The sequence below is a fragment of the Protopterus annectens genome, chromosome 11.part0 (genome assembly GCF_019279795.1).
Source record: "Protopterus annectens isolate FY-2018-M chromosome 11.part0, PAN1.0, whole genome shotgun sequence".
NCBI classification, from domain to species: domain Eukaryota; kingdom Metazoa; phylum Chordata; order Ceratodontiformes; family Protopteridae; genus Protopterus; species Protopterus annectens.
The window spans coordinates 803,570,994-803,643,082 of NC_056745.1; positions in this window are offsets into that span (position 1 = coordinate 803,570,994).

Genomic DNA, 72,089 nt, shown 5'->3' on the forward strand with positions numbered 1-72,089 from the left:
AAAGGATACCATTGGGTGAGCAGTAGCCATTGTAGAAGCCTTATGTGAAACCTGGCTAAGGGGACAATGGCGATGCAAGCTGCCATGAAGCCCAACAGCTGCAGGATCAAGTGAGCTGTTGACTTTTCCATTGAGAGAACTGGTAACAGTTGCTGTCTGATTCTTGATATTCTGTGTTCTGGTATGGACGCTCTGCAAGTTTTTGAGACCAAAATGACCCCTATGAATTCTGTGGACTGAGAAGGGGTGAGATTGGATTTCTGCCAGTTTATTGTTATGCCCAATTTTTTGATAGTATTGAGAGAGTATGCCAGGGCTTCCTCAAATAGGTGTCTGGTGGGGGCAGAGAGGAGCCAGTCGTCTAGATATGGAAAACCCTGAAAACCTTGAAGTCACAGGTGAGCTGTGACAACTGCCATGCACCTTGTAAACACTCTGGGGGCTGTAGAGAGTCCAAAGGGCAGTATTCTGAACTGGTAATGACTGGCTCCCGCACAGAAGCGCAGGAATCTTCTTGATGGTCTCTCCACCTTTATGTGGTAGTATGCATCCTGAAGATCTTTCGAGCACATCCAATCATCTTTTTCCAAGAGAAGAATGATAGACTGTATTGTGACCATCCAAAATGTTTGCACACTCACAAATTTGTTTAGCACACTGAGATCCAAAATTGGTCTCCAAACCCCCGGTTTTCTTTGGCACCAAAAATAGTCTTGAGTAGAATCCGGATCATATCTGTCTGTTGGGACTACTTGGATGACTCTTTTGTTTAGCAGCTCTGTAATCTCTAGAGCTGCTTCTTCTCTTTGACTGGGTGGAACATCAGGAAATCTTGATGGAGGGACAGGACAAAGTTAGAAGGGGATCTTGTAACCTCTGGTTATTATCCTTTGTACCCAAGAATCGTTGGTAATGATTAGCCAGGCAGAAGGGTACAAAGAGAGACGTCCCCCAACCACTTCCAGAGGAAAGGGGTTAGGCCACTCTTCAGGAGCGCTGGTAGGATTTCCCGGAGAAGGAATCTCTGGAACCCTGATTACGCGGACCCCCTCTGCCCCGAAAGGGGCATCTTCCTTGTGAGTTTCCCCATCTGCCCCTAGGGGAACAATCAGCCTGTGTGTCAAGGAAAGGACCCTGAGATTTCTGTACCACATCTTCCCGCTCTTTTGGTTTCTGGAGAAAGCATGTTGGGGGGAAGAATAATGGACACCTATGGCAGACAGGGTCTTACCATCCTGTTCACACCTGGCCAATGTAGTTTTGACTTTGGGTCCAAACAAGGAGGAGGACCCGATGGGAGCACTGAGAAAGGAAGCCTTAAAGGGTTCTGCGAAATTACACAAGTGCATCCAGGCATGTCGTCTCAAAACAATGCCTGAACTCGCTGCTCTAGCCGCTCCTTCTGATGTGTGGGACACCATGCGCATGGAGGAGTTCGAAATCGATTCAATAGTGGACAGCTGAGAGGCCACTTTGTCATGGACCTCATCAGACACGGCACCTGCCAAAGTTTCAGAGAGCTCAGATACTAGGTCTCTTTGAAGTCTGGTGAAGTGTACCATATAATTCAGGGACCTGATAGCAAAGGTCACTGATGCAAAGGTGCACTTCCCTATCCTATCCAATGCCCTGGACTCTTTGTTGGGCGGATGGACAGTCTGGCTTTCCTCTTCTGGCAGGTCTTTCTTAGTTGCAGCTGCTACCACCAGAGCATCTACAGGGAGACCTTTAGACCAATGAGGTTCAGAAGAAGGAGGGAACAAGATTTTGTCTGACCTCCGGGGAATGACCTCAACAGTATCAGGGGTCTTCCATGTACGCTGCACAATGAGCCGGACCAGTTCGTCTGTAGGTGGGGTAACCCAGGAGGTAGGGGGACGGGTGTGAAAGGCCTGCAGGAACACAGACTTCTCAGAAGTCGGGTTAGAGGACTGCCATTCACCTCTCTGTGTAAGGATTTCTAGGATATCACCAAAGGATACATCAGAAGATGAACGAGGGGACCCTTCCCCATCATCAAAGTCTGTGTCTTCAGTGAGAGACTCCTCAGTGGAGTCCATATGTTTCCTCTTGCACGAGGATTTCCGATAAACTTCCCCAGAGGGAGACGCTGGGGAAGACAACACCAAGAGGATATCCTGTGGGAGTATATCCTGAGACTTCTACGCCTAGCGTCCACTAAAAGCAACCTGTGTACATAGTGGTCCAGAGGAGGATGGTGAGATAGTAAGCACAGTATCAGCAGTAGACGCCAAGGCCTTCTCCATGACTTGGAAGGCAGGTCCACTAGAAGAGGGGTGAGTGCCCAAGGGGAAATTCACCTCTCCCCTAAGTGATCCAGCCTGCCAACTGGGAGTCCCAGGATGGCTGAGAAAAGTCAAATCCTGGGTCGTAGCAAAGTTTTCTGCCACGAAGGCAACTGTGGCTCCCTTAGAGAAATCCATAAAGGGAACCATAGAGGGGGAAGACTGTGTTACGTCAAAAGATTTCAAGGGAGAAGGATCGTTCTTGAGAGGTGGAATTCCTCTGGCCAAAAGCACTTGATCCACAAGTCACAATACGTCATGTTGGGAGAGGCTTCTGGTAGATCTCAGAGAAACAGCTGAGGGGGAAACAGGTCTATCTAGAGATGAGGGCAGGTTGGTGCCCATCTCAATAGACTGCACCGAAAACAACGGTGCCGTAAAGGACTGCACTACAGGTGTCTGCACCGAGGAAGTCATTGGTGCTGATGTAATGGTCTGCACCGATGAAAAGGTCAGTGCTGAAGTAGTTGTCGGTGCCGAGGTTGGAACCAATAAAATAGTAAACAAGGACTGAGCTGTCGGTTCCGAAACAATGGTGGTCTGCACCAACTGTGAGGTCAGTGCCGGTAAAGAAGTCTGAACTGAGGGGCCCCTCGGTTCCAATACAGCAAAGGACATCAGTGCCATAGACATAGGTGGTGCCGAGGACTTTTTCGGAGCCGAAGATCTAGGCGCCAAAGATGTCGGATCCGAGAGAGTCGGATCTGAAGCAGAAATCTTTGCTTTCTTTCTTGGTTGATGAGAGTCCCCAGAAGGGGACGAAGGAAGAGATTTAGCCTTAGAAGCATCCTCAGACTTCTTTTTATGGGATCTTGGAGGGGTTGAGGCCTCCAACCCAGAAATAGCCTCTGAAACGGGAGACTTTAGTAACCCTTTCAGCAAAAGTTTATTTTTCCTATCTATCGGTGTCCTGTTGGAAAAATTCTTACAAATCCCACAGGGTGGGTCAACAGTTAAGTGAGGTGCACCTAAACAGAAAACACACAAAGAATGTGCATCTGAAGTAGGTAGTTTATGTCCACAATCATAACATCTTTTAAAACCAGTACTACCTTTTTATCTGTCATGTTAAAGGAAAGGCAAATACCAACAATAATACAAAAACACAAAATTACTCGAAGGAAAGAAAGGAAAGGCTATCTACCAACTATGGTAATCAACTGATACCTTACATTAGATAAAAAGGGTGAAAGTGACTAAAAATTTTTAGAAAACTGAAAGAAAAGGGAGTCGCTAAATGTGATAAGGTAAGAGAGATCAGAAAATCAACTTTTCTGAGAGAAAAAGTCCTTATTTTGAAATAAAAGGACAAAAAAAGGTTTCACTTAGCTCAAGAGCAACAGCCTGACACGACCTGATGGCGACGCGGCAAACGAAATCTGAGGTAACAGGGAAAGGGGGATTATGGGTAAGAGATTGCTTAGCTCAAGAGTTTATCGCTGGTGCGAGCTTGGTATATGGCCGGCTCGGTTCCGATATCGGAACTGTAACCCATACGTAAGGAAGTGGACGAGGATTAACAATATCAGATAGAATGTTCACTCATATGAGCATTCATTCTTATTTACAACCTTATTCACAACATGCACGCTTATGAGCATTTGCTGTATTCATCTGCAGGTAGCTGCAGTTATAATAAACAGCATCCACTTCAAGAATTTCAGATGTTAGTTCTGTCATGCTTCTAAAGTAGCACACAAAGTATATTGCTGCATTTTCATTCACTATACTATAGTTCACTTTCAAGATGTGCTGCACTTTCCAGCAAAGTTGTATTTAAAGGAAACTCATGAGTTAGTTTACAGATAACACCACTGCAGTAACTGTGCTAGTGTTTTAAAAATGCTGTCTGTGCAGATGCTGCATTCTTGCACTGTTGTTGTGCAATGCAGTAAATGGCAATTTTTGTAAGACAAAAGCTACATTGCCATAGCAACCACTTTCTTTCCCATTTACAAAATATGGTGATTCTTTCATCCTGATCACCAGCATTTCATTGCCTTTATACTACCCTTACAGTCCTTGACCTGTTCTATCTTTCAGGAATGAAATATGCTTTATCAATGTCATTAAAGAAGTCACACCCAGTGTGTTATTGCAACATCACACCTACAGAATACTTGTATTCTCATGGGTTTACTATGGAAATATAACGGTGACACACTTAATAGCTTTACAAAACTCTGTAGAAAATACTTCAAACTGTGTAACTGCAGTGGTGCAGTGTAGCATTGTCGCCTCACAGCAAGAGGTTCTCCCATTCGATTCTTGGCTGGAGTGCCTTCTGTGTGGAGTCTGCATGTCCTCCCCACAGTCGAGTAGTGTTCGAAAGACATGCGTGAATAGGTGTGCCTTCATTGAAGGTTGGGCATCAGGCTGGCACCTCGGCACTATAAAAATCTACTGCCAATCATTAGCGGACCGGAGTTCTGCTGTGGCAACCCCTAACCGGGGAAAGCCAGAAGAAGAAGAAAATACTTCAAACTACATTTATTCCAACATCCCAATCATTCATAAACAAATCATAAACAAAAACAATGAGTGGAATGGATTCATATGTGAAACTTCATCCTAAAATCTGATGCATGTACAATCAGACATGTACTACAGTGCTTCTCTTACTCTGACCCCATTAGCAACAACATCATCTGCTTTATACCATACATATTTCCATTTTCAAGAACTAAGAATTTTAACAGCATTATACTCTATCATTCAGTCAGATCAAAATCACACGATTGCCTGTATGGCCTGAATACATTCCTCTTTATTCTAAACAGCACCATCTCATATTAAAAAGGTATTTTTGTTATTCATAAATCTTGTAAATGTCCCATCTTTCTGATTGCTCAGTCCACATGAATATAATCCACGTATTTGTAATCTGTATTACTGCACATCTTATAATAAATTGATAATAATAAATGACAAACTCCATCCTTTAGTATATAAAAGCTATTGTCATCTAGCTCAGCTGGAATCAAGTCCCCTAAACTAACATTAACACTCCATGATGCCGGACTATATCGCTGGACCTTCCTTTCCACCTTTTTACTTACCCTCAGTCAGCTATCAGGCAATCCAATGGCTACCCTGCCTAATTTCTCATGACATCATAATGCTGAATTCCACATTCTAGTCTTCTATATTGTTCCCAGCAAATATATTCACAGATTTTCATTCCATGGTTGTCAATTTGTAATTTTAATAACATAATCCTGCTACATATTCTGCTATTACAGTGTAATTCATTTTCTAAATAGCTATATATTTTATACAAACAAGACACTTTTAAGGACTCCATCAACTTCTGATTCCCTTCCCACAGAAGGCGCCCATCTCATTATAATTCTCAACTATACACAATTATTCTAATTAACAAATCAGTTCACATCCATCTTCTGCAAACAATACAATAACTTTCATTGCCACCCTGTTTCAGGTATCTACCCACTTCCACTAAATCTGTAAGGTCTACCCAGTCAGTCAGTCAGAAACAGAATAAACAGTAGCCCACTACTGAGTAGAAGACAAAATATATTCATTTTTATACAGTTGGCATTATGCAAACTTCTATCATTCTTTTGAGGTATAAAGCACCTTAGCAAGGTTAACCTTGAAAAGTGAATAAAATAGTCAAGTATTATTTCACAAATTTTTCTTTCTCAAAACAAAGTTATCCAGTTTACAGTTGCCTTAATTTCCATTTATTGGTGCCTTCTCAGGACAGGAACATCAAGGACTGATATCCTCAAGGCATGTCACATTGTATCTATTCAGCCTGACCTTACCATGTTTACATTTAACTATCTCAGAGGTTGCCTTTTCCTTCCTGCTTTACAATTTTGCCACCGTAATGGCACTGCTATTTAGTAATATAATCATGGTCCTAATCCATGTCCTAATATTCTAATATTCCATCTCCTCTACTGTAGTAGTTGATTACAATCAACCAACTATTCTCTAATAGAATGCTATCTTTTCAGATTCAAAGCCATGTAATTCTACCACCCTTTCCAAATTCCTTTGAAGTAATAGCCATAACGATATTTACAACTATTCTCCTTATGAATACTGCTATTAATGCCACTTTTGTCCTTGCATTTAAGTCAGTTGTAAAGGAATACCTCTGTCTTTAAACAAACCATGCAGTTTAAACTATTCATCTGCATTATATAGCTCACCGAGTGCTGTTGGTTTGGTTGACAGGAAATTTGGTCGATATCTGTTTAATTGACCATTTAGTCAATTATACAGATAGTTGACAGGTGTGCAAGATCGACAATCCCCAGTTAGGGGAATATTCACGTTCCCAGTGACTGTGCAGTCTCCAAGTTAGTATATATAATTAGCAGGGGGTATAGGGGGATTATATATATATTTTTGAAGTAATATTTGCTTGCTCCAAGAAGCAACTTTGGCGCATGCGTACTGGGAAGTCAATGTTTCTATTTTATTAGTATATTGGTTCACCTTCAGCATGTCAACATTCATATTAGTCGACCAACTGAAGGTAAATCAGTTCACCTTACATTTCTTAAATGTATTTATCCATTTTCATTTAAATTTGAAACATAACCCCCATGTCAGTAAATACTGGGACTCACTTGAATTGCCATTAAAAAGTTAGCATGAATCCTGCTTAAAAGACTCATATAATCTCACACACCAGCTATGGCCCAATAATTCTATTCTTTCAGTTCTATATTTTAAATGTTTTCTGTAAAAAAAATCCAGAAGAATTAATAGAAGAATTTGTGCTTCTCAAATTGCTTTTAAAAATATGTCAGTTGTTTTTCCTTAATAAATTATTAAATAACAAAAAAGAATTTATGCTATAAACAATATGTTTGCCAGAGGGAGTGTTTCTATTATTAGGGCTTTTTTGTAGTACATAAAACATAGGGATACCATTATTTAATACCATAGCTTGCTCCTAAGGAAAAAAAAATGTACTCCTTCTTTTGACTTGCTATTATATTTGTAAAAAAAGTTCCTTTGAAGGTTCTTGCAGCCGAAGCACTGGAAGGTTTTATTAAAAAAAGTTGCTCCAAACCATTTTGTTGTGTTATTTATAATTTTGTTTTTTTTTTTTTTTGCTATTATATTTGTGTTGGAATATACTTGAAAGGTTGCAAAAGAGTGCTCAATATTTATAAGGAACCTGTAAAATTTTGAGAATGTGTCTGCATACTACTACCAATTTATAACAATCAAATTATTTCCTCTGTCAGACTTTTTGTAACAATGTCACTCTTAGATAAATCTTTTAAAACCTTCCTTTTTTTTGGTGTCAAACTGCAGCTTACCATCTTGATCTTTCTAAAAGACTTTTCAATTTTTCATACAATGGCATTTTACAAAGCCTATTTCTCTGGTGGCATAAAGTTGTTTTCAGTCTACCACTTTATCAGACAAATTAATTGCATTAATATGAAATTCAATAAGAAAAATATCAGTATCTGTTTTCAAAATATTGAAATCTAAAGCATTTTCTATAAGTTGCAATTTATTAGATGTTACATTTTCATTCCCAGGCAGCAATGTCTTAGTAAAAAATGTATGCAAGTGGTAACTGAAAGGGGTTGTGTGTTTATGAGGTAACAAGGGACAGTTAGATTCCAGTACTTTATTATTTATTAAATGCCTCAGAATATATACTATTTAACCAAACCCATATGTGTGTGTGTGTGTGTGTGTGTGTGTGTGTGTGTGTGTGTGTGTGTGTGTGTGTGTGTGTGTGTGTGCGTGTGTGTATGTTTGTAAGAGCGTGTCAATCCTGTAACATTTCCTACTACAGCTGTGGTTCATACTTCATAATGTTTTGTTAGATTTTAATATCTGATTTATTATAGAAGTTGTGATGATGTGAGGTATTGCCAGCTATCCTAGGAGAAGTAGGCCAGTGGATGTGTAACATATGCCATCTTAGCTAGTTGGAATTTTGTAAAGAACTATATGTCATTTGTATATCAAACTGAATTGTACAGATGCTTATGTTGAAAAATGTTTTTGTAAAGCTGCTTGTGTTAAAAATGCACCAACAGTGGATCCTGACTGTATCTGTATTGTAACTGATTAAATGTATATTGTTTTAACAGAGGATACTGGGAGAGAAGAGGTTAATCTCAGTCCAGCTAACTGTAAAAAACAGTAAGAAATTGAATTACTTAATTTAGGCCATAAAGATTGTATCTTACAGTTCTAATCACAGCCAGAGGCTAAACGTCTGTGCCAAAGAATGGTTTATTAGGTCCTGTAGGAAGAGTAGAAGTGTTTTATGGTTTTATAGCTTCCAGATGCTATAACACATCTCAACAAAGCTCTCTCTGTTTGTATGATAACACACATGTGCAAAATTCTGATTCAATTGCTAGCAATGTGGGGTACCATGGGAACCAGAAGTCAGATGATCAGATGCATATGATGTCATTCTGTAATCTAGGACAAAAATGATGTTTTAATGCTAGATACTGATTAGCCCATCAATGGCAACCCCCTAAACACACAACCAGTGGTGAGAGACCTGGGTACTCAGGTTGATAACAATCTCACATTCAACCATCATCTAGCAGCAGTGGTCAGAAAAGCCTTTTACTTGGTTCATCTCCTAAGTAAAGGGATTGCATCCAGAAAAAGAAGGTTATCACCTCTCTATACTCCTCCCTCATTAGAGTATAACACCCCATTTGGAATGCACCTCTCCAAACATCTGCACCAACTGGAAAGGCCACAGAAATACCTCACAAAGACAATCCATGGGCTCCAACATCTGTCCTATGTGGAAAGGCTCGATTCACTATCACTCTACTCTGTATCATACAGATTGCTCAGAGGTGATCTGTGTTTTGCCTACAAGGCAATCTCGGGCCTTGCCCTACTAGAGATGTTCCATATCCATAAGTCTAACTCCTCATGCATTACCTGCTCAAAAGGCCTAAATCTCATATGCAACATCAACAAAACCTGCTGGAGAGACAGGTTTGTCTCTGAGAGGCTGCCCTGTCTTTGGAATAGACTTCTCATGCATATCAAACAGAGTACCTTACTGACCCTCTTCAAGCACAACCTTAATGAGAGGATGGGAAACCACAAATGTGTACCAGGGGCTCCACATGTGTCCCTCATTGACAAGGGTGACAGGTGCTGACTGAGGTTTCTTTTTGGGGATAAACTCTTGGCTAGGCTTGTAAGGGCCCTAGGGCCATTAGCCAAGTAACCTCCTATGATCCTATGATCCTATGAGACTGAAGTCTTAGGGCAGTCTGTTCTTGAAACCTGACATACAAGGACCCCTCACCTACCTCATCTTGCCTTTCTCTAGTAAGTGACCAGGGAATAGTAATTCATTAGATCAGTCCAGGAAAATATACTAAGATTGGTTAAGTACTGTTTTTCAGTATCTGTGTGAATCTATTCATCAATGTTATTTCAATATTTCCTGTGATTGAAACTCTGGTGTTTATTGTATATAGATATTTAGTATCTTCAAGTTAATTTATTATTTTTTAATAAATATGTTTAAAATTTTCATTGTGGGTGGTCCTTTAGAGAATATTTTAAACTTTGAGAGTACTTATATCTATTTGGTGACTCTGTGGCCACTCCTGAAAGCCTTACTGCATTGATCAAGCACCATCATTTATAGGTTCATAGGTTCATAGGTTGGTACTAGGCTATTGGCCCTAGGGCCAATACAAGCCTAGCCATAACAATTCCCTGGATATTTCTTCCCACAATATTTACTTCCCTGGGCCCCTGTCTAGCAGGGCAACTTACATGATCCCCGGGGTGAATTTCTTATCTCCCATCCAATCATCAAGGTTCCTTTTGAAGATGGCCAAGGGGGCACTCTGCTTGACATGTATGGGCAGTCTATTCCGGAGTATGAGGAGTCTCTGGGTCAGGAACCTATCCCTCCAGCATGTTTTGTGCATTGTGATGAGAAGGTTTAGATCCCTGGAGCGTGTGGCTCTGAGGGATTGGGATTTCTTTACGTGGAGCACGTCCAACAGCTCAGGGTTTGACATGGCCTTGTATGTTAAGCAGAGATCACCTCTGAGTAGACGATATGCCACAGAGTATAGCTGGAGTTTTTTTTAGATGGTCAGCATGTGGCATCTGCTTTAGGCCTGTGATTCTTTTAGTGAGGTATTTCTGCAGCCTTTCCAGCTGTTGCAGATGTCTTATGAGGTACATACCAAATGGGGCGTTATACTCTATAATGGGTCTAATGAGGGATGAATACAGTGGGACAATGACCTCCTTTTTTTCTGGATGAAAAGCCCTTAGTGATGAGGTGTGTCCAATATTAATATTATTTCACTCAGTATAATTGGATACCCTTGTAAGAGCCATAGAGTAGCTGGCTTTCGAGTGTCTGGTGGCAGTGTAACTACCTTATATTCTGGGGATAAGGGGCCATACTAGTCAATCTGTGCCAGCCTTTCCCAGATGTGTGTGTGTGTATGTGTGTGTGTGTGTGTGTGTGTGTGTGTGTGTGTGTGTGTGTGTGTGTGTGTGTGTGTGTGTGTGTGTGTGTGTGTGTGTGTGTGTGTGTGTGTGTGTGTGTGTGTGTGTGTGTGTGTAAATTAAATCTCCAAGATGGTGTATGTCAGCTGCTTGGAGCGGGGACACAAAGCACTTGTTTCACAGAGAGAGGTGGAGGACTTGGCCTGGACACTCGGCTGAGGACTCAATTCTATAGCTGTGCCAGTGGGGACCTGGTGGGAGACAGAAAGAGAAACCCAGACCCTGGATTGAGCGTGTACCCTCTGTGCTCTTAAGGGAAATTGTGCTTGATGCAGAGAGCTGCATATGTAAATACTGTGTCTCCATCTTTGTACCAAGTGAACGTCCCTCTCCAGCATCAGTGGTGAGGATTCAGACTCTTTCATTACTCCCCTAAAGAGGGGACATCACATATTGGTGAGCAGTAGTGTGGATATTAATTGAACTTCTGTAGCCTGTAGGCAGTTATCACTGAAGGTTTGTATTCTCAGCAGCCCCAGGGTAAAATTCAGAGCTTCATTATCACAACAGTTTTATTTATTTTTGTTGTTAGTTTAGTTTAGTCAGGGAAAGCAGGCAAAGATGTCATCAGAGGATTATAGCAAGTGGGCAAAGAACCAGTTGGTCAAGGTATGCAAAGTCAAAGACTGGTGCATGCCAACCTGACTAAAGAGGAAATAATTGCAGCTGTAGCTCAGGCCAGCAACCAGGATGATAACCAGACTGGTGATGAGAATTTGCAGCCCTCAGAAAAAGGACAGTTCACCTTTTCCTCAGAGGACTTAAAAATCTGTCTGGAGTTAAAGAGACTTAAACTAGATGCCAAACATTTGGAATTAGAATCAGCAGAGACTGCAGTGTTTGGAGGCTGAAGAAAAGGAGAAACAGATGCAATTAGAATCAGTAGACAGACCATGGCATTTGGAGGCCAAAGAGAGTGATAAAAATTATCAACATGAGAGGGAGATGCTGACTCTTCACCGGGGTCATGGAGGTAATGGAGAAAGGAATAACTGTATCCCATAACCAATAAAAGTCAGTAAACCTCATTCACAGTTGGTAGAGGGTGATGATTTTGATAGTTTTATTCATATATTTGAAAGAGTATGTAAACATTATAATGTTGACCAATGGCTCTGGGTATGGTTCCTGACCCCCCCTTATTCCATGATAAGTGCTGTAACTGGTGTTTCTAAATTGCCTGATATTGATTGTTTAAACTATGATGGAGTAAAGCAATGTTTACCTGAATGCTGTAAGTTAACATTTGAAGCTTACAGAAAAAATGTTTCTTGAGCATAGAAGCAAGGCAAATGAAAGTGTATGTGATTATATTGCTGAGTTAAGCACTTATTTTCATAGGTGGGTGGGTGGATGTCAGGTCACCACTTTTGAAGGGCTGGTAGATCTTTAGGCAAGGGAACAAGCATTTAGCACTTTGCCTGAGAACATGAGAATCTTGTTGGCAGACTGTGAGTGTAACTCTGCAGATGATCTGGGGAAGGAAGGTGATCTCTACTTAGCAACCAGGGCATCACTGCACAGGAAGGGAATACCTAGTGCTGCTCATGGATATAAGGCAACCCATGGTGGGCAGCCTAACCATCCCAACAGAGTCCACCAGTAACTGGGGAACCCACTAGTTCAGGTACATGGCCATGATCACGGGTTAAGTGTTTTTAATGTAACAAGTGGGGCCACGTATCATATAGATGTCCATGGAAGCAAGTTGGGGAAAAAAAGGTGGGAGAGCCAGCAAGTGTTAATAACAGTATACCAGTGGTAAGTTGTCTGTAGATAACAGGGATACCAAATTATCACCAGAGTTTATATCTGATCTTAGTGGATGTAAAACAGGCCACCACTAAGAGAGAGACACAGCCTCTGACATAACCATTGTGAAGCCTGCAGTGGTTAAACAGGAGCAGTACTTGCTTGGGCAGTCCACTCCAGTCAGAGCTTTAGGAGGGATCCCATTCCAAATGTCTTTGGCCAGGGTTCACCTTGACTGGGAGGGTGGAAAAGGAAGCAAGCAAGTAGGTGTCTTTGAGGATATCCCTGCAGATATCTTCATAAGAAATGATGTTGATAATGCAGTACCTTGTGTGCATGTGGTTACATGCAGTCAGGCTTGGAGACAGGCATGTGGGTCTGCTAGCCTGGGGGAGACCCAGAGAGACCACACACCTGAAGCCAGGGCTGGCGAGATGGCTATTTCAGGGAGGAAGCTACCCTGTAGCAGTGAGTCTGAAGGCGAGCCACAGCTGCTGGTAGGTACTGATGTTCCCTTGGACAGACTGACTGCAAGGGCAGAGGTAAGTGGTACTACCCAGGCTGACAGGAAGGCAGCACTGTCAGAGGATACCAGACTTTCTGTGGAAGGGGAGCTGGGAAGAGTTACAAAGATAGAGTTGAGACAGGCTCAGTTCTTAGACCTACACTAAGAGCTAGGTAGGAACCTGGTCCTCAAGGAAAAGGGGAGTCTGTATTACTGGAACAAAGGGTTACTGTATAGAGAGTGGTCCCCTGAGGGAGAGCTAGAGGGTGAGGTAATACAGCAGCTGGCAGTGCCCACAGCCTACCATCTGGCACTTCTAGCCATAGCCCATGACATTCATTTTGCAGGTCATATGGGCATAAAGAGTACCAAGAGACATATTATGCAGACCTGTTACTGGCCTGGGATTGCAAGGGAAGCAACAGAGTACTGCAGGATGGATGAGCAGTGCCAAAAAGTAAGCAAGGCAGGAGACAAGATCAAGGCTCCTTTGATGCCTTTGCCTGTGATTGAGGAGTCATATCAGAGGGTAGGTATGGATATTGTGGGGCCTCTCAGTACCCCAGGTTTCTCAGGGAAGAAGTATATCCTGGCTGTAGTAAATTATGCTACTAGATACCCTGAGGCAGTGGCTCTGTCCTCCATTGAGGCAGAGAAGGTGGCAAATACTTTGTTAGAGATGCTCATGAGGGTAGGCTTCCTGAGAGAAATACTGACAGATTGAGGTGAGAATTTCATGTATGACCTGATGGCTTGTGTGTGGGAGCATTGTGGGGTGAAGCACCTAAAGGCCACCTCCTACCATCCCCAGCCTAATGGTCTTGAGAGGTTATGCTCTATACTAAAGACCACACTATGGGCATTTGCAGACCAGTTTAAGAGAGAGTGGAACAAATATTTGCCCCATCTGCTGTTTGCATACAGAGAGGTAATCCAGGAATCCACAGTTTTTCACCCTTTGAGTTGCTGTATGGGCATAGGGTAAGGAGACCTTTAGATTTGATTTGTGATGAGTGGGAGGGTGTGTGTGAATCCCACAAGGAGTTTGTTGTGGCACATGTCCTAAATCTCAGGACAAGGCTTAGGGGGTGCATGGGCTTGGCCCAGGAGAACCTGGCAGGAGCCCATCAGCAGAAAAGGTCTGGTATGACAGGAATTCTCAAGCCCAATAGTATGCTGTAGGACAGCAGGTTATGGTTCTCATTCCTGTCAGACATAATAAGCTGCAGGCAGCTTGGGAGGGACCATTCAAAGTGGTATGTAAGGTCAGTGATGTTAACTACATGGTAGAACTACTAGGAAAGAGGCAGGGGCACAAATTGTACCATGTTAACATGATGAAACCTTACCATGACAGGGAGGCCCTTGTGTTAAATATTTGCAGTAGAAGGCAGGAGGAGTCTGAAGGGATCTAGCCAGCAAGAAAAATGCCAAGCCTAGGGTTGCAAGCATAAACAGTTGCCCTATGCAGCACGATTGAAAAAGCTAAGACTGTTCTCTGTTGCATATCGCTTTCTCAGAGGCGATCTCTGTCTAATGTACAGAGCCATGTCCAACCCAGATTTGTTGAACATGCTCCATCTTAGCAAAACCAAATCTACTCGAGCTATATGCTCTAGGGATATAAACCTCAACACAACAATGGATAGAACATGCTGGAGGGATAGATTCCCTTCACAGAGACTTCCCTTACTATGGAACAGGGTCCCGATCTACATAAGACAGAGCCCCTCACTATCACTCTTCAAGAGGAACCTGGATGAGTGGATGGGTAACAGAAAGTTCAAACCAGGGATCACACCAACAGCACTACTAGATAGGGGCCAAGGGTACTAGCTGCTAGTACAAGGGTCTAGGGAACTACTAAAGGGGCAGTGAATACCGCACAACGTGACTGGGCTAATATATGCCTTCGGGCAGATAGCCCAGCACCAACCTATGAACCTGTATAACATGACAGTGCAGCACTGTAGTGGAGTCAGCAATGCCAGTGCAGTGGGGTTCTCAAGACAGCATATGGGTTAATGTATTCCCAGACAGGTTCATTCTTTGAAGCAATGTTTCTCCAGGGTCACTTGAGAAACTAGCTTGACTCTTCAAAGGGGGGAGAGGTGTGACAATGTGAGGTATTGCCAGCTATGCCAGGAGAAGTAGGGCAGTGGATGTGTAACATATGCCAACATAGCTAGCTGCAATTGTATAAAGAAGTATATATCATTTGTATATTAAACTGATTTGTACAGAAGCTTGTGTTGAAAAAAATGTATTTGTAAAGCTGCTTGTATTAAAAATGCACCAACAGTGGGTCCTGACTGTACTGTAACTGGTTAAATGCATACGTTTTAACACAGGATACTGGGAAAGAAGAAGTTAATCTCAGTCCAGCTAATGGTTCAGTTTCTAGCAATGGGGGTAGCATGGGAACCAGATGTCAGATGACCAGATGTATGTGATATAATTTTATAATCTAGGACAATAGGACAAAAATGATGTTTTAATACCAGATGAGACTGAAGTCTCAGGGCAGTCTGTTCTAGGAACCTGACATAGAAGGACCCCTCACCTATTTCATCTTGCCTTGCTCTAGTAAGTGACCAGGGAATAGTAATTCTTTAGATCAGTCAGGAAAATATAGTGAGATTATTCAAGTGCTGTTTTTCTGTATCTGTGTGAATCTGTGTTATTTTAATATTTCCTGTGACTGACACTCTGGTATTTATTGTAAATAGATATTTAGTATTTTCATGTCTTTTATTATTTAATATTAAATATATTTAAACTTTTCATTCTGTCTAGTGCTTTAGAGAATATGTTAAACTTTGAGAGTACTTATATCTATTTGGTGACCCAGTCACCACTCCTGAAAGCCTTATTGCATTGGTCCAACACTATAATTTGTATTAATATAAATTTCACTCAGTATAATTGGGTACCCTTGTAAGAGCCTTAGAGTAGTTACCTTTGGCATGACTGGTGGCAGTGTAACTACCTTATAATCTGGGCAGAAGGGGGCATAGCTAGTAAATCTGTGCCAGCCTTTACCAGGTGTGTGTATGTGTGGGCAAATCAAATCTCCAAGAGTGCATGTGCCAGCTGCTTGTAGTAGGGAATGAAGCACTGGTTTCACAAAGAGAGTGTTGGAGGACTTGGTTTGGACACTTGTCTGAGGACTCAACTCTATAGCTGTATCATTGGGTGTCTTACAGGGAACCTAGAGGGAGACAGAGAGAGGAAACTGGAACGCGGACTGAGTGTGTTCCCGTTGTGCTCTTAAGGGAAATTGTGCTTGATGCAGACAGCTGCATCTGGAAATAGTGTGTGTGTCCATTTTTGTACCAAGTGAATGTCCCTTTCCAGTGTCTCTGGTAAGGATTCAGGCTCCTTGATTACTGGCCCAGAGAGAGACATCACAAAAGTATTTAATTACACCATAAAATAACTTATTTTTTGGACTTTTTCACTGGAAATTATGCAGCAATAAGTAACATATGGCCAGAAATAAACTGGAACAGTGGCCTTAATGATTAAAATAAATTTGCTCAAGGTGCTGCCTGTGTCTTCTCCTGTATTATCTTCCTAACAGAAAATATACTACATCACAATAATACCTCAAGTATTATAAAGAAAAATGAAATCAGAAGCAGGCCCAAAATAGGTGGATAGATAACTTTTATTACATCTCAGTTTAGTTCTTTTGTCTACACAGACTAGTTAGGCTTCTTCAGAACTAAGAGTTGTAATAAAAAACAAAATTAATATATTAAGTAGTATAGTCACATACTAAACTGATGAATCACATTTAGTAAGTAAGTAGCACAAATACCATTGAGTGCAATCCATCAGTGCAAATTTTCAACATCTGCCATGCATTCAGGCCCATCACACTGGATGAGGGCACTAAAGTAGGCAGTGTCTCTATATTAATAACACAAAATTTCACATCCAGACTTGTTAGACAGGATAACAACCTAGAGCTCCTCCATGTCCAACTTAACGATTAACAAAATACCATAACACATCATATCTAACTTTAAGATCTCCCTCTTTGTCCACCTTGGCCCATGCTTTCTATCTGACTAGTATGGAGTCCTAGTGCAGTCAGCTAAATACCATTCTTCTAGGGGACTTTGACTACAACTGCATCAATTAGAAAATGTATACATCCCTTAACATGTAAGCCCACAGATTTCTGGACTGCATAAATACAAACTTGCTGGACAATTAAGTCCACACCCCCAACTAGGGGCAACAAAATCCTGGACTTGATTCTCACTAACATGGGGCAGCTCTTTTCCTACCATTTGTAATTTCCTCCCTAGTTAAATCAGACCATAAATCAGTCACATTCACCGTAAGATTGAAGCCAGAAGCATCCTCCAATAATGTGGTATTCAGACATGCTAAAGCTAATCTACTAAAACTAGATGCTAATCTGGTAAATTTTAACATCCCCTTCCATCTTGAAGACCACTCTACATATGTGACAACCTTTACCACCAAATTCTATATATGTATAAATAGCCGCAAAACTGCATCTGTTCCTCTCCAAATAAAATACAATGAGGAATTTAAAAACATACCCCTATGGTGAAACACAAATATAAACAAGCTCTATAATAATAGAAAATGGCTCATTGCAGGTAAAAAACATAATAAACGTAACTCTTTAGTTAACAAAAACACTCTGGCTTAACTTAACAAAGAACTCCAGTCTCTAATCAAATCAACCAAAGCTGGATATGAGGTAAAAATAGCCACCCAGGCTAAACCACAAAGCCTCATTTAACTATGTTAAAAACCTCAGAAATAATGTGCAGCACTGTGCAGAGCTATTAGTAAATGATATCACATATTCAGACCCAGAGGACATAGCCAATCTACTAATAGATACATCTAGTTCTAATTTCACTCTATTCCCAGATGACATACCAGTATCCATAGTCCCCCCCCCCCAAAGCTCCCAAGAGCAAGTGCTCAAAGCATTGTCCAAGGCCAAGATCACTACTTTTATGGAACTGGATAACATACCAGGATGCCTACTGGCCAGCCTGAAACAAGACCTGTCAAACCCCCTCCAGAGGCTATTCAATATAATCCTCCAAACAGACAATATGCTGGATGAACGGAGGACAGCAACAGTTATCCTCCTGCACAAAGGTGGAGCATCAACAGCCTTAGATAATCACAGGCCATTAATTCTTACCAGTCTCATCTGTAATGGTATGGAAAGGATCCTTATGGTATTAATAAATAAAAAAATAGGCAACCTACAGAGCCTTGACCCTAGCCAGTTTGGTTTTGTCAAGGGCAGATCCTACCCACCTAACATGGTTCACTTGTTTGAGAAGGTTTCTGAAACAACAGATGAGGGAAAACTGGTACACACCACATATTTAGCCTTGCAGAGGTGTTCAATACCATCCCACATTCAACATCATAAACTCTAAAGAAGACACCCAGATCCTCCAAGAGGGTATTTCCCAAACAAATATCTGTTGTCACAACCACAACCTAAAATAAAATTCCAAAACATGTATAATAAGCATTATAAAAAATGTATAATATTTTCCTTTGGTATCACATGCAAGTATCACATTCACAACATACAACTGAAAATTGATCCAGTAGTTAGGGATCAAGGAACTATTGTAAACAATGAACTGTTCTTCAATCACCATGTATTCACTATTGCAAGAGAGTCCTTCTTCACTGTGTAGCTTATTAGTAAGACTATGGTGTCCAGGTCTAGGGGTGTGAAAATTATACTGTATTCGGCACTTATTAAGCTGGTCATTGAGTACAATGTCCCCTTCAGCATGTACCTGTCCAAATACTTGACACAACTTGGATAACCACAAAAAGTTTCTCACCAAGAAAATCAAGGGGTTAAATCATAAAAGCTACAATGACCATGTCAAAGCCATGCCCGTCTTCTCAGTATTTTAAAGGTTACTGAGAGGTAATCTATGCTTCACTTACAGAGCCTCAAACAAGCCCATCCTTTTAGACCTACTGTTCATTCAGAAGTTCAGTGGCGGCATAAACACCCACTCGAGAGATCTTAATCACATTTGAAATATAAGTAGAACATGTTGGAGGGATAGATAAGTATCACACAGAATAGTACTTCTCTAGAATTTTCTTTTGCTCAAAATAAAGCAAAGTATGTTTCTTACTCTATTCAAGTATAATCTGGATGAATGGGTGAGAAACCTCAAATTTATACCTGGTTCTGCACCTTTGCCTGTTATGGACAAGGGTAACATAAATGTCCAGGGCTCTGGGCTATTCATACTTAAAATACATGTGGTCTAGGGCTAATAATACAAGGATTATAAACTTCTTGGGATTGCACTGCTAAGTATCAAAAAATCCTCATGGATCAATAGTCTAGTAAGTTCCTATGAACCTGTGGCTTATCAGAATGTAATAAAACTACAGACATGTACAATTGTGGATTAAATCAACAGCAACATTTTAGAAACAGTGTGATACTGTATTAGCTCTAAATCGAGTAGTAACCTCTACAACAGTATCTGAAAGTGAAGCAGAGATTTACATTGCTGCATGCTGAAACTGTGACAGCTTCTATGCAGGCAAAAGTAAAAGGAAGCTGTCATAAATGATATAACTATGCAGTGATGTAGTCAATTTTGTAGTAATTATTCATTGAATTCAGTTGGTCATTTAAGTACCTTATGGTCATAGCAAGAGGTTCTCTGGTTCGATTCTCAGCTGGGGTGCCTTCTGTGCGGAGTCTGCATGTCCTCCCTGTGGTCACATGGGTTTCCTCCGGGTGCTCCGGTTTCCTCCCACATCCCAAAGACATGCTGTAGGTGGAATGGACACTCTAAATTGGCCCTAGGTGTGAGTGTGTGCATGTGTGTGCCTTCTGTGGAAGGTTGGGCGCCGGGCTGGCAACTCAACACTGTAAAACTCCACTGCCAATCATGAGCGGACAGGTGATTCGCAGTGGTGACCCCTAACCGGGAAAAGCTGAAAGAAGAAGAAGAAGATGGTCATAGCAATTAATATAGTAATTTGGCTATTTTCTTTAGTCTGGCTATTGGTACAGAACTTTAAAAAAATGTTTCTCCTCCTCCTCAAATAATGTACCATCCAGCAACAATACAGACACCCACTCACTATCCAAAATATTTATCACTTTGCCAGTATAAATGCCTCCCCAAGTCTCCTTTGAACATAATCCATAGCTAATAAGACTAACAAGGTCAAAAAAGGAAATAAAATTGTGCACATTTACAACAAACACTCCCAGAAGGTTTTTGATTCTACTTCTGATCATTTCTATGTTACAAAAGTACATTCAGTAAATCTGACATAATAAAGACCTACAATTTAATGCAAAGCTAGGAAGATTGACAGCTCCCATAAAACTGTTTATTAAAAATGATTTAACCAATGCAATTAAGTTTAACATTGACAAGGATGAGTCTGATTCTCTGAAGGCTATTACACTGCAAGTATAATACAACATAGGCAGGCTTCTGATGGCTATTTTAAATGCTAATTACCTGGAGTTAATGAACGCAGAACGAGGGTAAAATTTTTTGCAAGTAAAATTTATAGCCAAAAATATTAAGAAAAAACAGGAAATCAAAACAATTTTTTCTGACAAACAAGTTTTAGATATCTGAAGGGAAGAAAAAGAACAGACAGCAATGGTTGCATGCTCAGAAAGTATATGCAGCACAAATGCCAAGAAAACAAGCACAGTATATTTATACATGAGCACATATTCTCATCCAGGTGATAAGTACTCAGTTTCTTCTAACACAGCCTTCTTAATCCACCCATGTTAGACTATGTTGTAGACTACAGAACAGTTAGTTACAAGACCTATAACTGTACTATACATGAGTATTCATATGTGCATACTGTAATGTGTGCACAGTCATGTCTTTGTCCTTATATATGAATACATTATATATATATATATATATATATATATATATATATATATATATATATATGCACTTAAAAATATCTAAACACCCAAATGTCACTGTCAACAAAAAAAAATGGAAACAAAAAAGTCGACAGTGAACTGCATGCTCTGAGACATAACCTCAGAGCATGCAACTAGACAACTATGTAATGTTTTTTACACAGACAACCCCCACACCACCTGATAATTATATATTCTAACATAGACATTGCATAGTATCAGGGAAAAGGCATATTTCTCAAACTTTTTAATGTAGCAATGTCGCACAAATGCCAGTCAGCTGTTTTGTTGACCAAACCGTGTTGACAAAACAACTGTCAGTTTATATATATATATATATATATATATATATATATATATATATATATATATATATAAATGAGTGTACTGCCTTTGGTCTAAATGATGTTAGCGCAACATCTGTTCAGCTGACTGCATTTGGACAACTAAAGAGATGGTCAACAGTTGTGTGAGACTGCACAGTTCTCAGGGTTGGGGAAAATACTCTTTCCCCCAGATTGTGCGATCTTGGAGTTAGTGTATATATATTTATATATATATAATTAGATGGGAAACATGAAAAGCAATGTTTTTTGTTGATTGTGTTATTTTGAATGTCTCATGCACTGAAGTTGTTTCTCAGAGCATGCATTGTGGCATGTCATTGTTGACATTGTCGATGTTTTGCAGTATCCAAAAAAACAAAGAGCTAACACCAACATCAGACAGTGAAAGATTTAATGTCAGCAAAGCTTTCAGGTATCAAGTACCCTTCCTCAGTGCTTAATGAACTCCACCATAAAACATACTACTTATATACATACATCATGTTTTGCCGTGGACATTTGGAAGATTGACTTATGGGTGTCTCAATGTGACTGAGTATGCATATATATATATATATATATATATATATATATATATATATATATATATATATATATATATACAGAGAGAGAGAGAGAGAGCAAGAGAGATTCACTTTAGAAGATTGAAAGCCCATAACATTGAAATTCAAAACATTCATAACACTGAGACCAAAATCTTGAAAAATCTTGAAAATTCAAAACACTGAAAACTCAAAACATTGAATCCCATAACACTGAAAAAACATAGGAAAGCAACATGTACTATATTCCAGCACAACTACATACAGAAACAAATAAAAACAAACCATATTATTCTTCTTCAAATATAAGCAGTGGGAAAGCCCCCCCCCCTCCGAGTTCACACCGCCCTACACTAAGATGTGTTATGTTGTAGTATAGCAAGTAAGAAGGAACATGACTGAGGTCACCTATGAAACCCCGGTAAGTATCGGAGTGATATATAGTAATGTGTAATGTTTCAACATTCAAGTAGTGTTTCTAAGAGAAGGTTTAGGATAGTTTCTTACAATTTAAACAGGCAGTCATGAAGCACATAATGGTATGTTTGCTGTTTTGTTCTGTGTAGTGCAGTCTCGGAGTTGATATATTTAAGTAGCAGGGGGTGTGGGGGAGTTTGCCCCCCTGCTTATAGTTAGAGAAGTGTAATATGGTTTGTTTTTAAGGAAAAAAACACAAGTGCCAAAGTATCCAGAGTCTAAAAACAAAAAAGTCCAAATAATAGATCAACCAAGACAAACAGACTCAAAGACGGCCAGGTTCTCCAAGGAAAAAACAATTTATTCAGGAATGCATAAGCGCTTTCACAGACTGAGCTGCTTCATCAGATGCTAACACTTAAGCTAAAACACTCCCATTTAAATATATACTGACTACCTAATAGGTGGTCATGTGACTGTATTCCTTAAGTAACTTTTAAAAAAGACATACAAACTAAAATATCTAGGCATAAACTTGCACGCACATATATCAAAGATATATAAAAAACACATATAAAAGTGTACAAAGTCATACAGACATAAAACATTTTCAAATAAATAGAATGAAAATAAGTATGAAAAAAAAAACTATATATATATATATATATATATATATATATATATATACGCAGAAATCATGAAAAAACATAAAAACATATAAGCATGTAACCTAAACACTATCTCTGAATAAGAGGCCTAGATTTCAACCTGGGTCTGAGTGGAACAAAATCATTGAGGCCAAGACCATGGTCTCCCCTTAGCTTTATTATCCACTTAGACTCAAGCTGTTCAGTAGTATTTCTAATATCACCACCTCTTATAGTCTCATGCAGATTGCCTATAACCATGAATTTAAATCTGTGCTCTGCACTTGTAGCCAAAACATGTTTTGCTAGAGCATTGGCCTTATTGCCTTTATTAACATAATGTGCTCTCTAATCCTTTCTCTAAATGTTTTGCCACATAAAATTTGGAACATTGGGTACAATAAGCTAAATAAACAACATGTTCAGTACTATAGGTGGCAAATACATCAAACTGGTGCACTCTATTCTGATCTGGATGTTCAAATCAAGATGTTCTATCAATCTATTGGCAAACTGAACATTTGCCACATGGTATGGTGGCTTTAAGTTTATACTCTTTTTTGTGTGTGGGATAACAAAGTGTTCTTCTCAAAGACTTCATGTTCTTAAACAAAAATGTGGGTGTAGGATCTAGTAATTCCCTGATGTCCTTATCTGTAATTAGTATATTCCAGTAATTTCTTATGATATTCATATAAGTGGAAACATTACTGGAAAAATATAACGGCACCTTTAACTTATTTCCGCTTGGTGGAACATGATTTGGAGTATTCTGTGCCATTCTCTTAGAAAAATAAGGCTTAGCCCTGCTATTCCTTAAGGATTTAACTTCCTCAATGTTATAACAAATATCACTTTCAGCATAACCTCTCTATTCTAACGGCTGTTTCATGGTGGTAACCTGATCAAAAATATCTCTGTCCCGAACATTTAATCTGGATGCACTATACAGTTGTTTTTTAACCACATTATTAAAAATATGGGATGGATGCATACTATCCCTTGAGAGCAAGTGATTAACATAACAAGGTTTTCTGTACAATCTAGTAAATACTGTACCATTTTCATCTACTTCAACCATGTATACCCTTAGAAGAAGCAGTGGTAGTAAAGTGTAAGTAAGTTGTGGTGCCATTAACATATTTCACAAAATCATAAAGCTGATCCATTGTTCCAACCCATAAGAAAAACAAATCACCTACAAATCATCTGTAGAATGATATAAACTGAACAAAAGGACCATCCAGTATATATTCCTGTTCCCACATTGTCATCACAGCATTGGCGTAGCTATTGGCACACAAAGTGCCCATAGCTACGTGATTACACTGTCAGTAGATGGAATCACCAAATACAAAGATATTATTCTCCAATACACTTTTTAAAAGGGTACACATAACAGTGATCTTGTCATACTCCATCTCAGAATGGTGAGTGATGCAGGGTCTATCTAAGATCCATAAGAATGCAATACAACCTCCATTACGTCCTATAGTGGCAGGATGTAATTGGCTCACAGAACCATTATCTATTTATTTAGAACAATATATTACACCTATTTTGAATAAAAACATGTTTATTCTAAAGGATACTGAACATTTTTAGGTGACTTATTTATTTTCCTAGAGCAGAACAATCAGTTTGACAATAATCTTATTTTGGTTACGATGGATGTTACATCATTATTCACCATAATAACAGTTTTTACATAAGTATTCTGAGTCTCACTTTGTGAAAGCATTTATGAATTCTTGAATAAACTGGTTTTACTTTGGAGAACCTGGCCATCTTTGAGTCCGTTTGTCTTGATGGTTTGTTTTTTATTTGTTTCTGTGTATAGTTGTGCTGGCATATATTAAATGTTTGTTTCCTATGTATTTTCAGTGTTATGGGATTCAATGTTTTGAATTTTGAGTGTTTTGAATTTTCAAGATTTTGGTCTCAATGTTTTGAATTTCAATGTTATGGGCTTTCAATCTTCTAAAGTGAAGCTATATATATATATATATATTATATATATATATATATATATATATATATATACACATATATATTATATATATATACATATATATATATATATTTATATATATATAATATATATATATATTACATATATATATATATATATATATATATATATATATATATATATATATATATATATATACACACACACACACACACACACACACACACACACACACACACACACACACACACACACACACTCTCTCTCCCATGCAAATAAAATGTGTTACTCTGCAGTTACTACACTTGGCCCTCTTTGCCAGTACACTGATTAAAAAAAATTACAATATTTTTTATTCCCTTCAACCACATTCAAAGACTGAAACATATAAAGTAAGGATTATTAAAGTTTATCTCCCTCTCTTTCTTCTCTGTCTCTAAAGTTATCACTTCTCTGCACTTCATTTTCACTTTGATTGTATTATTTCCTTGTGGTGTTTATTGCATCATCTGCTACCTCACAGGGTTACTCAAAAGGTAAGTGAGGGGATAGGGCATGCTAAACAGCTGATTGCTTTCAGATTCTGATAGGATTGTTTACAGAACTCATGGAAATGCTGCTAAGTCTTCAAGCAAGGCATGTCATCACTCAGAAAAGATCACTTTAAGTCTTGACTTCTAGATCAGCTGATACATCAGCTTAAAATAGAAATTTAACAAAAGCAAATAATTTGCCAAGCGTTCTACATCAGAACATTTAAAATTATGAAAACAAAACTCTTAAAGATATAGAGCTATATTACTGTGATTAAAGAGAAAGTTTAGAAATTGCCATATTTTTTGTGTAATTAGTCGAGAGTTGTGAATAGCTGATGTGATTATGTGTAAGTCAGTGTAATATGGTTGAATTAACAAATGCAAAGGAAAACAATGAAGTAATTACTATCCTTGTACTAATACTGCATTTTGTATAGTATTATGTGTAGTCACATTATTTCTTTTACAGTAATATCAAGCATGGATGCCGTCCATAAAAGTTTTAGTTATTTAAGAATTCTAGATTACATCAGTGACTTAAAAAGGTAAGTTTAGTCCTGCAGATGACATTTAATATTATAGAAGACCCAAATTATAGTTATATTGTTGAATAAAGTCTAATCTTTTATACGTTGTCATTTTCATGTTCATTTATGCATAATGCTACCTGCCTGCCTTAACTACTTTGACTGCCATATAGCCATTACAGTTTTTGACTATTATATTAAAACACTTCAAGTGCCTATGGATCTAATCTAGTTGTAAGTGAATTACGGTATGAGTGTTATATTACAGTTTACAGTGAAATTCTTTCTTCTTGGAGTTTTAAATGTTTTTGGCTGCAGTAAGTTAGAAAAGATCTCCTTTTCCACTCACTGATTAAAAATAAATACAATGTAGCTAATTAATGGGAGGAGCTGAAAAATAAGATTCCTTATTTAGCTGCAGTCATTGCTGCCTTGGTGGTACAGTGGTAGCGTTGTTGCCTCACTGCAAGAGGTTCTCCTGTTTGATTCTTGGCTGGAGTGCCTTCTGTGTGGAGTCTGCATGTCCTCCCTGTGGTCAAATGGCCTCCGAAAGACATGCGTGAATGGGCGTGCCTTCGCTGAAGGTCGGGCGTCGGGCTGGCAACTCGGCACCATAAAAATCGACTGCCAATCATTAGCGTACCAGAGTTCCGCTGTGGCGACACCTAACCAGGAAAAGCAAAAAGACAAACAACAACATTTAGCTGCAGGCATTTAACTGCATTATTATTTAACTGAACTGATGTATGACTCTTCTGTTATCTGACTGCATTTGATATTTCCTGCCCACCCACAGCATCCCTATTGCACTTTTAAACTTGATGGCTTTTCAACTGCTGTTGTTGTTGTATCTTTTGGCTTTTCCTGGTTAGGGGTCACCACAGTGGAACTCCGGTCTGCTAATGATTGGCAGTAGATTTTTACGTACCGAGTTGCCAGCTCTGACGCACAACCTTCAACGAAGGTATGCCCATTCACGCATGTCTCCACACAGAAGATGCTTTAGCTGAGAATCGAACAGGACAACATCTTACTGTGAGGCGACAATGCTACCGCAGTACCACCACCGCAGTTGATAGCTTTTCAACTGCCCACCCCTATTATAAATTTGACTTTGAACACTCCTCACAGTCTAATCTCATCTGCTCATTCTATTAAGCACTCAGAGATCAGTTGAAAAGGCCCTCCCCATAGATTCCTAAAGATTCAGGTGCATGGTGTACACTGCAACTTTTAGGATGTTAACCCATTTTTCCATCTTAACTTTAAAATCTGCTGCAACATCTGCTCCGAGACAACCACTCATTGGACAGTCCACGTTCCACTTCTCAGCAGTCATCTTGGGATTAGTGCTTCTGTTTTACTTCTAGTGAGAGAAGGAGCACAGGGACATTATTTCCTGGAGACTGTTGATCTCAGGAAGGCCTGATTACAGCTTCATAGGAGCCAACTTGGAATTTGTGGTACTGTTTTGCTTGTAGTGAGAGAAGGAGCAAAGGGCTATTGTTTCCCTGCAGCATGAAGCTGTAGTAAGACCAGCACTAGTTGCAGCCAGGTAGTAGCCAGTCAGGTGAATCTCCACTATTTATCATTCTTGACACATCTAATTATTTCTTTTCAATAAGTACCACTAGATTAGCTACCTTCTACCCTAACTACAGAGTATCTCCCTAAATCCTAAATACTTTTACAAATAAATCTTCAGGGTCTTCTGCAGTAGTTTCCCTCAAGTGTTTGGCAGAGCCCTCTATAGAAGCAGGACCCTTGAATTGACATTTTCCCTTTAAAAGTACCCTTGAAATTTCACAAATGCCTATTTGCACATAGACAAGCTAGTTTGTGCAGTGACGAGCATTGTCCCTAGAATGGGAACCAGATTCTCCTGACTTTAGTCTATATTCTCACAGCAAACATCTAATCAATAAAGAAGGAACTGTTGCCATGGATGTGAACTTTCCCACTATCTTTTTTGCCAGCATGGCAGATCAGGGCATTCTGAGGGTATGTACAAACTGTATCATGTTCACTAACAACCAGCTAATTCACAAACAAACTGATAAGATATGTTAGAGGTGTATTTACACAATGTCACTGAAGGCAAAGCTCTTACATAAAAGCTATCCTAATGTCAATAAGGTTGTTAGGAGTACACACACTCTGTATTCATCACACACACAACATGAACCAGAAACATAAACACATATATGCTGAGGTACTTGAATGTAACCTTCCTAAATCCCATACACCTCCTTGAAGAAGTACACATACCAAATGCCCTCAACAGCCCCAAATGCACTCTTTCAAAACAACATCCATAGCAGCACATACTGTCACATCACATGGAGTCTCTGCTTCTAAGCCCATAAAGCAAGCCACCAAACAACCCAACATTCTGGTCATTCTAAACATACCTCTCAACTGTCCAGATTTTCAAAGAATGTCCAGATTTTTGGCTCTTATAAAATATGTGGTTTTCTGGTAAATCACTGAGGATTAAATTCACTAAATAATGACATACATTTGAATTTCAGACTTCATATAATTCAGAAGATGCATGCTAAATAAATCCTGTTATCCAAGCAACTTTCTAAGTTTATAAGGGCAATATTTAAAATCTGTTCCTATTTTAGAGCCTTGTCCAGCTGTTATTTTAAGCTTTGGTCAGATTTCTTGTAATAAGACAATGGGAAGTGTGATGAAAGGAGGTACTGTCAGCACAGTTAGCTGGAATTTTGTAAATAATTATATGTAATTTGTGAATATCAAACTGATTTATACAAGATGCTTGTTTTACAAATGTATTATCACTGTATGTCATACAAGATGAGGGTGTTACAAATGTATTAAAACAGTATGCCATGTGTATATCAAGCTGATTTATACAGCCATTTGTGTTGAAAAGGTATTTATAAAGTGCTTGTGTTTGAAATGTATCCACAGTGTGCCTACTGGAGAGAATAGAAATGTACATGCGCTATTGTAACTGTTTAAATGTATACGTTTTAATAGAGGAAACTGGAAATCAGAAGGTTAACTTCAGTCCAGCAAACTTTAAAATGTATCAGAAATTAAATTGCTTTATAGGGTAGGCTATAAAGATGCTATCTCACAGGTTTCAGTGCAGCCAGAGACATAAAGTCTGTACTAGGAAGCTTTCTGTATTGTCTTTGGGGTAAACTTATTACTACTCTAGAAGTCTGTAGGTATGCAATTGTTTTATGACTTCTAGCATCTGCCACAGATCTAAGCAAAAGCCCTTGTGTGTGTATTTTTACAGGTAGGTGCTAAGTCCTGCCAGCTTCCAGCAATGGTGATTTGCATGAAAACTAGAAGTCAGATGACCAGAAGTTATGTCATTCTGCAAGCTATCCCAGAGGTAATATTTTAGATATTATTTTGAGAAGTCGCTTAGTGAGACAGAGCATTCTGTATTCTGTCTTGAGCCTGACAGCAAGAAGGACCATTCACCACATCATCTGCCTTGCTCTATTAAGCAAGCAGGAAATAGTGATTCTCTTAGATTCAGTCAGTAATATTGTGAAGCTTGGTTTAGATATTGTTTTTTATTTGTCTGAGCCTGTCCTTCAATATTATTTTAAATATTCCTGTGATTTAAACTCTGATGTCACTGTGAATATATACATAGTATTTTCTTGTTCTTTTATTATTTATTATTAACTATATTTAAACCTTCAATTGTGGCTGATCTTTGCAGATATATTTAAGTTTTGGGAGTACTTGCATATTTATTTTGTGACACTGTGTGGGCCACTCCTAATAGCCTTGCTCTTGGTCAAACTACCATTTGTATGAATATTAATATTACACAATAAAATTGGACACCCATTGTTAAGGACCTTAAAGTAGCTGGCGAGAGGTTCTGGTAGCAGTGATAATCCTGTAGTCTGGGCAGAAGGGGGCATAGCTAGTAAACCTGTGCCAGCCTTTCCCAGGGGTGTGTGTGTGTGTGTGTGTGTGTGTGTGTGTGTGTGTGTGTGTGTGTGTGTGTGCGTGTGTGTGCGTGTGTGTGCGTGTGTGTGTGTGTGTGTGTGTGTGTGTGTGTGTGTGTGTGTGTGTGTGTGTGTGTGTATGTGTGTGTGTGTGTGTGTCGGCTACTTGGGCAGGGACACGAAGCACTGGTTGGACAGAGACAGTTTTGGAGGACTTTGCTCAGAACCCTGGCTAAGGACTCGACTCTATAACTGTGCCGTGGGGAGTCTTATTGGGGATCTGGAGAAAGATTGAGTAAGTAGCCCCAGACTGACTGTGTTCCCCAAGTGCTCTTAAGGGAAATTGTGCTTAATTGTACTTGATGCAGAGAGCTGCATCTGGAGATAATGTGTGTGCACCTGCTGTCCTCCCAGTGACTGTCCCACTGGTGCCAGTGGTGAGGACTGAGGCTCTTTGATTATTGGCCCAGAGGCGGAAGGTCGTCACAGGAAATATGATTGGAAACTGTATTGTGAGACACATTGATGTCCCTCTCACCAGGATGAGTAAGGAGAAAGTCCCAGTTAGTTGCTTATCAGGGTACAGGATCCACAAATTATGCACACACTCAGGTCACTAGACCACAGGTACCAGATGATACAGTCATCATCTATGTGGATCTAAATGACCTGAGACATAGCTCCCTAGACTGTAAGAAGGGAGACATGATGAAGCTCTCAGAATATGTGCCCCATGCTGATATGAGCCAAACATTGAGCAGCACTGTACCTTTTCCAAGCATGATGCCACAATGCAAACAGAATATTACTAACTTTAAACAATTACTGACTTTAAATATTGGCTTAGTGTCCTTCTAATGGGTTGCAATATTTGTCAGCATGAAAATAGATGGTTAACAGACCACACTGCTTCGCCAGGGATCATTTGCACCTCTCCCCTCTAGGCTTTTGAATATTAGCTAAAACATTGCCTTCCTTATAGTGTCTTTTTCTAGGCAAGGCTAAACTGCCAGTCCTTCCAACATGGCAAATCAAAACCAAGAAAATCGAAAAGTGTTACTGCTCAATGCCAGGAGTCTAACCAAAATCTCCACTCCTTATAAGCTATCCTCACCCTAGAGAATGTTTATGGTCTTTGCAGTTACTGAGACATGGCTTAAAACTATGGCGAACATCCCCACAAGGCTATAATGCCTTCCACATATTTAGACCAGCTACTGCACAGGCAGGGACTAAAGGCGGAATTGTCACTATTTACATCAAATTCAATGTGCCTCCAGTTTAGTCAAACAAGACAATCACTTGAGATTCTCCACATTCAAATCACCATAGGCAGAATCTCAAACCATTTCCTTGCAAGCTATAGGTCTCCCTGTATCAGCCAGAAAACCCATAACATGCATTTAAGCTTACTAGAAACACTCACCATCCAACCTAATACAATATTCATGAGTGACTTTAATTACCCCTATTAATTGGGAATCACATATGACACTAATGTGCAGGCATATAGATTCCTGGACTTTGTAAAGAGAAACTCCCCAGACCAGATTGTCAGTATACTGAACAGGGATGCAGACATACTGGATCTGGTGCTCACTAGTATGAGAAAGTGCAGCACAGCCCTAGTGTAATATCCTCCATGGTAAGATCAGACCTCAAAATGGTATCCTTTGAAGTAAAATAAAACCTGGTAGCGCAGCAAACCTGGAATGTTCAGGAACTATTATAAAGCTAACTTCCTTCTACTAAATGATAAGTTTGCAAAATGTCAAGCTCTCTGAAACCCTGAGAACAGTGCTGTCCATGCAGAACTGTTCAAAGAAACCCAGTACAAGTATGTTAATAGTTGCACAGAGGCAGCTGTAACCAGCAGGTATAAGTACAGAATGAACTCAAGAAGAAGCCACCCTGATGAAATCATTACATCAATAGGCTGTATAACAGAAGGAAGAAAGTCATGGCAAAAATTAGTAGGTGTAGCACTCAGCAGGATAAAGGCAATCTCATCAAACTAAATAAACAAACAATGATTACCAAAGCCTAATTTGTGTTAAATCTGTCCTCCCAGGCCAAGGACAACCACAAGGCATTCTTTAGCTATGTCCACAACTTCAAAGGCAATACACAATTGTGTGCAGAGCTAATTGTTAATGCAGCCACTTACACTGAGCCAGAATATATAGCACACCTAGTGGCAAGTAAATTCAGCTCTTACTTTACCCCTCTCCTGCCCCCACCCCCAGGTCAACCTCAGGAAATGCTGTAAAATACAATTCTCCCAACCATCACTAGGGAACAGGTCCTCAATGCTCTCTCTAAGGTCAAGAACACTGCATTGATGGGCCCCAAAAATATCCCAGTCTGCTTTCTAAATAGCATGAAACATGACATATCATGTCCTTTGGAATCACTATTTCACCATGGCCTCCAAACAGTCCTCATACCTTATGAATAGAGAACAGTGACCATCATCACTCTGCACAAAGCTGGGTCATCTACAGACCCTGGAAATTACAGACCAATAAGTCTCACGAGTTTAATATACAAAGCCTTGGAAAGAATTATCATGGAAATTATCAATAATGTCATAGAAAACCACTGTACACTGGACCCAACCCAATTTTGTTTTGTCAAGGGCAGGTCATGTCTACTCAAACTAGTGGACTTCTTTGAGAAGGTTAGCAAAGGAATAGACAACGGCAAAATGATTCACACTGCCTAAATTGACTTACTGAAGGCATTTGGCAGAACACCCCACTTGGTCATTGTTGACAAACCTAAAAAGTTAGGCATAAACTCTTATGTCACCAGGTGAATAGCTAGCTAGCACACAGACAGGGTCCAGGAAGTTAGAACTGAGTAGTCTACCTTTACAAAGAGGTTAGTCATCAGCAAAGTACCTTAGGGTTCAGTCCTGGGACCTCTCCATTTTGGCATCTACTTCCCTGAAGTCAAGGCCAATGCCAAGGGCCTCTGACTGACCACATTTGCAGACAATTGCAAATTAGGAGGAGTCATAGAATCCCCCAGTGACCCTAATGTTCTCCAGGAAGGGCTGACACAGACAAATAACTAGTATCAGAGCCACAGACTAAAACTAAATGCCAAGAAATGCATAATAGTATCCTTTATGAAGTTAGTCACTGCTAGTAACTACCATATTGACAACATATCTGTAAGAATAGATCCAGTATTCGGCACCTGGGGACACAAACAGACAGTGATCTTGCCTTCAACCATTGCATGTTTATGACACTGAGAAAATCATTCTATGCTGCGCAACTTACAAACAAAGTTATGATATCTAAGTCCAAGGAAGTCATTGTTCCACTGTATTCGATGCTCAACAGACTCATCACTGAGTACAAAGCCCCCTTTTGTTTGTACCTAACCATGCACATCAAATAACTGGAATGTTCACAGTGGTTCTTCATTAAAAGAATACAGGGCATAAATAGCATGTTCTGTGCAGACCACCTTGAAGCCCTTTCCTTGCATTCTGTTTCCTACAGACTTTGAAGGGGAGATCTATCACTGGCATACATGGTGTCATCAGACTCCACTTTAATAGGACCTCCTGCATATCCACAAAACTAACAGCACCAGAATAACCCATTATAAAGACTTAACCCTTGCCTGTGATATAAATAGAGCTTGCTTGAGAGACAGGTATATATCCCAGACATACCTCTCAACTATTCAGATTTTCACAGAATATCCAGATTTTTGCCTCATATTTTTTGTCTGTCCTGCATAACATTGATGGTTTTCTGGCATATCACTGAGGACAGAAGTCATTAAATAATGACAGACATTTGAATTTCAGATTTCATATCCTTCAGAAAAAACATGTTCACACAAAACCAATTATTCTATCACCGTTATATGTTTATAAGAGCAATATTTTAAATCTGTCCCTTTTTTGGGGCCGTTGTCCCACCATTATGTTAAGCTTTGTCCAGATTTCTTGTGGTAAGAGGTTGAAAAGTATGATTCCAGAGACTACCCTTGCTTTGGAACAGGCTTCCTGTATATATGCAGCAGAGTTCTTCCCTAACCCAATTCAAGTATAACTTGGACAACTGGATGGGGAGTTGGAAATTCACCCCTAGTTTGGCACCTATGTCTCAACTGGACATAGGCAGCCTGTAAATGTTTCATCTCTCAAGCCCCTGCTTAAACTATCAATAGCACCAGACTTGTCAGAGATTTGGGATTCATGGCTAGGCTTAAAAAGGCCCCCATGCTTGTTAGCCTATGAATTTTTTTTTGTTATGCCACTAAACAAGCTTTTTCAAGTCATGAATATATGCATGATGTACATATTTTCACATTAATATCCTGCACAAGGTAAATCATATGATGGTATTTAAACAAATAATTTTTAGTAATACCTTAAATCAATAGCATCTAAATGGTGATGATCCATCTATTATTAATATTTACTTATTTAAAATTGCACTCTTTAATGTTGGCCTGTTACTTCAACTGGGAAATGGTCTCGCATTGAAAGTATATATATATATATATATATATATATATATATATATATATATATATATATATATATATCATTTATGACTTACTTGAACTGGATGGTCTGTAAGATTTATAAAGGTGAAAGGAACACTATTATCTTGAAGAGGAACAAATGAATGTTCTAATATGCCTGTGCTTGAATGGCAACTGATGTTATCTTGTCCCAGACATTGTTTTGAAAAGAGTCCACTGAATCTACATCTGACAATATTTGTATGCAATTATTTTGCTTATTTCAACTGCAGAGTCTCCAATCTGAAATACAGTTACAGAATGTCTTCCTTTTGTAATTTTCGGGCTATACCCATATGCTTCATAAATAGATGCATAACTTCCATTATATTCTGTCTGTTATGCCATTGTTTCTTTTTTTGTAAACTGTTTATTATTTTTCTTTCCATTATGCAAATTTAATTTCCCAATTTTCCCTTTCTAGCTGATTTGTCTATTCCTAAAAAAGGGAAAAAAAAGAAAAAAAAAACAGAATATCTGTTAACACAGTTAGTTAAAATTCAATGCTTATTTTAAATTAACATTTTTCATGAGCATCTTTGATCTGATCGTTGCCAGTACACTCTTTAGGTTTAGCCAGTAGACAAGCATTCTACATCAATAACTGCTGGAACTATGACACAAATTATTATTTTAATCTATGCCATTAATTAACTAATCACATATTAAAAGCAGGACATAAGCATCCAAGATTTTCTTATCTTACCCCTGTTTACTGGAAGAAGATGGGGTTGTCGTTTGTTAACTTGTATCAAATGAATGTATAATGTATTAACATAGTGAAACAATGGCCCCCTAACAAATTACTGTCTAAACTGCTGCCATACTGTGTTAGTGAAATGGGCATATGACCTCAAAACACAAAAATGAACAATTTGGTTTAACTTAAAACAGCAGTTACTCCAGCAAATATATAAAGAACCTCAGTTTATACTAAAACAACCGTGCTGCTTAGATACCATATAGTATGAAAAAATGGTCAGACTGTCTTTTTCAAGAAGCCTGATTTTTCATTCTGTTATACGGGTATAATACATTTTGTGATACAGCACTTGTATTGAACAGAATATGACAATATTAAAGTCACACAACACCATAGTTTTTAATTAATACCACCAATGCTGACAGGCACGCTTGGTATAACAAACAGGCTGATATCAATTTTATGAATTCTGTATTCCATAAATTTTAGCATGTTGTTGCTGCAAAATCAATTTTCTAATGTTAAAAATAAATATATGTGTTTTCATTTATCTCCATTTATGCATGTTCCATAAGTAGGTTTGTACTGTATACCACAATTCACAAATATTGTGAATTTAGTTAGAGCAGTTCCATTTTATTTAAGGTTTTATCCTTAATCTGGGATCCGGTAATGAGAAATAGGAATCTGGTGCCTTTAAGTTTGCTTTGTTAACCAGTTTAGCTGTCTATAGTTATGGGGGTTATGTGATACGTTTATGTTCTTTTCCTATAATTTAATAACTATAAATAATAACACAGCATTTATATTCAGTTTTAAACTAACCAAACCTAGCTATCGAGCAGCTATTGAGTTAATGAGAAGAAGTATAACAAACGTTAGAGAAGTCAACACTGTATAAACTGTTATAGAAAACAAGAGGTTTATGCTGCCAAAATGAAGCAAGTAAAATTGCTAGCCATAATACCAAGAGATGGGAGGTCATGTAAGGGAAAGGAGACAAATGATGCATTTTCTAGCAAATTTGTTTGAAAGCCAATGCCTTCACTTTACTCAAAGATTCAAATGCATTTCTGCATCATATTAATGATCCTGGACAACGTTCATAAAAAGACCTAAAAAAAAGCAATTTGTGAAGTACATCATAATACACTACCACAGTAAATGAATCAATCACAGTCGCTTTCACATATAAAGTGCAGTCAAGGTACTAATGTTTTCTTTTAAGTCATTATCCTTGTCAGTGTTCCTTGAATTGAAACAATGTTTGGCCTAATGAGGGCTGAGTAAAGGGGACTGTGACATCCTTAGAGCTAGACACAAGTTCTTTGTTTATAAGCTGTGCAATTCCTTATGACAATAGACACATGTTGATTAAAAGTTAGGTCACCGTCCACAAAAGTTTCTAAATTCTGAAAAATTGGATCAGCTGTTAGGTATATATCATCAATGTGGTAGTTCCCTGGGGTAAATGAGTCCCCATAGATACAATATTGCATTTCTGGCATTTAGTTTCAGTCCACAATTTTGGCACCAGATATTTATTTGGGGCAAACTTTTCTGTAGGATGGCTAAGTAATTTGGGATTCAATGACAATAGGAGATGTCCAGCATAGAACTCTGGTGGATTCCACTAGTGACTGATCTCTTTGTTGAGGTAACTTACCCTATTTTGATTTCCAGTGTCCTATATGTGAGCCAGTGGCAATCCACTGAGTAACATAGGGATTTATTCCTAAATTATTTAGCTTTTCTACAATGCCTGAGTGAGGGATTGTGTCAAAAGCTTTAGCAAAATTAAGGTATGTGGTGTGTACTGTTTTGTAATCTTTTCAAAAAATTGCACCAGACTGAGTAAGCATGACCTGCTCTTGATGAATTCAAATTGAGATGAGTCCAGTGTTTTGAGGTTTCCTATGTCCTTATTGATTAGTTTCTTGATAAGTCTTTCCAATTTCCATGGCTTTATATATGAGACTGGTCAGACGTATGAGTCTGTAATTGCCTGGGTCTGAGGAAGATCCTCCCTCATGTAGGAGAGTGTCTGCAGCTGTTCTCCATTAAGTTGGTAAAAAACTGTATGGAGGCTGAAACTAAACACTGTTGTTAGGGATTTGTCTAAATCATGCTTTATGCTATGTCAGATGGATCCATGGATATTGTCACAACCCATCAATGCATCATTTAGCTTTTGATAGCACTTTTAGGACTTGGTCTTGCATGATAACTGGAGGCAGGCTAGTTTCAGCTATATCTTGAAGGAGGGGAGAAAGAGGTAAAAGTAGAACTAAATTTATCGTCCAGTAGGTTTGTTATATCTTCAACCTCAGTGTAGGTAGCTTCATTCACAATCAGCTCAATGCATTGCTGCATTGTAATTTTGAGATTAACTAAAAAAGGCTTTGTGATTGCCTTTGGCTTGGTTAGCTATTTTGGCCTCAAACTTGAATTTGGTGGATTGTATTAAGCTCCTGATTTGTTTATTTCTGTGGCAAGGGGTCTATCAATCTGTGAATTAACTCTTCTTAATTTTAGTCAAAATTCTCCTTTTACTGTAAAGCTTGTTGATATTATGGTTCTACCACATGGGTTTGTTTCTGGGATTTGCCCTGTGCTTGTTCCTACAGGTACAGCTGCATCTATGCAGCTCTTTATATGCTGGTATAGTGTGACAGTGTATGTTTCCATGTATTCAGGGGAGTTAATTGGATTTGGTGGGGATTTGAAACTTGTCAATGTAACCAAAAATGGGTGCTGTCATGCTTTGCTATTATTTCATTAATCTGTACATTCAATGTGGGGACACAGAGTAGGTCTGACAACTGGTGGCATAGTTAGGGCGGGGCAAGAGAGGCGACTGCAACTGCCCCAACTGCAAAGTGTTGGGGATGGGGGTGATCAGCCAATCCCAATCTCAAGTCTGTATTGCATTTTCTGTAAAACTTGAGTGCTGTAGCACTTCATGTGTGGTTTAAAGTGTGATAGCAAGCAGTTTGCTACAGTTTAAAAGTAAAAAAATGTATTTTTTTAATTAAAATCTGAGTGCTGTATCACTCTGTACAGGCAGGGTATAAACTGTAGCAACTGTTTGCTACAGTTTAAAAGAAGAAATTATTTTTTTTAATAAAATATGTTGAAGGAGGGTTGGGGGCAGAACTCAGAAATGGAACCTGAATGGCTGGGAGAGGAAGGGAGGGGAATGTGATGAATCTGGCCACTGGTTTGGTATGTCAACAGAAGGCATGGATTTGGCTGTAATAAGCCAATCACTAACATTTAGTGATCGACTTAATATAGTAAAGTGCTTTTTTCCCCTTTTTTGGCTCTTCAGGGCACTTGTTCATAGTACAGGCACAGGGCAACAGTTGAACCAGCTACTCTTCTGCCAATACCCCTAAAAGCAGAAGCCCCTGTTTTAGCCTTATATGTAGAGTTACATCAGCTATAGACAGACTTCTTTCAATGACCATAAGGAGTGAGGCATATGACCTTATGCCTAGTATCTTACAGCAGTGCATTATTTTTTTTAATTTATGTGCATTTTTATGATCATATAATACACTTCCACCAGCCCATGTACAAAAAATGTGCATATAAATAATATTTTTCCAGGTGTGAGCTAGGCTCTGACAAATGTATCACTGCTCACTAAACTGATTTTGCCACTTTCATTATTGCACTGCAAAGAACAGGTATAATAAAAGAAATAAACATTTCAAACAAAGGATGCCTAGAATTCTTCTGTAACAGTAATGTTTTAACTGTTAAGTAGTCAGTTCACTTACACTTTAGCTTTGTCACCGTGCAGCACACAAAATGTATATTTAATGGCAGATCTGTGTATGGAATCTTTCAAAAAAAGGACAGAACCTCAAAACTGATCTTTTGAACACGTGCACATCTGAGTATATTAAGGATCTGTACAAAAAATAATGCAAATATGATTAAAGATAAGCAATAGATTGGAAGAAATACGCATGCCACAGCACAAATGCCCAGAGCTTCCTTGATTTCATCAGTGCAAATGCCTTGGACCAGTTGGTTGACACCCCCACAAGAGGTGAAAATATCTTGGACTTGGCATTAACTAACATGAGTAACCACTGCAGCATCCCTACAGTGTCATCATCCCTGGTAAGATCCAACTACAAAGCAGTCACTTTCGAAGTCAGCATTTCCCCCAACCCCTCCATCCCCACAGCTAGGGTCAAACAAATAAAATCTCCAAAGGTGATTACAACCTCTTGAGGGAAGGTATAAACAGCTTCACAACCCCCACTCTTCCACAGAAACTGGCACATATGTCCAAACTTACACAAAAGTACTATATGACCATTTATATAGCTGCATGGAATCAGGAATAACAGACAGGATGAAATCATTCTCCTCAAGGAAGAGTAAACCTGTCTGGTGGACATCTACAATAAATAAACTCTATCATAAAAGGAAAAAATGGCTGTCCAGGACCAAGAAGGAGCACGTGTCTAATTGCAAGCAATCTCTCCTTAGCCTGAACAGGCAAATACGAGCACTAGTGAAATCCTCCAAAGCAAACTTTGAGTCCATCCTGGCCACATCTACTAATGTACACATTGAATGTGTACATCATAAGGCTTTCTTCACATATGTGCCTAGTACCTACCTATGAACCTATGTCCGCAATCTCAAGGGAAGCACCCAGATCTGCTCATAACTAGTGGTCAAGGACACCACATACACAAACCTTGTAGATATAGCTAACCTGCTGGAAAATGGGTTCAGTGAAAACTTCATTCCTCAGTCCCTCTATCAGTAAAACAGGACATCCCCAGTACCTGCCTCCCTCCCCTTATCTCTGGGGAGCAAGTCATCACTGCCATCTCAAAGGTAAAAAATACAGCTTCCATGGGACCCGATAACATCCCAGGCTGCATCCTACATGAACTCAGGCAGGAACTTGCAGCACCATTAGGCACTCTATTCAACCAAAGCCTGAGTAAACACTTCATTTCAGCTGAGTAGAGGACAGCTACTGTCATCCCTTTACAGGTGGAACATCCACTGATCCAGGAAATTATAGACTCATCAGCCTAACTAGCCCGATCTGCAAGGCCATGTAATGGATTATCATGGACCTCATTAACAAGGACACTGGCAACCTCCAGACACTTGATCTCACACAGTTTGGTTTTGTCAAGAGGAGGTTATGCCTGTTAAATTTGGTCGACTTATTTTAGATAGTCACCAAGGCCATAGACGAGGGGAAGACAGTGCACACCGCCTACCTTGACCTGGCCAAGGCCTTAGATACTATTCCCCACTCAAGTATAATAGACAAACTCTCTCAGCTAGGCATCAATGCATATGTTAACAGATGGGTAGCAAACTGGCTCACTGATAAAACCCACCTAGTCAAAATAGGAGAAGCCACCTCAAGTAGTAGACCCGTAACAAGTGGGGTACTCCAGGGATTAGTCTTGGGGCCTCTGCTGTTTGGGATATACTTATCAGAGGTGCAAGCCAAAACTAGTGGGCTAAGGCTGACCAAGTTTGCAGATGACTGCAAGCTGGGTGCTGTCATCAATTCCCCTAGTGATATGGACATCCTCCAAGAGGGTCTCACCCAAACAAATGACTGGTGCCAGAAACATGGCCTTAAACTGAATGCCAAAAAATGCATCATCATCCCTTCTGGGGAGAATGAAGTCCCCACAAATTATCACAATGATAATAAGGCACTAAGCGCACAATCAGTCATGAGGGACTTGGGAACTCAGGTTGATAGCAAACTGACTTTTAACCACCATATTGCCTCCATTGTACTGAAAGCTTTTTACATGGCCCACCTTATTAGTAAGGGTATTTCATCCACAGATAAGGTGGTCATAGCATCCCTGTATTCTTCCCTTATAAGACTGATTATTGAATACAAGCCCCTTTCGGCATGTACCCCACAAGGCACATGCAGCAGCCTGAGAGACCACAGAGATTCCTCACCCAGAGAATCCAGGGCATCAAACATCTACCCTACACAGATACGCTAAAATCCCTGCCCCTCTACTCAATCTCCTACAGACTCATCAGAGGTGACCTCTGTCTGACATACAAGGCAATCTCAGATCAAGCCCTAAACATACTGCTGCATATCTGCAAGTCAAGCTCCACTTGAGTAACCCGCAAGAGACCTCAACCTCGTCTGTGACATCAATAGGACTTGTTGGCGGGACAGATTTGTATCCCAGAGACTCCCCCTTTTGTGGAATAGACTCCCTCTGCACATAAAGCAGTGTACCTCATTAAATCTTTTTAAGTGCAACCTGGATAACTAGATGGAGAACAGAAAATACACCCCTGGGATTCCATCTATGTCCTTGCTGGACAGTGGCATAGAGTGCTGACCTGTTGGGACATGGGCTAAATTCTTGGCTAGGCTTGTAAGGGCCTCAGGGCCAATAGCCTAGTAACTTCCTATGATCCTAAATGTTAATGAATGGAAAATTCAAGAATTGTTATGGTGTATTAGCACTTATTTACTTTAGCCACTTTTATTGCTTTTTTGAGCAACACTGGTAAAGGGTGACTAATGGCATGTTTATAAACAGAAAATGATTTATCTTTTCTGTAAAACTTTAGAACTCTGACTATCTTTAAGTTACATCCTTGTGTTAATTAATATTACATTTTTCTCCTTACGTGGTACACCAATGGTTAAATACACATGTATGACAGAATGGTTGATGATACCATAAAAACATGTTTATTCTCAAGCACTAGTGAACATGCAAGTATCATGAGTAGCTCCATAGCTGTAACGTGCATTTATGACAAAACCTAAGTAATACAATCTTGTAGATGATATGTTCTAAAAATGATGCAGATCCGTCATCTAATGTGCCTTATTGTGAATACAAGTAGTCAGTTGACTGATTTAACCACTTCCATTATTATACTTTGGATTGCAGGCCAAGACAAAATACAGAGTTCTAAAACAGAAACAGAAACAAAACAACAACAGTTTTGTATTCAGACTCATTAATCCATCTATTAGTGCTTCTTCATCAATAACGTTTTGAATTTACAATGGATTACTGTCCCACTTTTCATCTGGGAATTGCTAAGACTTACCCAAAAGCATCCCAGAAATATATAATTTTGCTGTCACTGCATCAGTGTCACAACATACTGCAAAAGCAAGCTCAGGTCCTCCCAATGGCAATAAATAAATTATCACAAAGAAAGCAGTGCTTTTATATGGCAAAATAGAATTACTGTACATAAACCGTAGCATCACAGCTGATAACACATGACTTTTGATGGAACAGTCCACATTTTTGAGTGGTAACTCCAATGGTTATACTGCAGGCATATTCACTCCCAACTTTTGTAATCTATAAACTATTGCTTATATGTCTAATTAGTCCTAATGTTTTTTTTTGCATAGCATACTCTTTCCCTCCAGTGCACAGTTTCCTGCGTGAAAAAAAATCTCTGGACTCCTCTCTGCAACAGGGCTATGATCAATGAGCTTTATAAACCAGAAAAAGTAATACGCGTCCGGATTTAATGGTAGCAATTCTGAGTTTTACCTCATGATGTCCCTATTCTCAGTAAACGACAGTTTCAGTATATTTTATACCAACTGCAAAATATGTAGATAAAGATTTTTAGTGGAGTATTGTGTAAGCTGTAAATGGACATTTTCTTCATACAGGAATCTTGTAGCAGGAAGAATGCCTCAATTTGCACTTAAGTTTGTTATCCTGGTAACATGAACATGTATTACTAGTGACTTGAAAGGGAGACAAGATACAAGCCCTAGAAAGCCAGTTCCATCAGTTTGAAGGGATAAAGCCTTGACTATGACCAGGTGGCTTAAGCATCAGTTTAAGATGGTGTGGGCAAGATGGGCAAGTCTGTCTTTGGAGAGAGGGAGTGGATCAAGACCATACAAAGCTACAATTCCTTGTAGCCAGGATGAATATGAAAGAATGGACCAGGGGTTGGTGTCTGACCACCAAGCCATGAGCACAGCAGCCCTCAGATTAAATGCACTAGAGCATGCTCCTGCATGGGAAGGGCATAGTGGTACACACAGTGACAAAGGTCACTCATCCCCTGCCCAGGGTAGGGATTAGGGCCTATACAATACAATCCTATTCCCATTGCCAGGATGTTGGTGATGATGCAACACACCCTCATGACTGATGACCTTTCCAGGTAGTTCTTGCCTTGTTCTGAGATAACAAATATGAGGGAACAGATTGGCTCAAATCTAACTGGGGAAAGCATTATATCTGTTAGGCACGGGGGAAAAACAGCACTTATGGTTCAGAAAATAATTGTCTACTATATACCTGTGAGAGATTCTCTCAGACTTCTTAAAATCTGTGTTACAGGACAATTTGATTGATTTGGCTTTTGCATATTGGGAAGATTTAGTGGATGTTGGATAAGTTAACATAAATAAAATGATATGGGGAGTGGGAAGGGGGTTTGGGTGGAACAGCAAAGCCAAGCCAAGTGGAGCAGCTCCAAAAACAATCAGTGAAGTGGAAGCACTGTGAAGGCTGGGGTGATGAAAGAGAAACGGCACAGGGAGAGTGGCTTGACTGAAAAGAAAAGCACTGTAATACAGAATTAAAGGTTCCAACTGCAGTAGCAAGCAACAAAGAGTACTGTAAGTCACAGCATACAGTGGTGAGGTCAAAAAGGGTGTGAAAAGTCTAAGAAAGGACTTAAGCATAAACTGTAATTAGTTTTTTAATTATTGAAAAAATAAAGTGTTTATAAGCACAATTGCAAAAGCTGCAAGGAATGAAGGAAAAGCAAGGTATCCAGCATGAATAGTAAAAAGTAAAGGGAAACAGAGATTATAGACAGGACTGTTTTGAAAAGAGAAGTAGGGAGTGCACAGGATAAAAAAGAAAGCACAAAAAATGTTTTAATAAACGCAAAGTTAATGGATAAACCATAGAGTGCAGGTGAGAGAACAGAGAGTGAGGTTATGATATAGAGAGGAGTGACTATAGGGAGATGGTCCACTCTCAGCGAGGTTATCAAGGCTATCTATAATGGGAGAACCTCTGGTTGAAAAAGAGCACTGCTATATTTACATATAAGTCCCTGAGGCACTATATGAGATAAAAAATTCTGAGAGTACGACCAACCAATTGAAGTCACTATGCTGTGTGTTTGGAAGGGTGGGGTTCTGAGTACAGCACCTTCCCTGGGTGGGTACTCTGCTTACTGAATTTTTTCAGAAATTAAACAATATGCTGTGTTAGGGTAAAGATCCACTAGTACCTAGAACAAAAGGGTTACACCAGACTGAGGACTTGAGAACAAATCCCAGGATTCAGAAATTCAACCAATATGTAGACCCTAAAGTGAAACTAAACAGGGCAGGGATGAGGTACAGATTAAGTGACTATGTTAATGATGCATTGGTTTACAGAGTTATAATTAATACATTATGAAATACCAAACAGTCTATCTAGTGATTGTGGCAATTATCAAATGCATCACAATAGGGTCACCATATTAACACATTCAATAGGGTTCAAATGAGCCATTTCAAGTCAAGATTCAGTTTTAGTTCAAACCAGTCAATATTCCATTTCAATACACAGTTCATTAGTCAATTAAATTATTAAAGAAATTCAAAAACAATTTCAGTTGTAAAGCACTTCTAATCACATCTGAATAAATGAACACAAACCAAACAATAAAGGAATGTCTGTCAAAAGTTCAGACTAATATGTCTCCTCTCAAAAAAAAATAAATAAATAAAATAAAAAAATTAAAAAGAGCAGTGCATATTCTAAATGCTTTAGATGTCATGCTATGTAGATGTTTGCTGCTACTTTATTATTTGCACCTATATACAATAAAATAGTGAAGGGAGCTTATTGCCACAGCAGCTGGGGTCCTATAATAATAAGAACACTCTCTGTTAGGACTGTGATCCTTGTAAGGATGCTACTGACAAAAAATGCTGGAATGCAGTCAGACCTTAGAAAGGTAAGACTGCAGGCTTACCTACAGGCAAATTGGAGAAATGCCACTGCACCTATGGCATGTCCTTATTTGCTGGAGGAAACCAGAGCAGCTGGATAAAACGTACACAGTGATAAGTAGGGTAGCCAGACTCCACATAAGAATAAGATACAGCAAAGAACTCAACCAGACAGCCATATGCTCTGAAATATTAATGCTATTTGCTACACTGCTGTTAAAATAATGCTTTCACTGCTTTCACACATATCTTACCCAGACCACCAAAGATAACCATTTATTGCATGCAGTGCTGATGTCTGACTGTGATGTACAGTGAAAGTAATCATGGCCAACTTGTTACTCTTAAATACATTGCAACACCTCTACACAGGTACAAACATATGCCATAGTGTTGATTGTTTTACACTGAGTTCAGTAAATACAATACATTATGTGATACTGTTCCTGACATGCTACATCAGTGATCAGTGAATGTTTAACAATAATCCCACTCACCAGGTTGAAGTCCCACTCACCAGGTTGAACAAGGAGAAAATTACAGTCAGCTGCCTGTCGGGTAACAGGACCCGCCACATAAAGAATGCACTCAAGTCACTCCACAACAAGTACAAATATGACTCTGTCATTGTCCATGCTGGAGTGAATGACTGTAGACGTACCTCCCTGGACTACATGAAAAGAGACATGGAAGAGCTCTCAGATCATGTGGCCCAGGCAGGTATGATCCTAGCCCTGAGTAGCATCCTGCCTTCGCCCAAAATGATACCGCAACATAAGGACAAAATGATTGACTTCAACAATTGGCTAAGCTTCTGGTGTCATTCAAAGGGGATCCAGTATCTGTCTGCCTGGGACGACATGATCAACAGACCACGATGCTTTGCCAGAGATGGTCTGCACCTGTTGCCCCTGGGATTCAGGTTACTGGCAAAGGCTCTTGCCACCCCTATAATGCATTTTTTAGGCAAAGTTCAAAGGACAAAACCACCACCGTAACAGGTACAAGCATGCAAAATCTGAAGGTAATGCTACTCAATGCTAGAAGTCTAAACCTCAAAATGCACTCTCGAGGCACTCCTAAAAATGGAGAACATCGATATCTGTGCAGTAACTGAGACCTGGTTCAAGGCTCCAGAGAGCACCCCTGCAATACCAGGCTACAACTCTTACCACACTTTTCGGCCACCAAACCAGGACAGAAACACTAAAGGTGGAGGAGTGTCCATATTCACCAAGGATATTCACACCACCAGGCTAGTTGCCCAACACAATGCATCTGAAATTCTCCAGGTGCAACTAACACTAGGTAAGACTGCAATCCAAATTGTAGCTTGCTACAGATCCCCCACCATGCCCCAAGATTCTCACTACAACTTTCTAAACATACTGGAAAATATTAAGATAGAACCAAACACTCTAATACTGGGTGATTTTAACTACCCTGCTATTAACTGGGAAAACTACTCGTGTACCAACACCTCTGCACAACGGTTCTTGGAATTCATAAATTCCAATGCCCTGGATCAACTAATCCATAGTCCCAGCAGGGCTCTAATATCCTAGACCTGGTCATTACCAACATGGGAAATCGATGCTCCACACCTATGGTCACCCTCTCGTTAGTCAGGTCTGGCCATAAGCTAATCACCCTTAACATCCACATCCCACCCCCACCCCCAGTAAGGAAACCTCCATAAAAAACTTCTTCAAAGCCAACTTCATGCTACTCAAGTCAGAAGTGACAAACTTCATGACACCCATGCAGACGAGAACTGAAAGTTTGACTGCTGAATCCTACACTAAGGCACTGTACGAGCACATCCACTCATGCATGAATCGTGCCATCCCAAATAGAACCAAGATGCTCTCCTTCAAAAAAAGGAAGCTAATCTGGTGGTCCCCTGTCATAAACAAACTTTACAACAAAAGGAAAAAACTGTTGCAGAAAAGAGGAAAATCCCAGGATGCAAAAAACTCCCTTACCAGCCTCAGTAAGAAACTGAGATCCCTCATAAAATCCTCCAAAGCTAGTTACGAAAATAAAATTGCCAAAGATTCCAAAGACAACCACAAGGCATTCTATAACTATGTCAAGAATCAAAATGGCAATGCTCAGATCTGCTCTAAGCTAAAAATGAATGGCATTAAATATACTGTCCCCAAGGATATTGCCAATATCCTGGCAAATCGATTCAGTGCCAACTTCACCCCCCCCCCCTCACCCCCTAAACGGCCCATCTCAATACCGGAAGAATGCCAAATTCTGGTAATAATGGCCACACAGGTAAAAAACATACTCTCCAAAGCTAAGAATACAGCATCCATGGGACCAGATGACATCCCGGGCTGTGTACTACATGAACTACAATATGAACTGGCACCTCACCTAAGTGTCATGTTTGATCATAGCCTCAACTCAGGTTTCGTGCCCACTGAGTGGCGCAGAGCTACAGTTATCCCACTCCACAAGGGGGTATCCACCGTGGATCCTGGAAACTACCATCCCATCAGTCTGACGAGCCTGATCTGCAAGGTCATGGAGTGTATTATCATGGAACTTATAAACAAAGACATTGGCAGCCTTCAAACACTGGACCCCACCCAGTTTGGGTTCATGAAGGGCCGATCTTGTCTCCTGAACCTGATTGACTTATTTAAATCAGTTGCCAGAGCCATGGGCAAGGGTAAGGTGGTCCACACAGCCTATCTAGACCTCGCCAAGGCCTTTGACACCATCCCCCACTCTGGAATCATAGATAAACTTACTAAGCTGGGCATTACTCCCTACATCACCCAATGGGTTGCCAACTGGCTTAGTGACAGAACCCACACTGTAAAAGTAGCCGACTCCAAATCCAGCTCCAGACAAGTGACAAGTGGAGTACCTCAGGGTTCAGTCCTGGGACTGCTCTTGTTTGGCATCTACTTCTCTGAAGTACAGGCCCACACTAAGGGACTTTGGCTAACAAAGTTTGCAGATGACTGCAAACTGGGAGCCATTATTGAATCACCAAATGATGTGAATACTCTACAAAAGGGCCTTACAGAAACAGATGCTTGGTGCCAGAGCCATGGGCTCAAGCTCAATGCCAAGAAATGTATAGTTATCCCCTTTGGGAAAAAAACATGTGCCCATGAATTGCCACATAGGTGGCAGTACACTAAACACCGAAAGTGTGATAAGAGACTTAGGGTCACAGGTGGATAGTGGTCTCACCTTTGATAACCACATCGCCACAACAGTCAGGAAATCCTTCTATGTGGCACACCTCATCACTAAGGGCTTTTCATCCAGAAAAAAGGAGGTCATTGTCCCACTGTACTCATCCCTCATTAGCCCCATTATAGAATACAATGCCCCATTTGGTATGTACCTCTCAAGACATCTGCAACAACTGGAAAGGCCACAGAAATACCTCACTAAAAGAATCACAGGCCTAAAGCAAATGCCCTACTCTGACCGCCTTAAAAAACTCCAGCTATACTCTGTCGCATATCGTCTACTCAGAGGCGATCTCTGCTTAACATACAAGGCCATGTCAAACCCAGAGCTGTTGGACATGCTACACTTAAAGAAATCCCAATCCCTCAGAGCCACACACTCCAGCGATCTAAACCTTGTCATCACAATAAACAAAACATGCTGGAGGGATAGGTTCCTGACCCAGAGACTCCCCAGACTCTGGAATAGACTGCCCATACATGTCAAGCAGAGTGCTTCTTTGGCCCTCTTCAAAAGGAACATTGACGATTGGATGGGAGAAAGGAAATTCACCCCAGGGATCACATCAGTCGCCCTGCTAGACAGGGGTCCAGGGAAGTAAATAGTGTGGAAAGAAATAGCCAGGGAATTGTTATGGCTAGGCTTGTATAGGCCCTAGGGCCGATAACCTAGTACCAACCTATGAATCTATGAACCTATAAGCAGCAATTGCATATTTTATTTGGTCTTGTCAACATGGTTATATGGGGATGCCCTATACCTCATCAAGCTTAGACAAGACACGGTGACATCTGGTTGAGTTTACTGTGTGAAATTGAGCTCCCCATTTGCTGTTTTCCATAGTAAATCACTGCTGGAGCAGTTTGTAAGTGTGCACTGGTGCAAATATGGAGCTAGTATATATATATATATATATATAGATATATATAGATACAGATATAGATATAAGACTTACACAAATGTGTAACTCTTCTAGCATGTTAGAATACAGCTGGGTAGCTGTCCTTAGGGATCGCCACAATGTACCACATTTCTTTTCATAGTGTATAGCTGCAGCGATTTTGCTTTTCAGCCGTACCGCTCTGCAGCAAGGTTCTGCTGCATCCTTCTGGTTTCAGTGATGCAGCTCACAGCTAAATGTCTCACAAGTTACATGCCAGAACCCATATGAATGTGTCTGGAGTTTTGTCTCAATATAGGTGAGATATGTTGGTCCTGCCTCCATCCTCTCCCATAAAATGCTTTATTTATTTGTTTTTTATTAACATGAGATTACAACTGGTTGTTTTCTTTCAGCTATAAAATCATCCACATGTAACTCAATGAGTCATAGTTGAAGCTGTTGTATAGTAAAAGATGAAAGATTAATAAGATTTTGTTGTGAGGATATATGGTGCTAGTGAGCTGCCAGACCTGGGCTTACAAGGGGTTTTGGTATGTAGTACTTTGTATACAATTCTCTGGTAATAAATACTATGTTTCTCTAATGGTTTACAATGCTGGCTGATATGCTGTCTTCTTGTTTTAAATAAATTTCCAGTACTGCAGTTATTTGCAACTGTATAGGTTGATAGTTAAATACCAGGCTAGCTGCCCTTGTGGGCCATTTTAAGCCTAGCCAATTTCCCTTTGTGAACTCAAAATAAACTATCCCATTTGGTTACAGATTGGTGGCCTTATCCATTCTATGATCGATAACTATATAGTACCCCTAATGGGAATAACTGGGATCATGCCATAGATAATTTAAGGGGACCCATTCATGGGATAAAGCATTTTGGAGCTGCCTCTGTCCATTAGTCTTACAGAGGCTGTCCCAGGGTAAATTGTCTGTTTTCTATCCATAAATCTAAGTTGCACTTAAATAAGGGCAGGAATAACATTTTATTTTATGTGGATGTGGAGTCTGTTCCCAAGCAGTTGTGTCCTCTGCAAGATATACCTGTACCTCCAATCTGTTCTGCTAGTGTAGCAGAAGAGCCTTAGATCCCTAGCTCAAGTATTTCTGATGCCATTTAACTTACTGATGTGCAGTAAATCCAGCACTAATGTGTCAGAGGATACCTTGTATGCCAGACACAGGTGATCTCTTAGTAGTCTATAGGATACCGTTTGTAGCGACAAGGCTTGGAGTCAGATCAAGTAGGACATATTGTTTAGGCCTTGTATCTTTTCAGTAAGGTACCTCTGTGGGCATTCCAGTTATTGCATGTGTCCAGACAGATGCATGCCAAAGAAGCATTATATTCACTGATTACCCTAGTGAGGTTTGAGTTAAGGGGGACAATGACATTTCTAGATTTACACACAATCTCTTTGTTTATTAGCTGTGCAATATAGAAAGACTTTCTAACAACAATGAACACATGTTGGTTAAAGGTTAGGTCACTGTCTGCATAAGTTCCCAAATTCTGAACAACAGGGTCAGCCCTTAAGGGCGTATTGTCAATGTGGTAGTTCCCTGTGGTAGATGACTTCTCAAAGGATACAATAATGCATTTTTTGGCATTTCGTTTCAGTCCATGATTTTGGCACCAGTTATTTATTTGGGACAAGCCCTCCTGCAGAATGGCTAAGTCATTTGGGGGTTCAATAACTGCTCCTGTCTTGCAGTCATTTACAAACTTCGTCAGCCTGAGCTCTTTGATACTGTCTTTTTTTCAGAAAACTAGATGCCAAACAGGAAAAGTCCAAGTACAATACCCTGTGGAACTCCACTGGTGACTGATCTCTTTATGGAGGTAACTTCCCCTATTTTGGGTTATCTGCATCCTATCTGTGAGCAAGTTGGCAATCAAGTGGGTGACACAGGGGTTTATTCCCAGTTTACAGTTCAGAACAAAACCGTGAAAAAAAGAGAAAATGATGACTGCCCACACAGATAAAAAGTTAAGCGCTTTCTTTCATTTTAATCACCACAGACTTCTTCATAACTGACCGGTAAATCAATTAGTCCAGTTTAAATACAAAATTTGATTAATAAATAAATCAATCGAATGTCCATTCATCTAATTGTTCATTAATACATACCATTTTCTTAAAGGCAAAACTATCAAATGTGAAATATAACACTTGACATGTATACAAAAAGCATATAGCACATACAAATGTGTGCCTACTATAACAATACTTGTCAAATAAACTATTTAATAATATAGTCTGTTATTTAAAAGACATTTAACATTTAAGGTCTCATTTAGACCAGGAATGTGATCTGCCCTACGGAAAACTGCCATCTAAGCTCTTTGTTTTCCAGGGCATTATTAAATTCTGTGACAAATGGAGTCAAATGTATTTCATCCAACACAAAAAATAGAAATTTCTTAAAGTTAGAACACTCCAAAGCATGTTTGGCTATAGCATTATTAGTATCTTTATTTCTAATAGCCAAACAATGTTTGTAAATCCTTTTATAAAGGGCTCTGGTTGTTTTCCCCACACAGAAATTATGACAGGTGGAGCAGGTTGACAAATATACTACCCTCATACTTTTGCAGTTGTATCTGCCTTTACTGACCACCAATTTATTAATGTGTGGAAAAAATATATTTTTTGATGAATCAATAAACCTGCATTGTTTGCAGTTATAACATGGGTAAGTGCCACTGGCTCCTCTAACAGTTTTATGCTCTCCTATTTCTAAAATGGACTTTATACTTGCAACCTTTTTTATAAATGAAGTGTGGATGGTCCCCTAGTACTCTAGCTAAGTCTCGGTTTCCCAAAATAACTTTTCAGTTGTTGGAAATTACCTGTTTGATACTATAGCAATCAATCCTAATAGGAACAGGAAAGGCACAGTCCATTTCTTTTACTTACCCACTGTTGTTGTTAGTTATAAACCCACTAGTTAAAATTGGTGGGAACTTTTCCATACTAACAATAATATCTGTTCGAAAATTTCCCTCAGTTTTTCATATGGATACCCTCTTTGGACAAATATGAAAATAAGTTTGTTTGTCTCACAAATGAAATTGTCATTATCTGAAATTAATCTACTGAGTCTTATAATTTGTCCTCTGACCAAGTTCAGCTTCATGAATAAAGGATGACCATTCTCAAAATGAAGGAAATTATTACTATAGGTGTCCTTTCTGAACACTGTACTGGTGTATTTTTTCTTCAAGATTCATATTTATATTCAAGTCCAAGAAGTGCGCATTCGTGCCGACTTCACTTAAAGTGAACTTCAGTCCCATCCTGTGTCTGTTCATATCATCGAAAAATAGACTTAACTCATCAGTAGATCCATTCCAGACAAAAACCAAATCGTTGATAAACCTCTTATAAAAGGAGACATATTTAAATCTCTCCAGTTTGGTCAGGAAGGACAGTTCCCACCAACTTAACACTAAATTAGTGAAAGCTGGTGCTACTTTAGCCCCCATAGCAACCCCACAGGTCTGATGGTATATTCTTCCATCAAATAAGAAAAAGTTGTTTTTCAACAGCAAATCTAGTAAAAGGCAAATGGACTGTACCATTATATTGTCAAGCTTAGTGTGTTCCTTCAAAAAACTTTTCACAACTTCTATCCCCATACTTTGATCAATAGAAGTATTCAGGGATACTACATCTATGGCAACTAATAGTGTTTCTGTACCTGTAAAAGTGTAATTTCTAAGAAGGTCCAAGAACTCCCAAGAATTTTTCAAAAAATATGGAGTCTTAACAACTAAGGGGTTCCACACCAAATGGTCCAAATAATGGGAGATGGTAACAGTTTTACCCTTTTTGGTCCAAATAATTATTCCCAGTTTATTTAGCTGTTCTGCTATGATTGACTGGCAAATTGTGTCAAAAGCTTTGGTCAGGTCATGGTTTGCAGTGTGTACCATTTTACCTTCATCATCATCCATCAGGTTGAGTAAACATGACCTGCCCTTGACAAATTCAAATTGAGACAGGTCCAGTGTTTGGAGGTTCCCTATGTGTGATTATACTAATAATTATTAATCAATTAATTAGTAAAAATAATTGTCCTGAATTACTGGCTACTTTGTTGAGCTTTCAAAATAATGTTCTGTTTAAGTGGCTGAGGGGGAAAGGAATGTGGATGTGGTTTAGTCTATAAATGCAGTGAGCATCTTTTGACATGACATCCCTTGCACCGCCTTGGTTGCCTTTCTCTGCCTCTCTAGCAGTGTATTGTCTTTGTTCCGGGACTGTACAATATATTCCAGCTGTGACTTTAAAGGCTTTATATACAGGCATCACTACTTTCCTTGCTGTGGAATCAACACCCCTTGGTACATACCCTAACATTTGATGTGTCCATGCTGTTGCCCTCTTGCACTGAGCTCAAGGATTCATGCATTCTGCAATAATAATGCACAAGTCTTTTTTCTGCTCCAGGTTTTGGGGAATTAATCTATCCAGGCATATACTGCACCCCTGGATCATCTTTTTCCAGGTGCACTTCCATATACTACAAAATAGTGAAGGGAGACTCAGGACTTTCAAAGTTCCTTTCCATGCTTCAGTATAGTAACTCCACCCAAGCAAACCTTGGGGCTTCCTGCAAGTAACATGATTATTCTATGCAATGATGTGTATGTCCTTTAGTACATATGTGTGTATATGTATATGTATATGGATATATACATATATATAAGACTGAACACAATGTTACATACCCCTACCATTCCCCCTTCAGTTTCTCTAGAAGCAGCGGTAGAGAACCATGTTAAAATTACATTAGTACAAACAGCGCATGTCAGTCATATCCATGCTTGCCCCGGTCTACCTTCCTAGTAACACAGTTATAAAACTCTGTCATATTTCTTTAACAGGTTCTATCTGCCAAGAATCCATACTGGAATTTATTGATTTGCACACATCTACAGTCACTGTTTTATCCAGCATTTGCATCAGGCTTACAGAGCTATAGGTTTCAATGCTATAACTTGCACTACTCTTAAAGAAGGGCACATCATCACTTTCCCAAACATTACCACATTCCGTCCTGCCTTCCCAGACTAATAACCAACCTTATCTTTATTTGCTAACACTTATGAAAAATATTTGGTTAATTCACTCTTCAGGTTTCTGAATGTCCTGCATCAGTTCACTTGCTTCCCTGTCTGCCTTTCTTTCTTTTTCTTTCTTTCTTTCTCTCATTCTTGGCTCTCCCCAAGTACTTTGTTGCTTTTTACTGGTATCCACACATTTCTCCCACTTGTCCCTCCATTCTAGTATTTCTTCCCCTTACCTTTATATGTATGTAAAAATTATTATAAATCTGTGGTAAATACCAAAATTAGGGCACTGAATATGTCACAGGTGAATGTAATGCTTCAGTCACTTACCTCATAAAGAACTGCGTAACAAAAACATTTAGCAGCAGCATAATGTAATCTCTCTACTTAATAACAAAGTAAATAAATAATAAAATAGGGAAGAAAAAGCAGGTCAACTGTGCTGAATCATTGCATGCTGCCAAAGGATACCATGAGCAGTTTGAGTCATTTATTTATTAATTAACCAAGTGGGCAAGGTAATCCATAATGAATGAATTTCTGTCACTATATTACTAACGCATGAATATGTCTAATCTGTTTTACTGCTAGCTCAAATCAATATGAACTCTATCCAGATGGAAAGCAATTAGCTACGTTGTCTGCTCTGTTATTAGTACACACAAGGCGCTCTACTGGGATCATGGCATAAACAATGCAGCTTGATAAATATGTTTACATTTTCCCTTTCTTAGATATTGGAAGATTTCTGCTAGCATACTTAGTTTATACATTTCAGACATCACATACCTTTGGATGTGTGTTACTGTCTTTATGCAGACAATCTGAAATGAGAGAAGTATGCTACAAATTTTCATGAGCAGAAGAAACTAAAGATGTGACTGGCTCATTAGAGCATTTGGGCTTAGGTAAATGATATGAAAATAAATACAAATAAAACTAAGGAAATGAGTTTTGGTCAATCACATCTACATCAAGGTATTAATGTGAGGATAAGAGGATAGAAAAATTCATAGGATCATAAAAATCATTGCAAGTTACTAGGCTATTGGCCCTGAGGTCCTTATAAGCCTAGCCAAGAGTTTAGCCCATGTTTAGACTAGTCAGCACCCAAAGTCCCTGTAAGTATGTGGGTATGTGATACTCTTAGTTTCAGTCAAAACATTGATACTGTAGTCTAAGACTGTAATACAGTTTTTGACTGCGTTAAAAATCTATTAAATCAAGAAAAGTGGAAGGTATAAAGACTATTTAGCCATTTTAATCAAGGGAAAACTGAGTTTAGATGGAGTCAGTGGCTTCCTTATACTAAACTGCAGAAAACAGGACTGGAAGGCATACAAAGATGTCTATGACAAGGAGACTTTGCCATATGAGGAAAAGCATAGGCTATCTCTGGTAGGACTTTTCTTTGCGAAATACAGAGTTGCAGAAATTTCACTGCACTACACAAAGCTACATGTGATCCCTTTTGTGGAAATAGATGGATTTAAAATAAAACAATAATCTATCCAAAAATAGTCTTTATCATTATATTTTCTGCACTTAGGTATGCAATTCCTAGATGTGTGGCCTGTGTCTCCACATTGACTATATCTTTTCATTTTGCATTCCTGCACCAAATGGTACCCTGCACCACAATAAAAGCATGCTTTCGGCTGCCCCTGGTATTTTACAGTTCATGTTTTACCATTCATGCTTATTAAATTTAAAACGTGCTTAACAGTCCCTTCCCATATATTTAAAGTTACCAAAACCTCTCATTCCCCTCTTTGTACATTTCGTTCCTTACAAATGGTTTTAAATTCATTCACATTATTACACTGATATAGAAAACAAGTTTTTAGTTCAGCCTCTTCAATATATGTTGTTGTAAACTGAACATTCAGTTTTTTTTCTCAGCTGCAGCCCTAAATTCTGAAAAATGTATTCTCTCCATGGGGGCAGTCATTTTTTTTCTCTTCCACTTCACACATGGATTTCTCTAATTAAATTAAAAGTTTCAAATGTCATCTCACAAAAATCTTGTCCCTAGCTGTATCAGTGCTGTAATATATTGTAGTTTACTCCTCAGTGGCTTAATTATATAGTCAATCACTTTATTTCTTTCTATCCTTTCATTATTTTTAATTTTATTCTTTACAACTAGCCATTTTATTCTGATTTACTGTCTTTCTGCCTGCCTCTTTCTACTTGCATCAGTATTTCTAGTCTGGACATCAGTCTTTTTCACTGCTGACAAAGTTAAATTCACAACCATTTTTATGTTAAAACTGTGTTGCCAGTGCATCCTCTTAAAACTAATTTCTCCACCAACTGGGCATGCTCCAGAGAGACTTTCTTCCAGGCCTACTTTACTCTCTTCCTTCTCTGATTCCATGTTAATAGTTTTCTATGCTTCCTCACCCATCGCTCATTCCACTAAATTGCTTCATCTTGCAGCCCCACTGTTTCCATATCACTCTTGTTCATTAAATCCACCAAAACCCATGCTGATAATCTTCCTTACTGCACTAATGTTACTACAATCTCTTCACGATCAGCAGTCACAAACTTTTTTTCCATGTTTTTCTGTTCCACTTCATTTTCATCATTTCTTCTCTTATCCTCCATCTTGGATCACTCTCCTCACCACTGCAACACCCCTCTGATGCCACCTACTGGCAAAAAATAGTAGTAGAAGTTCCCTGATGCCTGCCCAACTTTTCTCTAGTCAGTAAGAATACCACCTTGGGTCTCCATTAAAAAGTTACCACTAATCTAATGGGGCTAACCCAGTCAATAAATGATACACTCTGCTTCTTGATGCCATCTGTGATGCAGTACTAAGCATTTGCTGCTTTCACGGCTGAGAAACCGTTTGTTCTTTTTACTTTGTATTTTTCCTATTACTAGTACATTAGGGCAAGTACAAAGAATTATGCTCATGTGTGTCTGATCATAACTCACTTGATATGTATTCTCAAAATGGATAAAAAAATGGTGAAGTATAACCAAATATACAGGAGAGTCTATAGATGGTATTCTTGTGGAACTTTGAAAGCTAGGAGGAAAGAAAGTGATAAAGATTTAGAATGTTTTGTTAAACAGTATTTTAAAAGGACTAGAAACAACAACATCCTGGAAGAATGTTGTGGTGGCTGTAATAACTAAAGATGGTAAAGACCTATCAGATGCTGGGTGGGAAGATTGGTCTGACGAGGGAGATGATTTTTCTGAGCTATGACACAGAATCGGAGTTGCCTAGACATGGTAAGGCCTTGCTTTGTCTAATAAGGACGGCCGCTGAAAAAGTAATTACTAAAAAACGGAAATCAAAATCTAAGCCATCTACAGTGGAAGTAGTGAATATAGTACCAGAGATAAAACAATTGGAATTGAGATCTTTAGAAAAGGGTAGGAGCCAACTACATAGGAAAAAATGGGAAGTGTGAGAACAATACATACAAGGGAGGAATGAGGCCTAAAAGGCAGCAAGACATAAATGACCTATGTAATGTTTGAGTGAGAAAGATTAGGTAGATTATAAGTGATGTATAATGTTTGCAACTGGGAGTGTGTCAGTATGGTTTGTGATGTAAAATGCTTGCAACTAGGATTGTGTTGGTGTGGTTTATTTTCATTTATATAAATGTATGATTGCCAATGCAGTAAGTGACGGTTTAATGAAGATGTTTCTTGTCTAAAAAAAGCAAGAATTGAATAATTTATGTAATATTGCTTAGGTTCTATGATATATAGCAATATATGTGAAGTATAATGTTTGTTATGTTAATATAGATTTATTACTTTACATGAACGTAAATTTGTCTGTGTCACAAGTGATAATTCAGTAAAGGTGTTTGAAAAAAAGACCCATCAGATCCAGCTTCATATAGAACTATTTTGATTTTAAACCATGACTATAAAGTGTGCACATCTATAATGGCTAAAAGAATGGCAAAGAGGTTGCCAAAAATTGATAGATATGGATCAAATGTTGTTTTGTGGAGGGGAAGCAAACATTTGGCAACATTAACAGAACAGATGATGGAGAGGGAAGCTGAATGTAAGAAAATACCACATCAACAGAGAAAGCTGGGATTTTATGAATAGGGTAATGGAAGTATTTGCATTCCTTAATAAAATAATAAGGTTGATAAAGAGGATATATGAGGGATCAAATACAAAAATTAAAGTGGGGCTTCCTCGCTGATAAGTTATGTTTGAGCAGAGGAACAAGACATGGGTGTCCTCTTTCCCCTTTGCTATTTGCATTACATTTAGAATCATTGATAAAGAAAATAAAGGACTCAGGAATCCAATTATATAATTGTTTTGGTAATCAAGAAATGTTGACTTTATTTACAGATTATATTATTTTATGGTTTACCTTCATAATGTTGACAGGCACATTGTCAAAACAAGTTCTGCAAACTCTAAACTGAGACTTCTGAAAATCACAAACACCAATATTCCAAATCGCAAAATTTCACCCCTTTTTTGACCCAAGGTGGCACTTGTTTTCAGGAGTGGAGTGGTCAGAAATGTCAGTGTTCACTGTTTTGTTTGGCTCTCTGACATGGCGGTAGAGAATTCACTGAAACAGTTCGACTATGTGCACATTTGAGGATGTGCTTTCAACATGACTTGGTACAGCAATACTCATGTTTATGGGGACATGATAAAATCAAGTACTTAGGAATATGGATTAAAAAGGATTCAGTTATGGCAGATAAGGATATGTTCATAGATTAGTACTAGACTAACTGCCCTTGTGAGCCATTTTAAGCCTAGCCAATTATCCCTTGTGAGACTCAAACCCTGCACCTTGTGTTTGTAAGGCAAACACCTTAACCATTAGGCCACCCTCCCAACCCATGTAGAAAAAAATGAACAAAAGATAATACAAAAACGGAGAAATTGGAAGTTCTGTTTTACGTATATGGATAGCAAGATACAAGCAGTGAAAATGTTTTTACTCCCTTTACTTTTATACACAGGTCAGACATGTTTTTATCAACCAGAGGAGAAATTGTGAATAGCAATTAATAAAGAGGTGAAAGATTTTATCTGGGATAAGAAGAGGGCAAGGGTCAAGTGGAATAAGTTGATCCTTCCAAAAGAACTAGGTTGTTTGGAATTACCTGATTTAAAAGTGTATTTCAGAGCTACACAGTTAAGGCTCCTATACATAGCAAGGAAGAAAGCTGTGATTCAAAGTGGAAACAGATAATGATGAAAAGGGAGGGTCAAGAAATAAGAAGAAACTGAGATTTTGGATGCAGATCCTTAAGGAGAATAAAAATAACTATACAGAATATTATATTCATAAAGTAGTAGTATTCCAAAGACATGCATCTGGAGCATTTCTCCCCGGGCCTCCACTGAAAACAGGCTCTGTGGAACCTGGTCAACAAATGTTAAATAAATAAATAAAAATAAATAAATAAAAATAAGTAGAGAGTATTCTAAGAACTAAGCCAACAGAGAAATGGAAAAAGTAGATTCTGCTGACAGGGATGACTGCAATTATGGGTACAGAGAATAGGCAAGAGGGGGCTGGAATTCAATGGAGAAAACTAGCAAAGGAACTAAGGTATTGGGAGCAAATGATTAAAGGGGAAAGGTAACAGAATGGGGAGAGGCCAAGAATTCATTTGGACTACAGGCTAGAGATTGCCTTCCCTATCAAGGACTGATATCAGAATATAGGCAAAGAGAAAGAAATAAAGACCAGCACTGATAGAGCTTTTAATAGACTCTAGAACAGAAGCTGCTGTTAAAATGGATAATTATTAGGGCATATAAAATATTGCATGATAACTATAGGAATCAATCAGAGAAGATTATATCAATCAGAGAAGATTAGAAATGATTGGGAAGAGAGGTTGGATAATCAATTCCAAAGAAATAATGGGAATATATATGTATGACTTTCAAATATGTAGCAAAGTCTAGCAGACTTAGAATTTTTGCTTGGAAGTGTTTGCAGACTCCAAAGATTGTTTTTCTTGGGTAGATTGCAAATGTTGGATGTGTGATGGAGAAGAAAGATTAAATTAGGAACATATTTTCTGGGAATGTAGTGAGCTGACCGACTTTAAAAATTACCTGCAGACTACTCTGTCAGAAATACTGGGTGAGTAAATTGGTGTAACAAAGAAAATAATTTCTTGAGCTGTGATACGGGATCAGAATTACCTAGACATAGTAAAGCCTTGCTCAGTTTAATTCTGGTGGCTGCCATAAAAACAATTACTAGAAAATAAAAATGAAAATTTAAACCAACATACTAAAAGTGGTGCATATATTAACAGAGAAGAAAGAACTGGAAGTGGGATCATTAGAAAAGGGTAGGACCAAATTACATATAAAAATGGGAATTGTGGGAACAATACATGCAAAATAATGTTTTAGAAAAGGAATGAGGTTTAAAGGAAGGCAGGAACTGAATGAGTTATATGACTGATAATGACTTTATATAAGATTACAAATGATATATAATGTTTGGAACTGAAAATATGTAAATGTAGTTTGCTTCTGGAAGTGTATGAAGATGTTGCTTGTTTAAAAAATTAATGTCAAGAGTCTCCTCTTGAGCTTAACTTCACTCTAACCTTGAAGTAAATTTTTTAACAATCATATCTCAAACATATAATACGTTGGTGATGGCTGAAAGGAGTGTAATTCTCCATGTCCATAATGCTCATCTCAATATGTGTAGTTCACCATAAAAGCACACAGATTTTAAGTTTAAAGGAAGTTTTTAGTACTAAAAAGCGATTACTGGGAAATGTATTGAGAAAAGATTGTTAGGAGAAGAAAAAAATGGCAAAATATAATGAAAAAATAAATACATTGTATTTAAATGACAAGTTATCTCCAGTTTATTTTGTCAGACATAAACTTTTATTTCTGCTCACCTAATTTAACTTCATTTAAAGTTCTGTTAATTGCAATTTTTTCTGAAGAATTCACTGTATGGAAATGTGGATTAAAATGCATATTGACCCATTTAGTACATTTTTGCAATGTTAAGAAATGAAATAGCCATGAAGTAAGGTTAACAATGGAAAAATAATGAATATATAAAAGAGAAAACTAAGTAAAGTTTAAGAATAAAAACATACTGAGACATATGTTTAGAAGATTTAGGACAGCAATTCATTCAAACATGAAAAATAAGGAGTACCTGAAGCATTTATTGGGATAGCCTTAAGAATGAAATTTGGGGCAAGAAGCTGGGATGAAAATGATACATAGCAGTTTGAAAGGGTATACTTTGCTGATGGTGCAAGCTACAGGGGAAAGGGAAAGTGGGATCAGGTAAATTCCCCGTAGGAGAGAAAGAAGCGGGAGATCTCCTTGTGGGGTAATATCAAGCACTCTTTCTGCTGGTATGGGGGAATGAAAGCCTGAGCAGTCAAAGAAGGTAGTAACAGCAAATAATGAAACAAAACTTACATAAAAAAGATGTGCAAATCTTAATGACATAACTCTTCTTGCTATAAATGTTGATTTGTTAACAGGTGTGTGTGTGTCTTTCGGCTTTTCCCGGTTAGGGGTCGCCACAGCGGAACTCCGGTCCGCTAATGATTGGCAGTAGAGTTTTACATGCTGGCTTGCCGGGCCTAGCACAACCTTCAATGAAGGCAGCCCATTTTCACTGTCGTCACACACAGGCAGCTTTAACTGAGAAAGAGAGCGGCGACAGCGCTAACTGTGAGGCGAGGATTGTAATTAAAGAATATGAGAGAAAGAGAGAAGGGAACTTTTGCAGATGATATTAATGGAGAAAATAATGATTCTTTTTTTAAGAGAGCAGACAGAATTAAGATATTAGGTTTAGTGTGGGAGGAGGTTGGCATAATGGTTAAGGTGTTTACCTTACAGACACAAGGTCCAGGGTTTGATTCTCACATGGGGTAATTGGCTAGGCTTAAAATGGCCCACAAGGGCACTTAGCCTAGTATTAATCTATGAACCTATAACCTATGAACTGGGCGAATATAATGGAATAGGGAATAGAAATGTGAAAAAATGGAAACTGAGCAAATTCAAGCAAACGTATGTACACAAGGCATTTGTTTAATCTTTGTTTTGTATATTGCAGCTGTTAGATATAGGATTGTTACGTTAGAATTATGTTAAGCTAGGGGGGCGTTAGGAACTGGAAATATATATATATATATATATATATATATATATATATATATATATATATATATATATATATATATTTATTCTGTAAATTGCTGATCATATCTGGGTTTATGCCTTTTCATTTATATATGGTATAAGATATTTTTGATGTTTGATGTATGGGTCAAAAGTAAAATATATTTTAAAAATAATTGTTTGTATCCCTACTCTTTCTTCGATAAGTTCCAAAATATCTTTAACATTAAACCTGATATTACTACTAGCTATGGTAAGGCTTCTCACTTCCTTTTTTCCCCATAAAAGCTGGAAACAGACATATGATGATATTACACAGTAGCACTTGTTTGTTTAGATCATTCATATTAAGACACTATTATGAAAATTATAACTATTACAAATAAGGCTGTATGTAATAATGTAGTCAAAAGGGAGATGAACACACTTGCTTTTGGCACATACCTAAATCACTGGAGAAGGGCCTTATAGATGTATTATTCTGCAGTGATAAATATCAGTATAGGGTGCCAGTACCTATGAAATAGCAGCATATTGTGACATTTAAGGTAGATAGGCAGCAGAGGTGAGCTGCTACCATAAAGTAATGCACACAACAGGCATAGTTTTTTATTTTAATACATGAAAATGGGTACAGTAACCTTGCTTTCTGAGAGCTTAGATCTGTACCTACAGTATTGAAATTCAGAGAAATAAAAGCACATTTTGTTGGTTTCTGAATTTCTTTAAATAAATTATGTAATTTCATCTTTTGTATCAGTAAATATTATTATTGCATTCACTTTTACCAACTCTGCTTCACCATAGAACAGAAATCTTACTACTTATGTTATATTTGTGGTATGCTCCCTAACTAGAACTATGATGTGCACTAACTTTCTAGTTAATTCTGATTCAAAAATACAATAAAAAATACAATAACTACCTGTTACACAGGATTATTTTACACAGTCTCATCTTCTTTTCATACAACCGTGGTCCTTGAATGTTATCCATATTGTATTTGAAGTGTCTGTTTATTGCATTTGTTAACCAGGGAGATGGCTTGGTCGTTCAACTCTTTTCAGGTATTATTTGAGCTCAAGGAGTACACACTAAATGTGTACTGAAAATAACATGCAGTAAATCCTTAACAATCACCTTTTTCTTGTTGTTTTCTGCATGGAGCCAGGGTGTTGTGCCAGTTGTCACTACCTGTCTTGATTCAGTATCACTCTCTTATCTTCTTTGACAGTTACCCCTGACTGTCGCAGGTCTTCTGTTGTGATGTCCTCCTTTTCTCTTGCCTTCTTTCTGTTTTTCATAGGTACTTATTAGGCTATTGCTCTGTATGGATTTTAAGAAGCCTATCCTTACATTCTCATGGTAGTTTCTAGCCCTTATCTTTTCCATATGAATAACTGGAGACAGGCCGAGCAATGATATGGGTGACTTATGTTTCCCCTATCTATTAGGGCAGGGGAAGGCCAAATGATGGGTTAATATGAGTTTACCCATCCATTCATCGAATTATGTTTTAATAGAGTAAGAGCAGTACTTTACTTTATGTATCAGCAGCTTCACACCACCGCCCCCCTCAAAGGATACAGATAACAATGCTGAACAGTATGCCAGTGCAGTGTACAAGTACCATGTACAACTGCATGGACTCAGCCATACCCAACAGAACTAAAACCTGCTCCTCAAGGAAACACATGCCTGTGTGGTGGACATCCTCTATCAACAGGCTTTATGACAAAAGGAAGAAACTGTTGTCAAAGGGTAAAAAGGAACAAATCCCAAATCATAAAATCTCCCTCCTTAGTCTCAACAAGCAAATTAGATCACTAGTGAAAATCTCCAAAGCCAATTATGAGTTGAAACTAGCCTCTGAAACAAAGGGAAACCACAAGTCCTTCTTCAGTTACGTTAGGAACCTCCATGGCAAAGCCCAAGTTTGTTCCGAATTAGTACTTAATGGTACCACTTACACTGATCCTGCCAACTTAGCCAACCTGCTGGCTGATAGGTTCAGTGCAAACTGCACACCCCCCCCAGGCCCACTCGACCTCCCTGATACTTCTCCCACACCTCACATCTCCATAGATCAAGTGTTAAAGGCCCTATCCAAGGCAAAGAACACAGCTTCCATGGGACCTGATAATATCCCAGGCTGTATTCTGCACCATCTCCAAGAAGAACTAGCTTCACCATTGAGCACCCTGTTCAACCACACCCTAATTACAGGCTTCATTCCACCAGAGTGGAGAAACAGCCATTGTCATCCTCTTGCACAAAGGTTGTGCCACTACTGACCCAGGAAACTATCACCTCATTAGCCTGACAAGTCTGATCTGTAAAGCCATGGAGCGTATTATTATGGATCTCATAAACAAGGACATAGGCAATCTCCAAACACTCAACCCCACCCAGTTCAGATTTGTCAGGTGCAGATCTTGCCTATTGAACCTAGTTGACTTCTTTGAGACTGCCACCAAGGCCCTGGATAAGGGAAAGTCAGTACATACAGCTTACCTTGACCTGGTCAAGGCCTTTGGCACAATCCCCCACTCGGGCATCATCAAAAAGCTAACACAACTCAGTGTTAATCCCTATCTTGTCAGATGGTTGGTCAACTGGCTCATAGATAGGACCCACAAGGTCAAAATAGGCTCCACCACCTCTGACAGACCTGTCACTAGTTGTGTTCCCCAGGGATCTGTCCTGGGACCCTTACTGTTTGGCATCTACTTTTCAGAGGTCCAGGCAAAGACCAAGGGCTTGTGGCTGACCAAGTTTGTGGATGACTGTAAGTCGGGTGCTGTCATTGACTCCCCAAATGACGTTAACATACTGCCAGAGGGTCTCACAGCTACAAATAACTGGTGCGAAAGTCATGGCCTTAAGTTAAATGCAAAAAATGTATTATCATACCATTCAGCAAAATCACGGCTCCTACTGATTACCACATCAACATCAACTCCCTAAGCACACAACCTGTGGTGAGAGACCTGGGTACTTGGGTTGACAACAATCTCAAATTCAACCATCATGTTGGTGGTAGTGGTCAGAAAAGCCTTTTACTTCGTTCATTTCATAAGTAAAAGGATTGCATCCAGAAAAAAGGAGGTTATTACCTCTCTGTACTCAACCCTCATTAGACCTGTAATTGAGTATAATGCCCCATTTGGTATGTACCTCTCAAGCACCTGCACCAACTGGAAAGGCCACAGAAATACCTCACAAAGAGAATCCATGGCCTTCAACACCTGTCTAATGTGGACAGGCTCAAATCACTATCACTTTACTCGGTATCCTACAGATTGCTCAAAGGTGATCTGTGTCTCGCCTACAAGGCAATATCGGACCCTGCCGTACTAGAGATGCATATCCATAAGTCTTAACTCCTCGCACATTACCCGCTCAAATCTAATATGCAACATCAACAAAACTTGCTGGAGAGACAGGTTTGTCTCCCAGAGACTGCTCCATCTCTGGAATAGACCTCCCATACATGTCAAACAGAGTACTTCGCTGACCATCTTCAAGCGCAAACTTGATAAGTGGATGGGAAACCACAAATTTGTCCCAGGGTTTCCACCTTTGTCCTTCACTGACAGGGGCGACAGGTGCTGACTGAGGTTTATTTTTTGGGGATAAACTCTCGGCTAGGCTTGTAAGAGCCCCAGGGCCATTAGCCTAGTAACCTGCTATGATCCTATGTGCCTGATCTTAAAATATATTCTCTGCAACTACATCACTTGAGTCTCTGTTTTGTTTGGTATTTACATTATTATATGGTTGATAATGTTATTTTACATGAATATATTATATTTCACTACAGGTTTAATTATACAGTGGCAGTAGTTTCCTGAAGACAAGTACAGTAGTTCTCTGAGAGCAGGTGTGAAAACGTGGTTAACTTTTGAAGTCAGGACAGGTATGTGTATTAGCTTATTTGCACACTAAAAATATTTACATTTTCACTGATTTGTTTCATTATGAACTTTTTTGAAAAATGTTTTGTTTTGTTTTCATAACAATGAACAAAAAAAATTATTATAAAACAAGCATATAACTATTACATACGCCCACAATTGAATGAAATATCTATGTACAACATATTAACAGCAGTTAATATTTTTCAAGCAAATCTTTAAGCCAAGACTTATATGAATGTGTAATATCTGAAATTCTCATCTTTATTGTATGCAGTTCACTACTGCATACACTTTTTGCCATACCAATAAATTCAATACAAGGTGGAGTAGTTTTACTTTTCCAGTTTTTAGTCATTATTTTCCTAGCTATTTCTAATATTAACCATAAAAGAGGCACTTGAGTCTTTGCTATTATCTCAGAAATTGAAGCATTAAATAAAACCAGTGACTTAGAGATATTACATCTATCTGACCACAATGCTTGAATAAAGTTAATAATTTCTTTCTAAAAAGGGGAGATGGCCTCACATTCATATACTATATGCATCTACTCTGCTATTATGTCAGAATCACATCTCCAACATTTGATTCTGTTCCATTTATACATAATTGTAATTTTGTTAGGTATAACAAAAGCTCTGTGTAAGAATTTCCAGGGGAAAATGTTTCCAATATAAATAAGATATATTCAAACAACAGCAAACAAGATGTATATATATAAACAACAAAGACTATCAGTGTGAGAGTCTCTTTTACCTTCAATATAATGTATTTTAGTTCTAGCTTCCTTCTTCTTCATTAAATAAATAAATTTTATTGAAAAGACAAACATATAAATAAGATATAGTTGTATCTGTTGACTTTAATGCTATTTTCTTGTCTTCATCAGTAAAATTCCCATTATTAATTGTTGTGGAATAATTGCAATAAGTATTATCTGAGAATAAGGATCTAACCTAAGAATTCTATAAATTTGTGATAAGTATGACGCACTTTTCATTGCTTCATTGTTATTATTAATTAAGAGTTGCAGTACTTTGGGGAATGATTTTTTATCCAAATTAAATATCTTATTCATCTTTGTGTTGAAAAAATCTCTACATACTCGTAGTGTTAACCAGTTCCTAGATTCATGATTTTATCTAGACATCAAATTTTCAACAGTATGTATTTCTGTACCATTCAAAAATTGATACCAATAAGTTAAGTTATTTTGTACTTTCATTTTAGTGAAATTGTGAGTTTCTAAACATTCATTTGTATATGCTATTGGAAATATAGAAACGATTAAGTTTTTAATATCATAATTAGAATATGTGAACTTCCAAAAGGAAGAAATAATGTTAGATATATAGGGAATTTGATTAGTAGAATTATTTCCATTTAAACAATAATCTTTTAATACCCAGTCAAAACTGTTAGGAACTATTTTGTTATGACAAGTTGTGATATGTTTGTTGTTTTTTAGATAATATTACCTGATGTATTTATTTCCATTTTGATTAATATGAAAAATTTATCCGCAATGCAATATATTTTACAATTGTTGAAGTGGCATACAAATGAATATCAGGAAATCCAGTTCCACCATTTTTCCAACCTTTGTGTGCCAATTAAAAGAAACTCTTGGTTTATTATGAACTTTTTTTTAATTTAGCCAGCATACCTTCATCTGATAAATGGTACCAAACACCTCCCCTTAATGGGTATTTTACATTGGGAGTGGTTGCGTCCCTTATGGTTTTTTCTGATAAGCCTTGTCCCCCACTTGGCTAAGTCAAAAATGTGCAATCCTTTTATTATCACAAAATATTAGGGAAGGAAGGCAAGTGTAAGGCTTTTTGATGTGCAGCAGCAAACTCCACCAATAACAACCAAAACATACATACCTCTCAAGTGTAGCTTACTGCAAGGAGCATTCCTTAGTTTGAGATTTAAAAGTCTATTTTCTCATTGTTCTAAACTGAAAAAGGTCTATTATACATTCAGTGTTAAGATTCTTGTTAACTTATGTCCATAGTAAATTATATTGGGTCATGCTAGTTCACCAAAATAACTTTTGTAAGTACAAAATAATGGAAGTTTGCCATTGTATGAGCTTCCTTACTGAAGTTGTTAGTAAGCTATTAGTAAGTGTTCTAAAATGTTCCCATTTGTTCTACACTATGAGAAGTACTTTTCCACAGTCTGGAGATAGCGGGTTGAAAGCTATGAAAATACATCCATCCTAACTATGACTGTGTATGACTAATCAAACAAACATATACAATGAATCACTAAATGCCAATAAATCAGTTCAATGAGCAGGTGTAAATATCAGTCATTCAAGTATACTCCAACGCATACTATATACCAACAAGCACTCATTCAAAAGTTGGAAACAAAATAGCAGCCTGTCACCCAGCTTATGCAACAACAAACACATTTTTTTATTTGCAAGCACCTCAAAATTTAGGCACATCAGCAGCACTAAATTCATATATGCTGTGTTAGTTCCACATTCTTAACCAAGCTGTGAGGGACTGTGACCCTCTTTCTTAACATGCACTGATCAGTAACTTTTACAAAATATATACACTTCATCAAAATGTATGTAGACAGTGATCAGCAATTGTAATGAATGCACAGGGCAGTACAGTGACCAAAGTACAGGCTACATTTCACCATTGCTCTCAGTCTAGGATGAGAGTACTGTTTGTCATCAAGTTTCTATCTAGTCTTACGCAAAGCAGAAACTGGGATTTACAAACTATAAGCCTGTTAAAGCAAACAACAGCCTTCATTCTCACAGTGGCTCTCAATCTTCAATAGATTTAGTGAGTCAAATCAATCAAACTTTATTTACCTGTCTACAAAACTAGGCACATTATAATTCTAAACCAGGGAACAAGTAAAGAAGACCACATAAACAATGTTTTTTCCCCCAGGAAACGTTTCATTTAACCAAGTGTTTCCTTTATTGAGCTTTCACTGAATTCAGTTCGACAATTAGCGATTTGCTGAATGAAGTGTTTGCTCAAATGATATACACCCATATATTTATACACATGTATATATATGTATATATATATATATATATATATATATATATATATATATATATATATATATATATATATATACATATCAGACTTAGTATAAGTAATTCCAGTTTTTTTAATCACTCAGTCTCTGCATTTCAGGATATGGTAATGTGAGTCTCAGCAATCCAGATGGTTCCTTAATTATATCTATAAATGTGACTGTATCTATTTATATATCTATTTAGATATCTGTACCTGTTTATCTCTAGCTATATATCTATCTGTAGATATGTCTATGAATAGGATGCTACTCTGAGAAGTGTGTAATCTTACCACTGTCCACAGCTACATTTTTGAAAATCACTAAGCAAACAACCAAACAAATGCTGTAGAACTACCTGGTTGCCTGACAGAATAAAAAAGTATGTACAATAGCTATTGACTGTGCCTCATCCTAACTGTAGACTTCCCAGTTCTACTTCCTTACAGCACTGCTAATACAGGGCAAGTCCTACAATATTTTAGGTTCAATCTACCAGAGTGAATGTCAAGAAGTCATCTCCCAACTTTCCAATGCCCACTGCTGCCACTAAAGTAAGAAAGACTACAGATCATTGTTGTCTCAGGTAAAGATCACTGATGCTGTACATCTTTTTTGTTTGTAATGCCACACACCATTCTATTTAATATTTAAAACTTATGTCTTTTTGGCTTGCTCACTGGTTAACTTGAGTGCCTCAAAAATAGATCCTCAGATGGAGCAGTATAACCTGTGATTGAAAATGGATAGGGGCAGATGGCAGCAGTAAAAAGGGGAGGTTCATGTTCACACCCCAAAACCTAAATTCACTTACAATATATCACTGTTGACTTTCTGCAATGTGGTCTTCACTTCTTTAGCTAAATTATGTGTTGATTTAAGTTATTGTATTAGTTATTAATGGAGAGTGCCGCGGTGGTACAGCGGTAGCATTGCTGCCTCACAGCAAGAGGTTCTCCTCTTCGATTCTTGACTGGAGTGCCTTCTGTGTGGAGTCTGCATGTCTGCCTGGTGGTCGAGTGGCCTCCGAAAGACATGCATGAATGGGCGTGCCTTCGCTGAAGGTTGGGTGTTGGGCTAGCAACTCGGCACCATAAAAAAAATCTACTGCCAATCATTAGTGGACTGGAGTTCCGCTGTGGTGACCCCTAACCAGGAAAAGCCAAAAAGACAAAACATTAGTTATTAATGGAGAACAAATGCAGAGTGCTAGGGAATTTATAAAACAGTCTGTCATTCGGTGGGTAACTTTCTTCTCGAGAATGGTTTAGGCTTTATTATCAGTCATCTATCCTTCACTATGTGAAAGCTAAGTGGCTATTTATTTAAACATCATTGTGGCTCTAGAGAAACATATTTGCTATAACAGGTACATATGTTCTCTCATCCGTGCTTTGAGATCTTGACAAGGAATAGAAAAGGTAGAAGAGACTTCAAGGAATCCCACTTACTTCACAATGAGGCATCAGAGTCATGACAAAATCCTGTTGTTTTCAGCAAAATGTTTGAGATAAAGTGGCCTATACCACTCAACTGTCCAGATTTTCATAAAATGTTCAGATTTTTTTTCCTCTTATTTTTGGCATGTCTTTCATAAAATTTGTGGTTTTCTGGCAAATTACTGAAGATTGATTTCACTAAATAATAACAGATATTTGACTTTCAGACGATATCCTTCAGAAAATGGAAGCTAATGTAAAACCTTTTAGTATATTAACTTTCCAAGTATTTAAGAACAATATTTAAAAATTGTCCCTGATTGGGCCTTTGTTGCCCACCCATGATTTTTGGCTTTGTCCAGATTTTTTGCACTTACAGGTTGAGAGGTAGTGGTCCAAATGCTGTATGGCCTGTACTTCCTCATTCTGAGTAATGTAGTTAGTGCTTGACCCATGAATCAGTACAACACAGCATAACACCCATCAGTCCACTATAGCTAAACTCAGCAGTGTACTAAAGTAGTCCAGATGCAGTTCATAAAATGTAGCTCATGAACCTGGTGTATGTGTGTGTGTGTGTGTGTGTGTGTGTGTGTGTGTATGTGTGCGTGTGTGTGTGTGTGTGTGTGTGTGTGTGTGTGTGTGTGTGTGTGTGTGTGTCTATACACATGCTCACAAACAGATGTAGAGAGAAAGAAATAGATGCGTAATACAGATATTCACCCTCACACACACTCCTTTACAGATCTTTGTGTGGTTTATGAAACAGACACTATACTTTTTTTGTTTTCTGGGGTTTTTTTATCTCTGTTGAGTTGCCTCTTAACACCTTGTAGAAATTTTACTTAAGGATAACAGACATTACTCTAGAATAGAGCTTTACTGCTGTCCATACAAAGAAGGGATAGCATTTCTGTTTATTAGCTCATAGGCTGTTACTATGCAATCAGCCTGGTAAGCCACTAAAAACCTAGCTGATGCAAATCCCACTGTTACTATCATGACCTAAAGTCCACAATCTGGGGTGAATTTACAGATCCCAATCTACTCA